The sequence below is a fragment of the Triticum urartu genome, chromosome 3 (assembly GCF_003073215.2).
Source record: "Triticum urartu cultivar G1812 chromosome 3, Tu2.1, whole genome shotgun sequence".
NCBI lineage: Eukaryota > Viridiplantae > Streptophyta > Magnoliopsida > Poales > Poaceae > Triticum > Triticum urartu.
In genome coordinates this window covers 730,681,075-730,744,554 of record NC_053024.1, presented here as the reverse complement: position 1 = coordinate 730,744,554, position 63,480 = coordinate 730,681,075, and the positions used below count along the sequence as shown (strand labels likewise).

General features: G+C 46.4%; 3 protein-coding genes across 4 annotated transcripts; 2 read left to right on the top strand and 1 right to left on the bottom strand.

The window, feature by feature from the left end:
* The first annotated feature begins 10,343 nt into the window (after positions 1 to 10,343).
* Positions 10,344 to 18,351, top strand: LOC125546282. 2 transcript variants are annotated; one of them, XM_048710497.1, is made up of 16 exons: positions 10,344 to 10,903; positions 10,987 to 11,227; positions 11,855 to 12,159; positions 12,376 to 12,552; positions 12,750 to 13,514; positions 13,595 to 13,689; positions 13,778 to 13,840; positions 13,936 to 14,024; positions 14,111 to 14,206; positions 14,421 to 15,077; positions 15,802 to 15,876; positions 16,562 to 16,632; positions 16,721 to 16,778; positions 17,127 to 17,325; positions 17,438 to 17,503; positions 17,608 to 18,351. In XM_048710497.1, exons 1-16 carry the CDS (start codon positions 10,602 to 10,604, stop codon positions 18,102 to 18,104), a joined length of 3,756 nt encoding a protein of 1,251 aa, XP_048566454.1. In that variant the 5' UTR covers positions 10,344 to 10,601; the 3' UTR covers positions 18,105 to 18,351. The 2 variants fall into 2 exon arrangements, with proteins under 2 accessions (XP_048566454.1, XP_048566455.1); XM_048710498.1 differs by having other exon boundaries at positions 10,345 to 10,897.
* Positions 18,352 to 44,569: 26,218 nt separating this feature from the next.
* Positions 44,570 to 45,271, bottom strand: LOC125549494. The gene has a single exon (XM_048712898.1). It carries the CDS (start codon positions 45,113 to 45,115, stop codon positions 44,570 to 44,572), a length of 546 nt encoding a protein of 181 aa, XP_048568855.1. The 5' UTR covers positions 45,116 to 45,271.
* Positions 45,272 to 47,246: 1,975 nt separating this feature from the next.
* On the top strand, positions 47,247 to 53,459 carry LOC125547353. Its single transcript, XM_048711257.1, has 3 exons — positions 47,247 to 47,296; positions 47,430 to 47,971; positions 53,245 to 53,459. Exons 1-3 carry the CDS (start codon positions 47,247 to 47,249, stop codon positions 53,280 to 53,282), a joined length of 630 nt encoding a protein of 209 aa, XP_048567214.1. The 3' UTR covers positions 53,283 to 53,459.
* Positions 53,460 to 63,480: the final 10,021 nt, after the last annotated feature.

Here is a 63,480-nt window from a genome sequence, read left to right as displayed (position 1 = left end):
TTATTGACCGGAGAGTCGTCTCGGTCATGTCTACTTGTCTCCCGAACCCGTAGGGTCTACACACTTAAGGTTCGGTGACGCTAGGGTTGTGAAGATATGTATATGCAGTAACCCGAATGTTGTTCGGAGTCCCGGATGAGATCCCGGACGTCACGAGGAGTTCCGAAATGGTCCGGAGGTAAAGAATTATATATAGGAAGTGCTGTTTCGGGCATCGGGACAAGTTTCGGGGTTATCGGTATTGTACCGGGACCACCGGAGGGGTCCCGTGGGCCCACCGGGTGGGGCCACCTGTCCCGGGGGGCCACATGGGCTGTAGGGGTGCGCCTTGGCCTACATGGGCCAAGGGCACCAGCCCTACTAGGCCCATGCGCCTAGGGTTTCCACCAAGGAGGAGTCCAAGTGGTGGAAGGCACCCCGAGGTGCCTTGGGGGGGAGGGAAACCCTCGCCTGGCCGCCGCACCTAGGAGATCAGATCTCCTAGGCTGCGCACCAACCCCCCTGGCACCCCTATATATAGTGGGGGGAGAGGAGGGATTTTACACCAGCCCCTGGCGCCTCCCTCTCTCCCCGTTACGTCTCCTTTCGTAGTATAGGCGAAGCCCTGCTACTGTGACGCCCTGCATCCACCACCACGCCGTCGTGCTGCTGGATCTTCATCAACCTCTCCTTCTCCCTTGCTGGATCAAGAAGGAGGAGACGTCTCCCGTCCCGTACGTGTGTTGAACGTGGAGGTGCCGTCCGTTCGGCGCTGGTGATCGGTGATTTGGATCACGTCAAGTACGACTACATCATCACCGTTCTTTTGAACGCTTCCGTGCGCGATCTACAAAGGTATGTAGATGCATCCAATGACTCGTTGCTAGATGAACTCCTAGATGATCTTGGTGAAACGAGTAGGAAATTTTTTTTTTTCTGCAACGTTCCCCAACAGATATGACATGAAATGCATGAACCTGGCCTCAACTTGGAATTCCAAGGGTGCCACTGGAAATATGAGATGAAATCGCTTGAAAACGATATAAAGAACGCCGGAATCGGAGTTACGGTTTGGAAATGGCAAGCGTTTTAAGAATGACACCGGTCTGCAATTTACAGCGAGTAGGCATCTAAATACAACGAAACGAACATGCTACATCCACCAAACATGACAACAAAATACATGGCAGGGATGCACACAAGATGCTTAACAAAAAACTAGCACTGAGCCACGGCCAATTCATCCATTATGAGGTTCAAACACGCATGGCAAAAAGGCAAATGCAAAACAGATCTCAGACTTAGTGAAATTAACACTTGCCTGAAATTTCAGATCATGAAGCCCTCTTCGGAGCAACAAAACAACATGATACATGACCTGATTATGACAAGGAAGAACATGGCATGGAGCTACTCAACAAGCTTAACAAAATACCCAAAGTGACCTGGGGCCAAAAGGGTTCACAAAATATACTAACGGGCACGCGAACATAGCTAAAACACAATCAGTTCTCAGACTTGGTGAAAACTGAGACATGCTGAAATATAACTCAGGAAGGCATGTAAACGAGATCGATGCACTCACTACGGTGCAAGTCATGGCAAGGCAAGCATACATCCATTAAGAAGGCACCAAATGCTAGCTAGACATGGCAAGAACAATGGCATAGCATGCACGGATCAACTACAATAACTCCGGCAAAATCGCAAACAAGTTGACGATCTGCCCAGATTCACAACGAAGCAAAAGTAGAGCTCGATTGACTCAAGCTAGGGTGCTCCGTAATTGCAAGTAAAGACATGGATGGATAGAGCATAACAAGATTAACAAAACTCCTTTACTGATCATCCTCAAAAGAGGCACGGATCACTAGGAAACAAGCTGAACATATGGCATCATGAACTAAATAATCCCAGACTTAGTGAAAACTACTAAGTCCCTGAAAACAGATTTACCGGGTGCCTCACTTTGCAAGCTTGCACAAGTCACCACACACATCCTAAAAATGCATGGGTTGCACCTCTGGAAAGAAGACAAAATCCTTAACAAAACATATGAAGGACTCACAGGCATAGCATGCACACAATAATCATGGCAAAAATGACAAAAGTCTAAGATGAACTAGCAGATCTGACAATTAACTCACGAAGCCTCCTTCTAACAGCATTTCGGGCATCAAGATGCACTCAAATGAAAATGATGCAATGGAATGAAATGATGTACTCGTAGAGACGAACATTTTGATATACTATATGCCCAAATCGGAGCTACGTATGCGGAGATATGGCCGGTCAAAGTATGCACAAAAATTTAGGGGGGGAGGGGAAAAGTCAACCGGCTAGGGTATTTTGGATCTGGATCTGGCGGCACGGATCCCGAGGTTGACCCGCAACACTGTAGCTCGCCGGAGTGCTCGACGTCGCCGGAGAGGAAGGAGAGGCCGGGGCTCGCCGGGGTAGCCGGATCCAGCCCGGTCGCCGGAGTTCGTCGGCGGGGCGGCGCCGGCCCGGGGCGGCGAGGGGCGGCCGGCCGGGCGGTGGGGAGGCGGCCCGCGGTGGCGGAGAGGCGGCCCGCGGCGGCGCCGGTCGCCGGAGGTGGGAGAGGCGGCGGCGAGGTGGAGGCGCGGGGCGCGGGGGCGCTCGGGCTCGCGGGGGCCCGGCTTGGGCCTCCCGGGCCACGGCGGCGGAGGCGGCGGAGGGCGACACGTGGCAGGCGGCGGATGGCTGGGCGCGGCGGGGCGGACACGTCCGGCCCGATTCGGACGTGTCCGTCGGCGGGGGGAGCGGCGGATCTGGAAAAATTAGGGTTTCGAGGGGGAGAGAGATCCGAAAAACGGGGGGGCTATTTATAGGCATAAGTGGAGCTAGGAGAGTCCAAATGAGGTGCGATTTTCGGCCACGCGATCGTGATCGAACGCTCTAGATGATGGAGCTGAGTTTGGTGGGTTTTGGGCCAAATTGGAGGGGTGTTGGGCTGCAACACACACGAGGCCTTTTCGGTCCCTCGGTTAACCGTTGGAGTATCAAACGAAGTCCAAATGATACGAAACTTGATAGGCGGTCTACCGGTAGTAAACCAAGGCCTCTTGGCAAGTCTCGGTCCAATCCGTAAATGTTTAAACCCCACACACGAAATAAAGCTAGAAATGACCACCGGAGGAGAACGAAGCGCCGGAATGCAAAACGGACAACGGGGAAAATGCTCGAATGCATGAGATGAACACATATACAGATGCAATGCACATGATGACATGATATGAGATGCATGACAAAGAAAACAACACACGGAGACAAATACCCGAACCCGAGAAATAAATATAACTTAATGCCGGAAATGGCAAGAGTTGGAGTACAAATTGGGAAAGTTATATCCGGGGTGTTACATCCCGTTTGCCAGAAGAACACTTTGTGTGCTACCAAACGTCACAACGTAACTGGGTGATTATAAAGGAGCTCTACAGGTGTCTCCAAAGGTACATGTTGGGTTGGCGTATTTCGAGATTAGGATTTGTCACTCCGATTGTCGGAGCAGTATCTCTGGGCCCTCTCGGTAATGCACATCACTTAAGCCTTGCAAGCATTGCACCTAATGAGTTAGTTGCGGGATGATGTATTACAAAACGAGTAAAGAGACTTGCCGGTAATGAGATTGAACTAGGTATTGAGATACCGACGATCGAATCTCGGGCAAGTAACATACCGATGACAAAGGGAACGACGTATGTTGTTATGCGGTCTGACCGATAAAGATCTTCGTAGAATATGTAGGAGCCAATATGAGCATCCAGGTTCCGCTATTGGTTATTGACCGGAGACGTGTCTCGGTCATGTCTACATTGTTCTCGAACCCGTAGGGTCCGGACGCTTAAGGTTTCGATGACAGTTATATTATGAGTTTATGAGTTTTGATGTACCGAAGTTAGTTCGGAGTCCCGGATGTGATCACGGACATGACGAGGAGTCTCGAAATGGTCGAGACATAAAGATTGATATATTGGACGGCTATATTCGGACACCGGAAGTGTTCCGTGGAAGTTTCGGATAAAACCGGAGCACCGGGGGGTTACCGGAACCCCCCCGGGGGGTTAATGGGCCTCATGGGCCTAAAGTGGAGAAGAGAAGGGGCTTCCAGGGCAGGCCGCGCGCCCCTCTCCCCCTAGTCCGAATTGGACAAGGAGGGAGGGGCGGCGCCCCCCCTTTTCCTTCTCTCCTTCCCCCTCTCCTACTTGGACAAGGAAAGGGAGGGGAGTCCTACTCCCGGTAGGAGTAGGACTCCTCTTGCGCGCCTCCTACTAGGGCCGGCCGCACCCCCCCTTGGATCCTTTATATACGGAGGCAAGGGGCACCCCTAGACACACAAGTTGATCCACGTGATCATATTCTTAGCCGTGTGCGGTGCCCCCTTCCACCATAGTCCTCGATAATATTGTAGCGGTGCTTAGGCGAAGCCCTGCGACGGTAGTACATCAAGATCGTCACCACGCCGTCGTGCTGACGGAACTCTTCCCCGACACTTTGCTGGATCGGAGTCCGGGGATCGTCATCGAGCTGAACGTGTGCTAGAACTCGGAGGTGTCGTAGTTTCGGTGTTTGATCGGTCGGGCCGTGGAGACGTACGACTACATCAACCAAGTTAGCGCTTCCGTTGTCGATCTACAAGGGTACGTAGATCACACTCTCCCCCTCTCGTTGATATGCATCACCATGATCTTGCGTGTGCGTAGGAATTTTTTTGAAATTACTATGTTCCCCAACAATTATATGGCAATGGGTGTGGTGGGAAGTTTGGTGTCATACCTCTAGTTGGAGAGAAGTTGGACCTCCTTATAAGGGTTTTCCACATGCTATTGGAGACGAGAAGTGGTTCCGGTGCGCTCCTCCTCCTCCGCCCGCCTCACCACGCCTCGCCTCGCCTCATAATGACGCGTCGCGCCGTGGGGATGAGCTGAGCCAAGCTCACACCTATGCGCTTATTTTTGCCAGTTAGGAATGGAGAGACTTTGATATCCGGGCGATGATCTGAGACGCCGGATCGTGGCTGTCATCGACTCGGACTTAGGTCCAGCCCACGTCTCTCCACGCGGTCGTGCCTATATATTGGAGGCGCTGTGGCCAACCCTAGCCGCCACGCGAAACAGATCGCATCTGCCTCCATGCCCACTATCATTCCTTTTGTTGTTGTTGTCGCCGGTGATCCCATCCCGTCCACCGCGTACATAGTTGACGGGAGAGTAGGCCTTCGAAACCCCGTTTCTTTGGATCCTGTACGGGAGAGGGGCGATTAGGTTTTTGGGGAGCGTCTCCTACGCGACTGCTCGCCCCCGCTAGTCCATGTCCGCGCCATCACCATGTCCACCGCCAACGGAGTCAACCGTGCCGCCGCTGAGAAGCTTGAAACCGAGAAGAAGGCCACCGAGGATGTCGCTGCTGCCATTGCGGCCTCTGCATGGCCGATCGGAGGGTATAACTTGTTTATCCCTCTCTTTGTTTATTACTGTTTTAGTCGTACTAGTGATTTGTGTATATGCTTCTACTTTCTGTCTAGTACGCGTTAATATGATCAAATATTAGTATGTGCTTAGTACTGTTTACGCCATGCTCATGATTTATTCTTGGATTAATTTCATCGAAAAATTGCTTATTTCCCCAGCATTTAGTAAATATAAAGTGAATGGACCCGAGGGCCATAGGTTTGCTACCTCTTGAGCACTACATTGGTTTTCCCTTAAAGAGGAAAGGGTGATGCAGTAAAGTAGCATAAGTATTTCCCTCAGTTTTTCAGAACCAAGGTATCAATCCAGTAGGAGATCACGCTCGAGTCACACGCACCTACACAAACAAATAAGAACCTCACAACCAACGCGATAAAAGGGGTTGTTAATCCCTTCACGGTCACTTACGAGAGTGAGATCTGATAGATATGATAAAATAATATTTTTGGTATTTTTATGATAAAGAGTAAGTAAAGATGCAAAGTAAAATAAATGGCAATAGAAATAGCTAAGTGTTGGAAGATTAATATGATGGAAAATAGACCCAGGGCCATAGGTTTCACTAGTGGCTTCTCTCAAGAGCATAAGTATTACGGTGGGTAAACGAATTACTGTCGAGCAATTGATAGAATTGAGCATAGTTATGAGAATATCTAGGTATGATCATGTATATATAGGCATCACGTCCACGACAATTAGACCGAAATGATTCTGCATCTACTACTATTACTCCACACATCGACCATTATCCAGCATGCATCTAGAGTATTAAGTTCATAAGAACAAAGTAATGCTTTAAGTAAGATGATATGATGTAGAGGGATAAACTCATGCAATATGATATAAACCCCATCTTTTTATCCTCGATGGCAAAAATACAATACGTGCCTTGCTGCCCCTGCTGTCACTGGGAAAGGACACCGCAAGATTGAACCCAAAGTTAAGCACTTCTCTCATTGCAAGAAAGATCAATCTAGTAGGCCAAACCAAACTGATAATTCGAAGAGACTTGCAAAGATAACCAATCATACATAAAAGAATTCAGAGAAGATTCAAATATTGTTCATAGATAATCTTGATCATAAACCCACAATTCATCGGATCTCGACAAACACATCGCAAAAGAAGATTACATCAAATAGATCTCCAAGAAGATTGAGGAGAACTTTGTATTGAGATCCAAAGAGAGAGAAGAAGCCATCTAGCTAATAATTATGGACCCGAAGGTCTGAGGTAAACTACTCTCACATCATCAGAGAGGCTATGGTGTTGATGTAGAAGCCCTCCGTGATCAATGCCCCCTCCGGTGGAGCGCCGGAAAAGGCCCCAAGATGGGATCTCATGGGTACAAAAGGTTGCGGCGGTGGAAATAGGGTTTTGGCTCCGTATCTGATGTTTCTAGGGTATATGGGTATATATAGGAGGAAGAAGTACGTCGGTGGAGCAACGAGGGGCCCATGAGGGTGGAGGGCTCGCCTGGGGGAGGTGGGCGCGCCCCCCTACCTCATGCCTTCCTTGTTGATTGCTTTATGTAGACTCCAAGTCCTTTGGATCACGTTTGTTCTGAAAATCACGTTCCCGAAGGTTTCATTCCGTTTGGACTCCATTTGATATCCTTTTCCTTCGAAACACTGAAATAGGCAAAAAAACAGCAATTTGGGTTGGGCCTCCGGTTAATAGGTTAGTCCCAAAAATAATATAAAAGTGTATAATAAAGCCCATTAAACATCCAAAATAGAATATAATATAGCATGGAACAATAAAAATTATAGATACGTTGGAGACATATCAAGGTTCACTAGAGGCATCTCTCTCATGAGCATAATACAGTGGGTAGACAAATTACTGTTGGACAATTAATAGAATAGCGCATAGTTATGATGATTCTTCATGGCATGATCACTATATAGGCATTACGTCCGAGACAAATAGAACAAAATCCATCTGTATCTACTACTATTAATCCACCTCTTGATTGCTATCCAGCATGCATCGCAAGGTATTAAGTTCATAATAAACAGAGTAATGCTTGAAGCATAATAGCATAATGTAGACACAACAAGATGTTACCTTTAGTAGCAACAATACAAATACATGTCTTGCAACTCGTTCTATCATAGAGTAAGGACACCGAGAGATTGAACCTACTACCAAGCACCTCTCCCACTGAAGATAAAATCAATCTAATTGGCCAAAGAAGATGGATAGATCGGAGAGAAATACAAGGCTATAAAATCACACACAAATAAATCTTAGAAAAGACTGAAATACTTTCAATGAATAATATGATCATAAACCTACAATTCATCGGATCCCAACAAACGCACCGCGAGAATTATATCAAATAGATCTTCGAAGAGATTATTGTATTTAAGATCAAAGAGAGAGAAAAGCCATCTAACTACTGCTATGGACCCGTAGGTCTTGTGGGAAGTACTCACACATCATCATGGAGGCAGCAAAGTTGATGAAGATCGCCTCCCCAATGGTTTTCCCCTTCGGTAGAGTACCAACAATGGACTCCAGATGGGACTAGGGAATAACAGAGGCTTGCGGCAGTGGAGGAATTGTTTCGGGTCTTGCTCTAGGGGTTTCTGGATTTTAGGGAATTTATAGCGCTGTAATTAGGTCAAACGGGAACACGTGGGACCCATAAGCTCATAAGGCACGCCTCCCCCACTGCTTCCTTCTACCTTGAATGGTGTGTCAGCACACCAAATTATATGACTATATTCAATATGCCCTGATGTCCATAGTACCGTACTCAGACGACCCTACCCTTAAAGAATAGTAGGATTACATTCATCGTTCCAGCTGTAAAAACACAATTTCTAGTTTGACTGAATGAGATTCATGCAATAGGCATCAGTAGGGAGTGCGAAAGCAGGGCAAGCCACCTGAGCTTGTGCCTCCCTCGCTCATCATCCGGTGCATCCCCGAAACTTTGAGGGTTTCTTCTGGTTTAGAAAAAATCACCGTGAAGTTTGTCGTGCTTGGACATCATTTGGTATGTTTTTTCTGCGAAAAAAGAAATAGGGAAAAAATAGAAACTGACACTCACTAAGTTAATTGGTTAGTGCATAAAAATGATATAAAATGGCATATAAAGCATAGAAGATTGATAATATAATAAGATAAACTAAAAAAAATAGATAAACCGGAGACTTATCAAGCTCCGTAGTTTCTTCTTCTCGGTGATAACCTAAATGTACTTATTTCGAGAATGAATCCAACATAAATGATTATGATCAAATCTTATGCTGCTAATTTCTTCCTCTTCTAAGTGTGTTGTCTTGATATAACTAACCATGCTCATTACATGGTTGGCGAAGTTTTCTCCTCAGCTCAGTAAACCCCTATGCATGCATGTATCCAAATGAAGAATCGTACATATTTTGCCAGAAGCTTCAACTGTCAAATTTAAGGAGGTTTTCTATTTGAAAGATGGGAATATCTGGTTATCCATGGCAGCGGGATTGTTGATTTTTATTCCCCAAGGTAGGATGTCTACATCAATGAAACTAAGGAATACTTATAAATATCTTACTCATTTCCTCCGAATCATCTCAAGGACGAATCTATGTTCTTAACTTTTTAAAATTTTCCCTACCTGACATATTTTGGTCTCACTGGAAATGGAACTGCAAAATGTGGATATAAAAATGAAAACCCTTGTGGCATTGTTTGTGTATGTGCAATCCATCTCAAGCCTAGGGTAGTAGTTCAACACTATGTAGGCACTCCCCGTATTTATTCTAAAGATTTTTTTGTATGTCATTGTTTGTGTATGTGCAACCATCTCAACCCTAGGGTAGTAGTACATCACTATGTACACACTCCCATATTTGTTTTAAAGAATTTCTTATATGTCTTCTACATGTAATCTATTCGTTGTAGAAAGACATTAGTAGCTACTTGTATGGATCTAGGGTATCTTCACATAGATCACACGTGTAATGCATCTGTTGAGATCAAATATTATGATTGGTGTTTCATTGTAGATTTTTTCTTTTGCATGGTACAACTTTAGTACTCATTTGCTCTTAATCGTGCTATGGAACTTGCTAATTTTCTTTTATACTACTGACTTGGGGATTAGAAGGACGTAGGGTTGACGGGCAGAGTTCAGATTTGCAAGGCAATGGTTATTATGTGCATTGATTTCTCTTCATCCTCCCATTCCGCATGTTATCCTCCTTGACGTTTACCGATGCGTGTCCATTTTCCATTTTCGATCCCGCTCTCCATTGGTCCCCTCTACGTGTAACTCTAGCAAAGTTAAGTCGAAATGTGAGTGACCAGTTCTGCGGGATGCAGAGCGACGTGCTACTTTCAACGAAATTAATAAGCGATAAAGATGCGCTTGGACCCATTCCCGATCTAAACTCGTGGTTATTATGTGTAGTGATTTCCCTCGCCCCCTTTGTGTTATTCACCTTGAATCCTCGATCCTCTTGAATAATTACCCCACACGACATCTTTATGTTCCATTTCGCCTCCAACTATCCACCTTATCCTCCACTAGCAGTAACTCCAACGAATTTAAGTAGCAACATAGGTGGTCAGTTTCGGGAGAGAGCATGCGACTCATGATTGCCGCGAGAGAGCGTGGTTATTAAGTAGCGACATGGGTGGGCACGTGCACTCGTTTCCAACGAAATTAGTTACGGCTTGATATCATATTTTGGCTTTGAGGCCCAATAAATCGAAGAAAGTGAGCTTGAAAAAAACGTTTTGTTGTATAGAAAACCTAGGTTGTACTACACTACCCTTGAAAAAAATTGTACTACAAAAGAGAAATGAAATGATGATTGACCAAATTGACCCCGGGTCCAAGAGTGTCAGAATTTGCCCTCGTGCCTAAAAAGGACCGATCTTTCTCTCCCATCTGTACCCGCAACCCGGCCGAATTCCCCCACGCGCTCCCCCTCGCCGCCGGCGACCTCCGCTTCTAGGGTTTTGCCCCCCGGCCCGCCCCGAATTCCCCCAACCCGCGGGCCCCTCGATCCCCAATCCGGCCGATCCCGGCCGCTCGACGGCCGGATTGGCCGCCCTCGTCCGGCCGGTCGGCGGGATTCGTTCTTGACCTTGATGCAGTGCAGCTTCGGAGGGGGCTGACGACGAGGCGCGATGTCGGGAGGAGGAGGAGGAGGCTCGAGGCCCGACGCCGCCGCGGGGGGCTTCCCCGCGAGGGGGGCGCCGGGGGCCGCGACGGAGCCGCCGTCGCTCGCGCAGTACATCTCGCTGGATCAGTTCCCCGTCGGCGAGCACCGGCACTCGCGCTCCGCGGAGCTGCGGCGGGCGCTGGCCGACTCGGCGGAGCAGCCGCTCGCCGCGCTGGCGCAGGGCAAGCCGCTCCCCCCCGCGGCCGCCGAGGAGCTCCGGCGGATCCGGGGCGGCGTCGCGGAGTCGTCGGCCAGGGCCAAGTACACGTTGCTCCTCGTATCTTTTCGCCGTGCTTTTCTTCCGCGTGCATTGCTGCTCCGGTGGGGCCTGAAATGGAATGGGGTTGCAGGGACAGGGTGAAGTCGCTGCAGGAGTCCATCCAGAAGCTGGACAAGTACAAGAACGTGGTCACGCGGCGCCGGCAGAGGAGCGACGGCGCGTCGGTGGATAGGTCGTCGGGGAATGTCGGCGGCTCTCTCAGGATCGGGGCTCAGAACAGCGGGGATAACCCCGCCCAGAGGCTCGAGGAGAGGGCTAAGAGCTCGACCATGAGCAAGCGTGTCCGGTCGTCGCTGACGGCAGATGCACGGGTTTGTACTTCTGCTACTTCACCGATGCTTTCAGTCAGCAACTCCATTTCGCTTGTATGCCATTGCTTCCACGGTTGTAGTTAGTTTGAGTTGGTACTTTGGGTTATGCGTTATGACATATTAGAGGTTCCGTTATTCCTCTTCTAAACAGATAAATTTGTGTGAACTGGTGGTTGGCATGGCATGTCAGTGTGCGTGCGCAAATCACATGGGACAACAGGTCATGGAAGTGATTTCATCTTAAATGACAAATCTTTGTATACTTCTATGATGCTGATAACTATGCGCTTAGGCCCAACTATTCCTTCAGTGTATCGAATTTCATGACTGAATTAAAACATTGTGGAGACAGAACCGTTAGGTCGATTAATCTTTGAGTGGACCAGTTCCCCTAGGTAGAGATGTGTCAAGATTGAGCAACACTTTAATACCATGTCTCTCTACCGAATTCCCTTTTGTTGCTCAGTGGTTGAGTTAAAGTCCCCACACTTATTTTTTTTGTGGCCTGTTCAATTGTTAGACAATAGTGCATTTTTACTTTTTTTTGACTATGAGTGCGTTCATCCTTATTATGTCTTCAAAGGCTACCATTTGCTTTTGTTTTGACTCTTTGGCCGCATATTTCAGTTGGAAGGGCGTGTTAGTGTTTCTACAAGGCAAGGAGGTCCTTTGGTTGATACTGAGAAAAACCCATCTTTGGAGAAGGACAAAAGCTCCGTTAGAATTGCCAATGCCACATCAGGGTTTTCTGAAGACAAATTACGAGGCCTAGCTCCTGGTGGTGAAGGATGGGAGAAAAAGATGAAACGTAAGCGTTCTGTTGGAACTATGCTCAATAGAGGCAGTGATGTAGACCGAGATGTTAAACCATCAGTTCAACATAGATCAAACAGTGAAGTACGTGGACGATCTAGTGATGCTATTCCATTTAGGTAATCTTCGTGCACTGTCATCAGCTTTGTTATGTATTTATAGTTTTTCCACATAAGCTTCAAATGGATCATTATGGAGATGCATTATGAGGTTAAGAATGCTATAGCTTCAGAGGTCCAACCTCAGATTATTGTCTTCAGGTTCATGACCATGGTGAGTTATCTCCGCATTCAGGGGCACTTATCTTATCCCTCCTTTTAATTGTTGTATGACAGACATGGAGCTTCTGCTGGAGCATCTGGAGGTAGCAAGATGGATGGAAGCTCTCAACTGAGTAGTTCTGGCTCACGGTATCTTCTGAAGACAGAGATGGATTCCACCCCTCTTCCAAATGAAAGACGAGAGCGCCATGGTGGGCTAGACAAAGAACGGGTTTTGGTGAAAGGAAACAAGTAAGCATTGATAGCTTGATGTCAATATTGTAGCAACACATTCTATAACATGATCAGACTGATTTGAATGGTTGAAACCTCTTTGTGCTGCTGTAGTTCATGTAGTTTCGAACTTTCAATTTTTTTTTTTTTTGCAAAATATGAATAGTTATGTGCTTCTTCATTCTTCTGATGTTTTGTATCCATCGTGATTCCAGGGCACATATTTCCGAGGATATGCAACCAGGAACCTTAAGTCCTGTGACCAAGGGTAAAGCAACCAGAGCACCAAGAACCAGTTCGCTTGTCGGTATCCACTCATCATCTACTTTGCTACGCTCAGCTGGAGGAATTGATGAATGGGAAGAAGCACCGTGCACAAATAAAGCCTCACCATTGGCAAGCACCACAAATCGCAAGCGTCCCATGGCTGCAACTGCCTCTTCACCTCCTGTTGCTTGGGTGGGTCAACGTCCACAGAAAATGTCACGGACAAGAAGAGCAAATGTTGTATCACCGGTGTCAAATTTTGATGAACCCGTATCTGAAGGATCACCAGTTGATGTTGCTGTTAGGCCAGCTTTAGAAACGCCTGGCCTTTCACTTCCAAGGGGTGCAGCTAGCAATAATTCACAAGCTGCATCTAGAATGGATAATGTTACATCTCCAGCTGGTCTATCAGAAAGTGAAGGGTCTGTTGCTACTGAACACAGGAATAAGGAAAAAGTCACAAACAGTGGCGACTTTGAGAATGAGGGGGCAAATTCAGCTCATATGGCATCAGACTTAATTTTCTCGTCCAAGAAAAGCAGGATTCCGTTGAAAGAAGAACTTGAAGATGGTAGTATTCGTCGTCAAGGGAGGAGTGGAAGAGGCACTATGCATGTTAAAGGGTGTTCATCCATACCAAAAGAGAAGTTGGACAGCACTGAAACGAGGAAGTTGGTAAAGAACGTAAGACCTGCATCTGAAAAGAATGAAAGGTGCTTAATGACTGAATTCTAGCGAACACATGTATTGTATTTTGTATCTGAAACTTATGGTCTTCTTTAATTTGGTGCAGTAAGTTAGGCCGTCCTCCAACAAAGAAAGGCTCGGACCGCAAAGCATCATCTCGTCACCCAGAAATTCTGAATTGTGGGTCAATGGATACTACAGGTTTGCTGATAGACATTTTAATTTACCATTGAAGATCTTTGGTTTCTTTCTCTGAAAGTTGATCCTGATGCTAAGCTGTTTGTTGTAGGTGAATCTGAAGATGACCGAGAAGAACTTCTAGCTGCCGCAAATGCTGCCCGTGGTGCAATAGGTGTGCAATTGCACACATCGTAGTTATCTATTTGCCATGCAAAGAGCTGCAATTTCATGTCTCATGGTTGATGAATTCTTTATCCTTTTCTGCAGTTGGTGCATATGCTGGCCCTTTTTGGAAGAAAATAGAACCCATGCTTACTTTCATCAGCTCTGAAGATTTATCCTTCTTGAAAAACCAGGTTCGATTTTATTTTCCTTACAAGTTGGTATAATGGACCTGTTGCCTTGTTGGGATGAATCATCACTTACCGGAGTCTCTGGTCAGATAATATTCTTGGAAGAACTTGAGATGGGCATGTCTAATAAGCACGATGAAGATAAGTTAAATGCATCAGCTAACTACAATGGGCCACCATCAATGGTACTTTACCTTCTGCCACTCCTCTACTCTTATCGTGGAAGATGTTTTCAATAAATCCTCAACTTTTGTATTCCTTTATATGTCTACTCCCTACTCTTATCGTGCAAGATGTTTCCAGTAAAATCCTCAACTTCTGTATTCCTTTATTTGTCTACCCTGTACTGCAAAGATCTGAATTTGATACCCATGTTTTATATATTATTTTCATCTGTAGGTTGAGCATTCCTCCCAGGTTCTGCCTCCATCCAATTCTTCTTTGTTGCTGGATCAAGGGGAAGCAAATGGTGTTGGACCAAGGGAATCTGTTGACATTTTGTCTTATAATAATGGCGAGAATCATAACAACACATCTCAAAAGGCACAGGGGCAAGGAATATTTGGTGAAATGGCTCCCCTGACAAGTAGACTGCTCTCTGCCTTGATTGTAGAAGATGTTGATGACTTTCCCGAGTCCAATGGTGTCCAAGGAGATATACTTCTGGAATTCTCAAATGACTACCTTCCTCGTGCTGCCTCAGTTGAATTTGAAGCTACGGGGCTAGAATCCAGTTTTGGAATGTCTCCTGATTTCAAGCATTCAAACAGTAACCCAGCATATAACAGCATGTCCAATGGTTTCACAGTTTCCAGTAATTTGAGGGGCTCATATAGTCAAAGTTCAGTTTGCAGTGAGAATCTATCAGATGGGATAAATGTTATGGGGTACCCAGAAAACGGCTCTTTGCATGGATCAGTACCGCAGATTACACAGCAGTATCAAACTCCCGGAAAAGATTTATCTTTACCATTATATGGATATCAGTATGCGCAGATGTCTTTGCATGATAGGACTTTGGTCGAGTTGCACAGTATTGACATTTTTCCAGAGATGGTATGGTTTCTAAAAGCCCGATTCATGATAAGTTGTCTATTTGAAGGTTATTTCTTTGTCATGTACTCCCTCTGTTCCATATTAGTTGTCGCTCAAACAGATGTATCTAGCATTGAAATACGTCCAGATACATCCGTTTCAGCGACAACTAATATGGAATGGAGGGAGTAGTTAGCTACAATTTTTATATGGAAATGCTAAAAATCTGATGTCAGGATGGCAAGTTATGTTGTCGCGAGGATGGCAATATCTTTTAGCAAGCATGGCAATTCCTGGCAAAAAACTGAACATGGCAAGGATTTGCCATGCTTGCTAAAGGAAATTGCTATCCTTTCTTATTTGATTCCATTTTTTGTTTCTTTTCGTTTTCTTGGGAACTGACAAGAGATTATCAGTACATTATGTACATGATATAAGCCAATTACTTCAACTAGATCAGACAAATTTTGGAAGTATGCCGTGATCAGGGCTGAAAGCAGGCTGTGAATTCGAAACCTTGAGGGGGTGTGGTTCAGTGGGTGTTGACCTGTCGTGAGAGTGTCGACCCTCATTTTGCATCGTATGTTCATTTAGGGTGAACCAACTGCAAACATATTTTGATGATCCTTGAGAAAACAGATGCATCATAGATCGTCACCTCATTGTTTTCAGTAATTGCGTGTTATTCCATATGTTTCCTTATTAACTCAAATCATGATCGTGGCGATATTTTTTCTGACTGCAGCCAGAGCTGGACGAGGGAGAGGATGAGGATATTAATAAAGTTATTTTGGAGCTGCAGAAAAGACTCTTTGATCAGGTGGGTATAGTCAGCATTCAATTTTGGTTAAACTCAAACGATCATTCGGATAATTAAAGTTATCAAGTCATCATTTCATCCTCTCTAGAGTTGACATGAAGTTACTGTGAAAACTTAGAGCATACTGAACTAGCATTGGTATTAGTAGTTCTAGAACTTGCATTCGAGGCTTCAAGCTTAAGTAGTGAGACTGATGAGAATATTATGGTGGAATTGCTTGATATGTTGAGTCTCATGTGACAAATTGATAGTACCTGAAACTAGTGAAATAGCAGGTCTCACCCACTTAGCAGATTTCAATAGATAAGTGGTTCGGTGAGAAAGTCACTTTTTTGGGCTGTTTGAATATGGCAATATTGCATAACTTGGAATTGTTTGAGTCAATTTGAAACGGTCCGACATAGGGAGCTTTAAACCAAATGAGATTATGCACCACACTTCAACTAATTCTAGCAGCCTTATCCTCATTTTTCACGTGTTGATGATTTCCTTTTGTCATTGGATTTACAGCAGTTCTATGCATTAAAAACATTAAAAAAATGCATAATGCAAAAATACCTCCCTGCACGTGTCCTTTTGACAACATTCAGTTTGGCATATTTCTTAGTACTTGCGCAACTTGCACATTTTTGTAGGAAAGGATATGCTTTTCTAATTAATATGTATGCTTCTCGACTTGTTTCAGGTGAATCAGAAGAAATGCCAATTAAATAAGCTAGAAAAAGCAATTCGAAATACTAAAAACATGGAGGAAAGGTATTAATGGTTCTACCTATGTCTATTTTTTATTAATGTAACTGAGTAGAAACTATTGCGGTGTCTAATTCCAAAATTTTGTTTGCAGGAGCCTGGAGCAACACGCAATGAACAAATTAGTAGAGAGGGCATACAAAAAATTGCTGGTACCTGAATACTCTATTAGTTGTATTACCACCTACTTTTTGTTAGCATTAAATTTTTTAAGGAATTGGACGATTAGGGCATTCTGCTTCCCATAGGTTTCGTGTCTTAACTGATTGCTGAACAACTGAGGTGGGTGATGTGATGCATGTTGGCCTGGCACCTTCATAGTGTAGTCTTGTTGATAGCAATGTTTGGCCTGGCACTCACTATTAGTCCATTCTGTATAACTAGGAAATATTTTATTGGTTGGTTTCCAGTGTTGCATGTTTCTTTCTATGCATGGTTTTTTTGTTTACCACTTCAGAAACCACTACAAGTAGTAACCTTAACCTTGATCTTTTTCACAGGGTGGTCGAGGTAGTTCTAGTCACAAGGGCGGTCTCAGTAAAGCAGCCAGTAAGGCTGCAAAACAGCTTGCATTGGCTTTTGCAAAGCGAACACTTGCCCGGTGCCAGAAATTTGAGGAAACAGAGAAAAGCTGCTTCAGGGAGCCTTTCCTTTGGAGTGTGCTGTCCGCGCCTTTGCCAAAGAGTGACCCAGTTGATGGTAATGCACATGCAATTGTGGATATCGAAATAAGCCACACAAACCCGCCTATTTATTTGACACTATAGTTGTAAGAACTTCCATATAATTAATCTGCCTTCTTATGCTCCAGGTGTCCCTCCAGGATCTGCAGATAGGCCAAAGGCCCTAAAGCTTGACAGAAGCCCATTGAGCCAAGGTATTTCTAGCACCCTTGAACAAATTTTACTTAACTTTGGCATGATGATTTTGTCAGAGATCCTTTTTCATGAGGTATCCCAACTTCTGCTGATCCTTTTGCAGGTAGCACAAAATTGAAAAAGGGCGAGAGAGAAAGGGACCAGAGCAGAGATGGGTCTGCCAAGAACTCCAGCTCGAAATCAGGCAGCGGCCGGAACTCGTCTGGCAGCGGCCGGAACGAGCGCAAGACCAAGATGAAGCCAAAGCAGAAGCTAGCGCAGCTATCAACATCTGGAAACGTCCTTGGCAGAGTCACAGAGCCATCCAACTCCAGCTTCCCATCACCGTCGCCGCGAGAATCCAACGAGTGGAACAACCCTCTGAGCACAAGACCTACCCAGCAACCAAGGAACAGCGCGGCCAACGTCGCTCCGGAGTCCCTGGACGCCCCCATGAACCTGCCACCGATGGACCCCATGGTGGACATCCTGGACGTGCCGGAGGGCAACGACATTAGTGCCTGGTTCACGGACGGCCTGGACGACTCGCTGCAAGACTTTGATTTCTCCGGAGGCCTGGAGATCCCGGACGACGATCTCACCCAGCTAGGGTTCATGTGAGATGAGAGCTATAGTAAATATCATTATATATATGTGCATATAATTGGATGATTCTTGATGCTGTGTTAGCAAGCGCTACCTTGCTGGTTTGCCGCACTAACCACCTTAGCTGATGTAACTAACCCCAATTGGTATTGGTGAGCATCATGAGGTGACAGCATCTATTAATCTGCAGTTTCAGTCTTGAGCATCATGTGAAGACTATATATATGCTTCACGGAAAGTAATTTTGGCAATTTTTCTTTTCTTTTTTGCGGTGAAATTTTGGCAACAAGTTGCCCATGCTCCCCATGTTTCATCTCTATTTTTGTTTTTTGAGTTTTGAATATTGTTCACAATTTAATGGGTGCAAGTGGAGTACTATATAATTTGCATATTAAAAAAGTCATAACAAAAATACTCGGTATAAAATAATGTGAACTGTACAAAAAAACACTGCATGTTATTATTAGTGAACTTGGCACTGTTCATCTGAGTATTTGTCCTTTTTTGTGTAGTCACAAATGGTTATATTATTGGATGAATTGTTACAAGTGCACAACTGCATGGCATTACTAACATCTACAGTATGCATCATTTCACATTTGATAGATACTATAATATGGGTTTGCAATGGCGAATAGTTTGCACAACTTTTCTACCTTACAGTCAGGCGATTGTGCTGATCAATGTACATTATATAAATTTAGTATCACTTAGTCCAACATTACAAAAGAGTGACTGCAGTTTGAAAACGTAAATATGACATTGTCATAATTCTTTTTTCTAAACAGAGTCCAATGACTTGCTTTCTTAATCAATTAATCACAAGAGAGTTGTCCAGTTAATTAACGAAAAGATAGGCGAAAATCATTACAGACATGACCACATGCAGACTACTCCCAAAGCATGAAACCCTGCGACCGCAAAGGCGGCTCCTCAAACACTAGCAACGTGCTAAAACTGCAAGTCATCAACATAAAGAACAAAACATCACATATGAACCCTAGCGAGAACCATTTGAGCAAAACTTCGGGCAGCAGCAAAATCACCGTGACAACTAAAACCATGAAAATATGCAGAGAATAAGGTCATCCGTCAACATTTGGATCGAATAAAGCTGACTAGACAACCTTAATCTGCATGTAACCAGCATAGGGAAGACAACGGCGCCCTTCACCATAGAGAAGAGGCGTGAACGCGAAGGATGACTTTATGTGCAAGTCAGCACCGTCACCATCCCATGTCCCAACCGTAATCACCAAGGAATCCCCTGCCAACACCACCATGACAAGACGCGAGAGCTCGAGCACGCCATCCTCCCCGACTGTGATGGCGGTGCCAGACACGTTGCTGTCGAAAATCGCAATCTTCATCTGTCAACAACAACAAGAAGGTCCTTTTCTGGTTTCCATCTCGAGGACCTTGTAACACCCCGGATGTGACTTTCCCAATTTGTACTCCAACTCTTGCCGTTTCCGGCGTTAAGTTATTTTATTTTCTCGGGTTCGGGTTTTGTCTCCGTGTGTTGTTATCGTTGTCATGCATCTCATATCATGTCATCATGTGCATTGCATTTACATACGTGTTCATCTCTTGCGTTCGAGCATTTTTCCCTGTTGTCCGTTTTGCATTCCGGCGCTTCGTTCTCCTCCGACGGTCATTTCTACCTTTCTTTCGTGTGTGGGGATTAAACATTTCCGGATTGGACCGAGACTTGCCAAGCGGCCTTGGTTTACTACCGGTAGACTGCCTGTCAAGTTTCGTACCATTTGGACTTCGTTTGATACTCCAACGGTTAACCGAGGGACCGAAAAGGCCTCGTGTGCGTTGCAGCCCAACACCCCTCCAATTTGGCCCAAAACCCACCAAAACCCTCTCCATCATCTAGAGCGTTCGATCACAATCGCGTGGCCGAAAATCGCACCTCATTTGGACACTCCTAGCTCCCTCTATGCTTATTTAAAAACACCCCCGAATTTCTCCTTCCCCTTCCTCCCGAAAACCTAGATCCAAATCATCATCGTCGCCCGCCGGACAAAACTCCCCCGCCGACGGACGTGTCCGGTCCGCCCCGCCGCCGCCACGTGGCAAGCCGCCACTCGCCGCCACCTTCTCTCTCCGCGCCGGCCCGGGAGGCCCAGGCGAGGCCCCCGCGGCCCGGATCCGCCGCGCCGCCCCGCGCGTCGCCCCGCCGCCGCCTTCTCCAGCTCCGGGCACCGAGCCGCCACGCCTCCGCGCCGGCCGCAGCCCTCGTCGCCGGCCGGAGCAAGCCGGCACCGCCCGCTCCTCCTACGGCGGCCGGGCCTGCCTCGCCGGCCACCGGCATCGCCACCGCCGCCCCGGACGTCTTCCCCTCCTCCGGCGTGCCTCCTCCCAACTCCGGCGAGCTCCAAGTTCCCCCGGTGATCCTCGAAGTCCGTGCATGAACAGTAACTCCGGCGAGATCCGGATCTGGATCTGGATCTGAGATCCACCTCGGTTGACTTTTTGCCCGAAACCCTAGCTCATGTGCTCCTGTTCATTGCATCGTAACTTTGCATTCGTAACTCCGTTTTGGGCATATAGCATATCAAAATGTTCGTCTCAGAGAGTACATCATTTCATTCCATTGCATCATTTTCATTTGAGTTCATCTTGATTCCCGAAATGTTGTTAGAAGAGTGCTACTTGGGATAATTGTCAGATCTGCTGCTCCATTTAGATAATTGTCATTTTTTCCATGATCATTGTGTGCATGATATTCCCATGAGCTCTACATATGTTTTGTTAAGGGTTTTGCCATCTTTCCAGATGTGCAACCCATGTATTTTTGTGATGTGTGTGGTGACTAGCACAAGCTTGCAAAGTGAGGCACTTGGTAATGCTGATTTCAGGGACTTAGCATTTTCACTAAGTCCTTGACCTGTTTATCTCATATTGCCATATGTTCATGATGTTTCCTAGTGATCCTGCCTCTTTTGAGGATGATCAGTAAGGATGTTTTATTAATCTTGTAGTGCTCTATCCATCCATGTCTTTGTTTGCAATTTTGGAGCACCCTAGCTTGAGTCAATCGAGCTCTACTTTTGCTACTTCGTGAATCTGGACAGATTGTCTACTTGTTAGCGATTTTGCCGATGATGTTGTAGTTGACCCGTGCATGCTATGCTATTGTTATTGCCATGTCTAGCTTGCATTTTGTGTATTCTTGATGGGTGTATGCTTATATCGTCATGACTTGCTCCGTAGTGAGTGCATCGAGCTCGTAAACATGCCTACTTGAGATCTGTTTCAGCATGTGCCAGTTTTCACTAAGTCTGAAAACTGATTATGCTTTTGCTATGTTCACATGCTTGCTAGTATGTTTTCTGATCCCTTTTGGCTCAAGGTCACTAAGGGACTTTTGTTAAGCTTTTTGAGTAGCTCCATGCCATGTTTTACTTTGCCATGTTCATGTCCTGTAGCATGTAGTTTTGTTGCTCCGAAGTGTGCTACCTGATCTGAAATTCCAGACAAGTGTTAATTTCACAAAGTCTGAGATATGTTTACCATATGCATTTTTGCCATGCTTGTTTGAACCTGTTAATGGATGAATTGGCCGTAGTTCAGTGTTATACTTTTGTTAAGCATCTTGAATGCATCCCTGCCATGTATTTTGTTGCCATGTTTGGGTGCTGTAGCATGTTCATCTCTTTGCATTTAGATGGCTACTTGCTGTAAATCGCAGACCGGTGTCATATTTGAATTGCTTGCCATTTCCAAACCGTAACTCCGATTCCGGCGTTCTTTATATCGTTTTCAAGCGATTTAATCTCATCTTTCCAGTGGCACACTTGGATTTCCAAGTTGAGGCCAGGTTCTTGCATCCCTTGTCAAATCTTGCATATGCATCCCGCATAGCATACCATGTTTGCATCATATTGTATGAGCCTTGCACGTGGTTGATTGTGTCCTTGTTGCTTGTTTGTCTTGTTTGGGTAGAGCCGGGAGACGAGTTCGCTAACGAGGAGACCGTTGAGTTTGCTTTCGAGGATCCAGTCAACTCTGACAACTTTGCAGGTAAGATGATCATACCCTCGAAATCACTACTATCTTTGCTATGCTAGATTGCTCGCTCTTTTGCTATGCCAATGCTACGATGCCTACCACTTGTTTTCAAGCCTCCCAAATTGCCATGTCAAACCTCTAACCCACCATGTCCTAGCAAACCGTTGATTGGCTATGTTACCGCTTTGCTCAGCCCCTCTTTGGAGACCGTTCCTTGTTGGAACATTTATTTACTTGTTGGGATATCATTATATTATCTTGTTATCTTAATGCATCTATACACTTGGTAAAGGGTGGAAGGCTCGGCCTCTCGCCTAGTGTTTTGTTCCACTCTTGCCGTCCTAGTTTCCGTCATATCGGTGTTATGTTCCCGGATTTTGCGTTCCTTACGCGGTTGGGTTATAATGGGAACCCCTTGATAGTTCGCCTTGATTAAAGCTTTTCCAGCAATGCCCAACCTTGGTTTTACCATTTGCCACCTAGCCTCTTTTTTCCTTGGGTTTCCGGAGCCCGAGGGTCATCTTATTTAAACCCTCCCCGGGCCAGTGCTCCTCTGAGTGTTGGTCCGACTGAGCTGCCTGCGGGGCCACCTCGGGGAAACTTGAGGGTTGGTTTTACTCATAGCTAGTCTCATCTGAGTGTGCCCTGAGAACGAGATATGTGCAGCTCCTATCGGGATTTGTTGGCACATTCGGGCGGTGTTGCTGGTCTTGTTTTAACCTGTCGAAGTGTCTTGAAGAACCGAGATACCGAGTCTGATCAGAACGTCTCGGGAGGAGGTCTATTCCTTCGTTGACCGTGAGAGCTTGTCATGGGCTAAGTTGGGACTCCCCTGCAGGGATTTGAACTTTCGAAAGCCGTGCCCACGGTTATGGGCAGATAGGAATTTGTTAATGTCCAGTTGTAGATAACTTGAACCTTAACTTAATTAAAATGAATCAACTGAGTGTGTTACCGTGATGGCCTCTTCTCGGCGGAGTCCGGGAAGTGGACACGGTGTTGGAGTAATGCTTGCGCAGGTTGTTCTCTAGTTTCTCGCTCGCGCTTTGCCTCCTCTTCCCGCTCTCTTTTGCGAATAGGATAGTCACCATATATGCTAGTCGCTTGCTGCAGCTCCACATATATTTATCTTGCCTTACCTATAAGCTTAAATAGTCTTGATCGCGAGGGTGCGAGATTGCTGAGTCCCTGTGGCTCACAGATTACTATTACACCAGATGTAGGGCCTGATGATTCCGCTGCAGGTGACGCGCTCGAGCTCAAGTGGGAGTTCGACGAGGACTCTCAACGATACTATGTTTCCTTTCCTGATGATCAGTAGTGGTGCCCAGTTGGGGGTGATCGGGACCGTGTCGCATGTTGGGTTATCTTTTATTTTGGCGCCGTAGTCGGGCCATGAGTGTTTGGATGATGTAATGTTATTTATGTATCTTGATTGACGTGGCGAGTGTAAGCCAACTATGTTCTCTCCCCTTTATTATTTATATTACATGGGATGTTGTGAAGATTGCCTAACTTGCGACATATGCCTTCAATGCGATTATGTCTTTAAGTCGTACCTCGACACGTGGGAGCTATAGTCGCATCGAGGGTGTTACAGACCTGGATCTCGACGGTGCACTCATCACGCTCCGGACTATTGAATTCATGCTTCAGCCAACTCATTCAAAAGTCCAAACTGACGGAGGGAGGCGAGCCGCATGATCTTTTTATTTTAATACTGCGTTGGCATGGTCTTGAACTCAAGACCTTTTGGCTCTAGTTCCATATTGAATTCATGCTTTAGCCAACTCATTTAAAAGTCCGAACTAATGGAGGGAGGCAGGCAATATATTTCAATATGAACCGCCGCGTAGCGCAGCTCCACTACGCTTGTAGGAGGAACGCCTCGTGCTTGGTCTCCGCCAGCATCTTGAGCTTTACCCCTGACATGTCCACCACCATAGATTTGAGGTGGAACGTCTCCATGTGAAAAGGGGTCACTCGGCCACTAATGGCAGCTGCCACCGCCGCGTCATTCCTCAAAATGGGCATATTTGAAGGACCCATCGGCAACTGGAAGGCCGGGTTGTTGATCTTCCTCCTCAACACCATCATCGTTCGGGCTAATCTGCTCTGCCTCCTCTCCCGTAGTGATGTCCTTCATGATCTGATCGACGTTCAAGTCCACAACCGTCCGTCAGCCGTCCGTCTTCTCCTCGAGAAGCCCGAGGCGCTCTACGCGGCCTCTCAACACCAGCAAGGTCTCGCTCTGCCGAGGGCAAAGCTCTTTCGACGGGTGCTCCAAAGGCCAAGCTTCTCGACGATTTCCTTCAGGTAGGTCCGCCAGCCTTGGAGTTCTGCCAGCAGCTGTGCCTTGCTATGGATGCACTTGTCGTCTGCCCAGCGGCCGCAGAGGCAGTCCGTGCTGCTCCTTATCCACGCCATGAAGCTCCCGTCGCCGTTGGAGGCCGCCATTGATACCCTATCTCCGGCTCTCCGCGACAATGATCAAGGGCGAGTTTTTGGGGATTGCTCACCTTTTATATTGAAAATCACCAGAATCGGTCGATACGATGAGTCCCACCTAACACTTAATAACACAGCCCAGTTTAACGTACACGAAGAGGTAATCACCTCATGATCAGACCCATCTAAAAAATAATTTGACCTTGCGATGTACTCTATGGAATCGAAATTAGTATCCTTGGGAGCTCGTACCCAGGAATATATATATAAATAATTGTTGAGAGTACACTTCTCTACTTATTATCTTGGCCTTTCCCTCTATTTTTCACTTTACAATTTCTTTTGAACTTTTTATTATATTAGGTTTATTCTTTGTTTTCATTTTGTTGTTATTCCTTTTCCTCACTTTATAATGTGTGTTTTTCTTTTAGTTGTTTTTCTTTTATTTTACATGAATGTTTTTTCTAAAATACTAAGCCTTTTCTTTTGGAAGCCCCGAACCTTAATTTTTGAATACCCTAAAAAATACAAGCAAGCATGTATACACATCCTTCTAACCAGCTAGCTAGATATCAGGAGGAAGAAGCCACATGCTATCATATCGACAATCTTCCATGAAGTAACCTACCGATCTGATCTTGAAATAGTCGGCAATGCTCTTGATGTAATGTTCCTTGTGATACTTAAGGTCGCCATCGCTTTGCGAGATCGTCAAGAACACCTCATCACCATTGACTGTATTGCTTAGACGTAGGTAGCGGCGGTTGCAGTAGTAGATGTGATTTCTCTCTATGTCGCCAAGCCTATCTGCTGGCATGTGCACCACCTTGGAAAATTTCTGTCCCAAGAATAAGGCATGGTCGCCCAAGCTGGTCACCTCAGACCAAGTGGTAGCGTCGATGAGCTCGAACATCCTAAAGAAAGGCCTCGGGGAAAAGCACCGCCGGTTAATCATCACAATCGTACACTTCCCATGTAGATCCACGATGTAACATGCGTACTCATTGCAAGTGCTCCACGGTGATGGACGGTCTACTCTAAGCATGTTTATCCGGTACTTTTCAGTGACCACCGAAGCGACATCCTTCTTTACACGGATCACAAATTTGATGAGTTTATCGCAACCCGGTTGAATGCCATAGAGCTCACCATTGCAAAAGGCAATGTCCATGAATCCCGACATATGACATCCATATATGGTCCACCCGCCAAGTGGACAACCAACCCTGCAACTGTGTTTTGATTTTCGGCCGCAAAAAATGGATTTCGGCCATCTCGGCGTGAGGCGAAAAGTATATTTAGGCCGAAATTACTCAAATTTGGCAAATTTTGGTTAAATTTATGTCAACTTGCAGTCAAATTTGGTTAAATTTCAGCCGAAAATTTTGAAAATGGCCGAAATTCGGCCATTTCGGCCTAGGGCGAAAAAAAGCTCAAACCAAAAATCAAAACACAGCCCTGCAAACCGCGATTCCGCAGTTGTTGGTCATGGCGGCCATGATGCAGCCGTCCGAGGTGGGCGTCTTGGAGAAGACGATTTTCATGACGACCGGGCTGTGGTCGTCACCACGCGCATGGTACAGGCAGGCGATCCTCTTCTGTTTCTTAGAGAGCGCCACCTCGGCACCGGTGAAGACGTTGACGATCCTGAGCGACGGCTGCTGGTGCTGGGAGAAGACGACCCAGCCTCCGTCGTAGCCACCGACGAGGCACGTCCCGACGTCCCCGCATCGGTGCTGGACGCGCATCGCAGCGCCGTCCTCGGGGCAGTGCGCGCGCCACGTCCTGTCTCCAGCGTCGCACGGCGAGACCAGCAGCCATGGCAGTGCAGGCACCCGCTGCTCCGCGGCGACGGCGGCGCGCCATGACCTGCAGACTTGCGTGGGCATCTCGCCTGCCGGCGCTCCCTCTATCGATCGGTTACGACTCACGAGGAAAGAAGGAAACGTGGGAAGACCGGAGATATTTGTTGGGTGCCGTGCATGAATCGAATCAGATTCAGATATGTATACTATATATATAGTCCTCCAAGCCTGGAGATATATGTTGGCACCGATCCAAAGTTCGGTGTTTCTTCGGTACTGATTTTTTTTGGGTACTGAATTAATTATAAATTTCCAGCTAGATATCTGCTATTTATTCTTGAAAAATGTTTAACTTCAACCGGCTGATTTCTCGAAAGAAATCCGCTGCCTCAGCCGGGTGCCACGCGTCCTGGTGTGGACCATGCACCGCTTGATAGCCGCTCACCTCCAACCTTTTCTCTCCATTATGTCTCCTGCCTTTCTCCTTCACCTATATCTCCCTCCAATTGCCAAGCTCTTTGCTGCTACTCGGGCATACCTCGATTGACGATGATGAAGGGGATATGAGGGGCACCTAGGTGCTTCAGGGGACGCCCGCGCTGCTGCGATGGAGGTCTTGTGGACGTGGCAAGCGCCTTGTGTGTCTTCGGTAAATCCTCAGATACATCAGGCGAGCCGCTCACTAGGATTGCAACATAACCGGTACTGTGGAAACGTAGTCTGTGTTGCAGAATCATAGTTGCTTCAAAAACATCCCTCGTGCTTCAACAAGAACGGCGGTGCAGCAAGACAAGGCAACCTCTGTGGCGGGATGTTTATTAAACATGGCATATGTTGCAGAAGTCCATGTGGCAACAAAAAAAATCGGCAAGACAATATTTGTTGCAAATGTTTCCGCAACACGAGCTCTGTTGCAAAGGCTTCTGCAACACTATGTTTGTTGCAATGATGAGGACGGGGCTGGGCCGCTGGATGACTCTAGATCTAACGACCGCCGAGCCGGCGGCTGACGCATAGCAGGCCCCTATATTCTTTTGAGATTTTCAGTTTTTCAAGATGTAAACTTGCCATGTATGTACAGTTGTACACTTGTGTATGGCTTGGATTGCTAGGTCTACTTTGTTTTCTTTACACTAGATAATTGTCATAGAATAACTTGAGGCATGTCGATCCGTCGAGCATAGGAAATCACACAAGCACAAACATGACACCCGAATTTTTGTCTAGTCACAATAGTTATATTATTTGATGAATTGTCTAGACACTCGGGGTTCATAACCAAACCCATGCGTGCCTTTTTCCTACCAACCCTAGCCGATGATGCCATAGCTTCCCTATATGTCGTCGCCTCGGCCTCCCTCCTCTTTCCCTCCCAGCGGCCTCGTCGGTCGAAAAAGTGGTGGATACCTCGTCTTATGTTTCTTTTTTTTGTTTCCCTCGCAACATCGACGAGGTGGTTCTGGCGACAACTTGTTGGAATAAAGTCTCCTGGGTCTCTTCTTACCTTGACGATGTCTAATCGAACGTCGACTAAGTGAGAGTTCGTGTCCCCTGATCTGTGGGTTACCTTCAGATCTTGCCAGTTCATGTATTTTTCATGGGGAGCTATTAGCTCGCTATCGGTGTGAAGGACTTGACATCTTTTACGTGTTGTTTTGTGGCTTGGCCCCTTTTTTCAGCCATTTGAAACGGTGGTGATGGATTGCAAATTTGTTCCGCATGGGTTATGCTCCATCCGATGCTGCTTCACAGATTTATAGATCCCCTCTCAAGGAGCGAGTGAGTTGCGGTTTTCAAGGCCTGGTATGGCGAGGGTGTTTGTATGTGCCACTTCTTCTTTATTGATAGTGCAGTTTTTAGTCTCTGACGGACGGCGTACAATCGTAGGAAGAAGACTATTATGTTTTTAAATGTAAGTTTATTTTTTTACTGATCGCTCTACGTCTAGTTGTTTATCCTTGTACCGACTTTTGTTTTCCTCATTATCAATCTGATCTAAGATGCCACTTGGGTGTCTTTATTAAACAAAACATACCTACAAATTATTTCACTTTTTTTCTTTCAAAAGTGATTCACAGTTATTATCAAAATTCACCGGAAGTATAAAACACCTCAAATATAATAGAAAGTACATTGAGATTACAAGACCCCGAATAACCACTACCGATGACTAGTTTGCACAACTCTTTCCGTTGGGTCTCGCCTGTCTTTAATTTTCACGCAAACGTGATTGTCTCGCTGGCGGGAGCTCCTAACCAGCGCTCTCAGCGCCGGTTTCTCGTATCGGCGCCCGAAGCCGATCAGACTGGGCCGGCCCAGCAACAATCTATTGGTACAGGGGTAGCGCGAAAAAAGCAAATAAAGACCCTGAAATTCATTCTCAACAAGTATCAAACTCTCGCCATTAGAACAGCGAACAAGAATGCTAACCACCTGAGATTCTTTGCGCTACTGACCAAATACAGGCAAAGGACTTTAAGTACACTACTGTAGCGCTTTGATTTTTAATTTTTTTCAAAACATTTGGGAAAAAGTTCATGAATTACAGAACAGTTCATTTGTTTTGAAACAAATTAATCGATTTTGAAAAAACGTTCACGATTTTGAGAAGAAATTTTACCGATTCTGAAATAGGTTCATCGTTTGAAATAATAGTTCATGAATCTGGAGAAAAAGTTCACAGATTTGAAAAACGTTCATCAAAATTCAAAAAAGGTTCATCGATTTTGAAAAAAGTTCATCAATTTTGAAAAAAAGTTCATCGATTTTGAAAAAAATGTTCATCGACATTGAAAAAAGTTCATCGAAATTCAAAAATAGTTCATCAAATTTGAAAAATAGTTCATCGAATTTAAAATAAGTTCATAAAAATTTTAAAAAAGTTTATGAATTTTTTAAAAAAGTTCATCGATTTGAACAAAACGTTCATGTACTTGCGAACCAACTCATCGGACCAAGACAAAGAAAAAAAGAGAACGAAAAAATGGGAGGAGGACGAAGAATAGACGGAAATATTAAAAGGTAACCAGATCCCTCCCGGCGGCCGCGTGGTTACACTGGCGTTCTTTGACGGGAGAGGTACTTGGTTCGAATCCTAGCAGCGCCTTTTTTTTTGCGGATTAAGACACAAACGAAGACACGTTAGATGGGCCGGCCCAGCCTGACGCGGGGGTGTGCGCCCGTTTGCGCCCATGCCTGTAACGGGCGTAACGGGCGGCGTTTAGGGAATGCCCTCGCTGGTGCTGTCGTTTTTTTGCCTGTGTCGCTGCTTTGTTTCTTCAGCCCAGTTCGTATTAGCCGCTGTTTGTTGGCCTGTTGTCCCCTGCGGCCGGGTTTGGGCCCGTTTTTCTTTTTTGCTTGTCCCCCGCTCACTTTGGTTTGCATGTCCATGTGAGTTCCCCTAAAAAAAATGTCCATGTGAATTGTTTGATCACCTCAATAAAAAAGTGAGTTGTACGTTTGCCTAAAAAATGATAGTTGTTCGTAATTTTATTAAAAAGAATGTTATGTTCTGTTAGCTTCTTTCTTTCTTTCTTTTTAATTTTGCTTATATTATTTCCTTTTTTCAAATTCATTAATATGATTTGTGGATTTTTTTAATAAAATTTGTAAATATTTTTAGTTTTTTCAAAAAACCTTCTAAATTCATGATTTTTTATACTTAATTGCAAAATAACATTCAGGTGATTTTTTACGATGTCTCATCTAAGTTATTCATTGTTCGATTTAGTTTTTGTAGTTTCCATGCAAGCGCTAGATCCCCGCCTTGCTCGTCGATGTTTTGTTTGTTGCGCATCCTTTTGTTGGCATGTTTGGCTTCACATTTTTCGGCCATTATCACGGCGCGCTCGCAAGCCATTTTGTTGTGTTGTTTCTAGACCACGACGTAGAATTGGAAGAGACAAGAAAATTTAAGCTCTATCGCGGTCATTATCTTCCCTGTTTATTTTGACACTGTCTTCCATTTCTTCTACGCTTTATCAAGACAAGATTTAGCAATGGTTTATCTAAGTTGTTGTCCATTCGATCTTGCTATTATAATTTCGTTCAAATTCTTGATCTTGCGTCGTCAGCCGATGTATTCCTCTATTGCCTTGTTCCTTTTTGTTCGTTTGTCGGCCCGTCCGTGTTGTACAAATATTCTTTTGTTGGACATTTTCCTGCTGCACTCTTGTGTACCCATTTTATCCGGCATGTGTCGTAGAAGTCAAAGAGGCAGCATGTCATTTGTCTCAGTTGCAAGTCTACCCAAGACTCATAACTGGGTTCATGTTTTGTTCTCCATCCCAGTTGCAAGTCATTCCTCTGCTCGTAACTCGGCCCATCGTTTGTAATTGTCCTAGTTATAAGTCCACCCTCTACTCGTATCTGGTATCGTAATTTTGTGTAGTTGACTAGTTGCAAGCGCACCATTGAATCACAACTGGGCATGCGCTTTATTTTTCATCCCAGTTGCATGTCCACAATTGACCCGCAACTCGGCTCATAGTTTACAGTTGTCCGAGTTGCAAGTCCACATTGATTCGCAACTCCTATCATAGTTTTGTATAGTTGTCTCAGTTACAAGTCCACCCTCGACTCGCAACTAGGCTTGCAGTTTGTTTTATCCTCGTTGCAAGCCCACCCTTGACTCGCAATTGGGCCTGTGTTTTGTCTTTCATTTTAGTTGCAAGTGCACCCTTGACTCGTAACTGGGATTTGTAGTTTGTTTGATCCTAGTTGCAAGTCGATCCTTGACTCGTAAGTGGCCTCATAGTTTTGTAGGTGTCCCAATTGCAAGTCCACTTTGACTCGCAAGTGGGCTCATAGTTCTCCTAGTTGCAAGCCCACCATCGACTTGCAACTAGGCATGTTTTTTGTTTTTCATTTAGTTGCAAGCCCACCTTTGACTCGCAACCGGGACCATAGTTTGTTTCATCCTAGTTATAAGTCAACCACTGACTGGAAATTGGGTGTGTTGTTTCGTAGTTATCCTAATTGCAAGTCCATCCTCGACTCGCAACTGGGATCTGTGCCTCTTTTATGTTTTTCATCTTAGTTGCAATCCACCATCCGACTCGCAATTGAGCTCGTAGTTTGTTGTTGTCCTAGTTATAGGTCCACCCTCGACTCGCAACTAGGCCCGTAGTTTGTTTTATCCCAGTTGCAAGCCCACCCTGTGTTGGGGAACGTAGCATAAATTCAAAATTTTCCTATGTGTCACCAAGATCTATCTATGGAGTCATCTAGCAACGAGGGAGGAGTGGATCTACATACCCTTGTAGATCGCGCGCGGAAGCGTTCAAGAGAACGGGGTTGATGGAGTCGTACTCGTCGTGATCCAAATCACCGATGATCCTAGCGCCGAACGGACGGCATCTCCGCGTTCAACACACGTACGGAGCAGCGACGTCTCCTCCTTCTTGATCCAGCAAGGGGGAAGGAGAGGTTGATGGAGATCCAGCAGCACGACGGCGTGGTGGTGGAAGTAGCGGGATTCCAACAGGGCTTCGCCAAGCGCTGAGGAAGGAGGGAGATGTGTCATGGGAGGGAGAGGGAGGCGCCAGGGCTTTTGTGCTGCTGCCCTCCCTTCCCCCCACTATATATAGGGCCAAGGGAGAGGGGGGAGGCGCAGCCTTGGCCCTTCCTCCAAGGAAGGGTGCGTCCAGGGAGGAGTCCCTCCTCCCCAAGGCACCTCAGAGGTGCCTTCCCCCTTTAGGACTCTTCCTTTTCCTCTTCTCTTGGCGCATGGGCCTCTTGGGGCTGGTGCCCTTGGCCCATATAGGCCAAGGCGCACCCTCTACAGCCCATGTGGCCCCCCGGGGCAGGTGGCCCCACCCGATGGACCCCCGGGACCCTTCCGGTGGTCCCGGTACAATACCGATGACCCCGAAACTTGTCCCGATGGCCGAAATAGCACTTCCTATATATAATTCTTTACCTCCGGACCATTCCGGAACTCCTCGTGACGTCCGGGATCTCATCCGGGACTCCGAAAAACTTTCGGGTTACCGCATACAAATATCTCTATAACCCTAGCGTCACCGAACCTTAAGTGTGTAGACCCTACGGGTTCGGGAGACATGCAGACATGTCCGAGATGACTCTCCGGTCAATAACCAACAGCGGGATCTGGATACCCATGTTGGCTCCCACATGTTCCACGATGATCTCATCGGATGAACCACGATGTCAAGGACTTAATCAATCCCGTATACAATTCCCTTTGTCTATCGGTACGACACTTGCCCGAGATTCGATCATCGGTATCCCGATACCTTGTTCAATCTCGTTACCGGCAAGTCTCTTTACTCGTTCCGTAACACATCATCCCGTGATCAACTCCTTGATCACATTGTGCATATTATGATGATGTCCTACCGAGTGGGCCCAGAGATACCTCTCCGCTTACACGGAGTGACAAATCCCAGTCTCGATTCGTGCCAACCCAACAAACACTTTCGGAGATACCCGTAGTGTACCTTTATAGCCACCCAGTTACGTTGTGACGTTTGGCACACCCAAAGCACTCCTACGGTATCCGGGAGTTGCACAATCTCATGGTCTAAGGAAACGATACTTGACATTAGAAAAGCTTTAGCATACGAACTACACGATCTTGTGCTATGCTTAGGATTGGGTCTTGTCCATCACATAATTCTCCTAATGATGTGATCCCGTTATCAATGACATCCAATGTCTATGGTCAGGAAACCGTAACCATCTATTGATCAACGAGCTAGTCATTTAGAGGCTTACTAGGGACATGGTGTTGTCTATGTATCCACACATGTATCTGAGTTTCCTATCAATACAATTATAGCATGGATAATAAACGATTATCATGAACAAGGAAATATAATAATAACTAATTTATTATTGCCTCTAGGGCATATTTCCAACACCCTGGACCTCACAACTGGGCCCATTTTTGTTGTTGCCTCAGTTGCAGTCCTACCATCAACTCGCAACTGGCCCTATAATTGTAGTTGTCCCAGTTGCAAGTCCATGCTCGGCTCACAACTGGCCCAGTAGTTGTAGGTGTCCCGGTTGCATGTCCATGTTCGAGTCGCAACTAGCCTGGTAGTTGTAGGTGTCCCGGTTGGGAGTCCACATTCGACTCACAACTGGCCCGATAGTTGTAGTTGTCCGGGTTGCAAGTCCATGTTTGACTCGCAACTGGCCTTATTGTTGTAGGTGTCCCGGTTGCAAGTCCACCCTCGACTCGCAACTGGGCTTGTGGTCGTAGTTTCCCAAGTTGCATGTCCACCCTCGACTCACAACGAGGGCTTGTAGCTGTAGTTGCCCTAGTTACAAGTCCACCCTCGACTCACAACTGGGCCTGTAGTTTATTTTCATCCCAGTTGCAAGCCCACCCTCGACTCGCAACTAGGCATGTAGTGTGTTTATCATCCCAGTTGCAATTCCACCCTCGACTCGCAACCAAGCCCATAGTTTGTTCTCACCCCAGTTGCAACCCACCCATAACTCACAACTAGGAGTGTAGTTGTTGTTGCCTTAGTTGCAAGCTTACCCTCGGCTTGCAACTGGGACCGACCTTTTTTATTCGCGCTTAGTTGCAAGCCCGCCCTCGACTTGCAACATGGCCTGTCATTTTTTTTGTTCACACTCAATCGCAAGTCCACCTCTACTCACAACCAGGTTCTAATTTTTGTTGTTGCCCAAGTTGCAAGTCCACCATCGACTTGCAACAAGGCTTTGAAGTTTTTTATTGCCACCTCAATTAAATTTCACCTCAATTGCAAGTCGATCATCCGTGACTCACAACTGGGCTCCAAATTCACGACTAGTTTTTGAATCCACAAGCAAATTTTGAACTCGTGATTTTTTTGAAATCACAAATATTTTCGGAACTCGTGAGTATTTTTTTCATATTCTTCATTTTTTATAGTCGCAAACATTTTTCAAACTCCTGAACATTTTTTGTACTCACCAAGTTCACGAACATTTTTTAAAGTAGTGCATAATATTTAAATTCATCAACTTTTATTAAAGTATTTACTTGAAAAATGTAAGCTCTTTTACCCGAATGCACTCTCATCATTTGAAAAGAAAAAAATAATTTTTAATGCCCGCTTAGATATTTTTTTGGGGACGTACATGATTTTTGTGCTTTTTCTTAAGGTTATGTGATACAAGGTACAACCGACTGTTGTTTTCATGATCGTTTTTTTGTTGGAGCAGCCCAAGTGGGAGTCGTGAGTCACGTTAGTGATGGGCTGGACTAAGGATCATGACAGAAACAAACATTTGGGCTGGACGTTAGCTACATGAGCGAGGTTAGCGATCGTGACAAAAACAAACAAACATATCACAAATAATTGATGATGTCATACTTAGATGTGAGATAGTATCTCACATCTAGATGACATATGGACAGACCCTTATTTTATTTTATATAAATATTTAGCTCAGATACTAACCTTTTGTTTTGAAAGACCTGAACCTTCATTTTTTTAATACCGTCAATTTTTCTTTGAAGTACAAGTAAGGAGGTGCACATCCTTATGAGCAGCTAGCTAGATATCAGGAGGAAGAAGCCACATCCTATCATATCGATCATCTTCCACGAAGTAGCCTACCGATGCAATCACAAAATTGTCGGCAATGCTCTTTTTGTGTTCCTTGTGATGCTTAAGATCGCCATCGTTGTTTGAGATCGTGAAGGTTACTGCATCACTATGGAAGGTAGAGTTTGGACTTAGAAGGCGACGGCTGCAGTAGTAGATGTGGTTTCTCTCTACGTCGCCATGCCTATCCGCTGGCATGTGCACTGCCTTGGAAAATGTCGGTCCCCAAAACAAGGCATGGTCACCCAAGCTTGTGAGCTCCGACCAAGTGTTACTGTCGATGAGCTCGAAGACCCTAAAGTAAGGCTTGGGTTTAGGCCACCACTGGTTAATCACGGCCATCGTAAGCTTTCCATGTAGATCAACGATGTAACAAGCATACTCGTTGCAACTGTTGGCGGATGTGGAATGATTAACCATTCCCATGTCTATCTGGTACCTAGCCATGACCATTGGCGCGCCATCCTTGTTCACACCGATCACAAACTTGAGAAGTTTCTTGTAATTATCTTCGATGCCATAGAGCTCACCGTTGCAAAAGGTGATGTCCATGAATCTCAACATACGACATCCATATGTCGTCCACCCGCCACCAGGACAACCAACCCTACATAGCGCGATTCTGCAGTTCTCGGTCATGGCGGCCATGATACAGCCGTCCGAGGTGGGCGTCTCGGAGAACACGATTTTCGAGACGATCGGCCCGCAAGCATCACCGCGCCTATGGTAGGAGCACGAACAGGCGATGGTCCTCTGTTTCTCAGAGAGCCCAACCTCGGCGCCGGTGAAGAGGTTGACGATCCTGAGCGGCGGCGGCTTGGACGAGACGACCCATCCTCCGTCGTAGGCGCCGACGAGGTACCTCCCGACAGCCCCGTGCCGCAGCTGGGCACGCATCGTGGCGCCGTCCTCGGGGCAGTGCGCGAGCCACGTCCTGTCGTGTTCGTCGCGCGGCGATAGCAGCAGCAATGGCAGAGCGGGCACCCGCGGCTCCGCGGCGACTGCGTTGCGCCACGACCTGCAGACGGCGGCGAACCGCGCCCGGCTGCTCGTGGACTTGGCCAGCAACCGGTAGACGACGAGGAGGAGATCACCGGGGAGCGTGGAGAACGACGGGCAAGGCCGCATCGTCGTCCTGGCTGGCCCCATGCGCCGCGTGGGCATCTCGGCGGCGCTCCCTCTATCCATCGATCACGAGGAGAGAACAAAACGTGAGAAGACCGGAGATATTTTTGTTTGGTGACGTGCATGAATCGAATCAGATTTAGATATACTATACGGTTCCATCCAGGAAAGGGGGCGTCTAGTGGAGGTTGAACATATTTTAGGTGTTTCCTGACTACTGAATTAATTATAAATTTCCAACTAGTTATCTGCTATTATTTTTTTAAAAAAATTTCAATCTATTCATCAACTGTTAAGGTAGTAAAAAAGAACACCAAGTAAAAAAATACATCTAGACCACTTAGCGACGACTACAAGTACTGGAGCGAGCCGAAATCACGCCGCCGTCACCGCTCCTCACTCATCGAAGCCGGTCAAACCTTATTATAGTAGACAGTCAGCAAGTCGTCGTGCTAAGGCCCCATAGAACCAGCGCATCAGGACAACAACCGCCGCTGATGAAAAGATGCGTAGATCAGAAGGATCCAACCTGTAGACACATGAATACAGACGAACAAAGATCGGATCCACATGGATCCATCGAATACAAATGCCGACCGGATCCCGCGAGATCCGACGGAGACAAACCTGCAGACGCCCTCTGACGATGCTAGAAACACCATCAGGACGGGGGCTAGACGGAGAGGACCTTATTCTATTTTCAGAGAGCCGCCGCTGTCTCGTCTCTCCGAGCAGGAACAAACACAAAAAAACTCGAAAAACTATCTGAAAACGAAGCCCTTCCGCCTTCAAGGATCGGGATCCACCGTCGTTTCATGGCCCTAAGACCATAGAAGACGAGATAGACCGGCGGCAGCGCCGACAAGAGGCACAAGAAGCCCTAGCGCTTAGGGTGCCCTCGTATGTGAGAGCCAAGGGGTACGCCAATACAACCAATTGCTATTCTTATCTTTAGGAGATTTTCAATTTTTCAAGATCTAAACTTGCCATGTATGTACGCTCGTGTATGGCTTGGATTGCTAGGGCTAATTCTTCTTCTTTTCACTAAAAACATGTCCGTGCATTGCAAATATTTCACACACTCCTAGTCCAATGAGCATCGCTGAAGATCCCTCCAGATCCTCTATTTCGACATGGTGCAAGTGCAACACGTGTGTCGCAACTTATCCTCCTCCTCTCCGTCACCGTTAGTGTACATCGTGTATGATATAACTACACTTTACCTAGTCAAATCTTCTTGGCATCCAACATCTCCTTCACGAGAAACTCCTTCGTGTGCATCTTGGACGACCACTATAGCACACAGGGCATGACGAAATGAGGAGCGGAATTGGGAACGTTAACGTCACCCTTTTTTTTGACAAACAAGGGCATTAATACGAAAGTGGTGGTACACAGCGATTTACAAAAAGGACCCAAAATTAAACCTAAATTACAAACTGGTCCTTGACTTTGACACAAAAGACCCCAACAAACTGATGGAAAATGTGATTGGGTTCCTTGCATCTTCCTCACGGGCGCAACCTCATCGTCGCTGGGGACGGCACCACTTGGGACAGTGAGGCCTCCATGACGCCTCGTCGCAGACTTCGTGGAGAAGAAGCACTACCTCCCTTTTGGCTTCATTGGCGGGAGGAAGAAGCACTACCTCCCTTTTGCCTTCATCTTACGTCCAGTCATGTATATAGACGTCCACGACAGTGCGTCATATATGTGAGTGTTTGTGTTTGTACTGTATTTCTTAGAAAAATAGTAATGAGAAATTGGATCTTTTGTCCCATTTACTTCTCCATTTGATCATTTGCTCCCCCCCCCTCCCTGAGAGGCTACCGGGTGGGGTCCGGGGCCACTGTCATTGAGACAATCACAGGGCAAATCATCCAACCCCTTGTAAAGTGGGGCAAGGGGGGCAAATCATCCAATCCCCCAAATAGTAATAGTCTTTTATTTCATCCAACTCCCAAGGTTGCTTGTTTCAATCGTTTTGGTTTGTGGTTTTTGTATTTATTACTTCCTCTGTTTCTTTTTAGTCTGCATATAAGGTTTGGTCAAAGTCAAGCTTTGTAAAGTTTGACTAACTTTATATTAAAAAATATAAAGATTGACAATATGAAATCAACATTATCAGATGCACCATGAGATGTATTTTCATACTTTATAGTTTTAATATTGTAGATGTTCATATTTTTATATATAAATTTGGTCAAAGTTTGCGTAGTTTGACTTTGACCAAATCTTATATGCGGAGTAAAAAGAAACGGAGGGAGTATTTCTCATCTTCTTGTTTATTTTATTCTTGGACATTGCAACATATGGCAGTACCATGACATCATCAAATTCTCTAAACCATTTAACTTTTAAACTCTTTTATTTCTCACATCGCGTATCTTACAAACGATCTGATATCACCATCGGTTTCGTTGTGATGAGATTTTTGGAACTAGATTTCATATTCAAATGTTTCAATAATACTATTCTCAATAGTTATCAGGTTATAATCACTTGCTTGTTATGTTAATAGACATGGTTTATCAGGTTACTTGTCACATACCACATATGTAAGACATTCGCGGTCAATGGATTGAAATGATAATGGCTTCTGTGAGCTCAGTAGATATAAAGAGACATATAATTCTCAGGAAACTGAAGTGTTCACCCGAACAAGGGGGATTCGGGGGGGGGGGGGGGGGGGGGCTCTCCCCATATTTGTTCCTTCTTTATGTAGAAGGCCTTTCTAGTATGTTGGTGGCATAGATGAGATTAGAGTGTGCGAACGCACTGTTAGTTTCACACCTTTTATTTGCTGATGATACTCTAATTTTTATGAGAGCAAATGTGTTAAATGCAACTTCCTTACAACATATACTAGAAACCTATTGTCAAAACTCAGGAAAAATGGTGAGTTTGGCTAAACCTTTCAGCCCAAATGCAAGTGTTATCTCTAAAGGAGAAATTTGTGATACTGAAGCCCTAGCCCTGTCAGATAAATATCTTGGGTTTCCTACTTTGGTTGCTGCAGACAAGAGTGATTGTTTCAGGCATCTTATAGAAAGAATTAAAGTAAGGCTATTGGGATGGATGAACAAATAGTTGTCCGTAGGACGGAAGGAAACATTATTGAAAGCTATCGACCAAGCTATACCTATTTTTGCTATGTTTATTTTCAGCTTGCCCAATGGATTTGTAAGGAAATAATAGATATAATTGCTTAGTTCTGGTGGGGCGGCAGTGAAGAGCATAGAATGATCCACTGGATAGCGTGGTGGAAACTTTGTTATCCTAAGTCAGAAGGGGGTATGGGACTCCGTGATCTCTACTCTTTTAATCTGGCAATGTTGGCAAAACAATGCAGGAGATTAATTACTGATCCAGACTCACCGGTTTTGAGAGTGTGGAAGGCTAAATACTATCCAAATGGCTCTTTAGTGCATGCTACTCAAAAAAACGGGTCTTCGTTTACATGGCAACGTATACTCAAATGTTTTGATAGTTTTAAGAGAGGATATATTTGGAGAAGTGGTACAAGAGAGGAGGTAAATATTTGGAAGGACCCATGGATCCCATCTCGCCCAAACAAGAATGTCATCACGCCAACAATCTTATCCAGGGTGTGTGAACTTATTGATCCGGTGAGCGGGACTTGGGATGAGGCTTTGCTTGTTAAAATATTCAGTCATGTTGACGTCCGAAGGATCTTACAAATTTCACTTAATTTCCAAGCTTTTGATGATTTCATTGTGCGGCAGCCGAACAGAACATGGATATTTTCTTTCAAGAATGCTTATCATGTTAAATGGTTACATACTTTTCGGGTTCATGCAAACGTGATGGATATCCCTGGTGGATCAAACTATTCGGCAGTATGGAGTATGCTATGGAAACTGCATGTTCCAGGTAAACTTCAGATTTTTGTACTGGCGGGTTTTGCATGGAATAATCCCTCTCCGAGTTATCCTAACTAACAGGCATGTCGGGTCCAATGGAGCTTGTCCAGTTTGCCACCAGGGAGCTGAGGACATACGGCATTTATTGTTCCAATGCAGGCATGCGAGGGACCTCTGGTCATGTCTCGGCATGATACAGATGGTTGACCAGGCGCTGCCAGTGGACAACATGGAGATGGACAACATGGAGATGGACACATTCAGTTTTATCGATTGCAAGCAATTTCCAAAAGTCTTCATTCCCAACGCTTGTTATATCTGAAAATAAATGAGTAGGCCGGACCCTAGATTCACAAAACTGAATGTGAATGCAGCATTCTTTCCTGATTAAAGGCCAGGTGCGACTGCTGCTGTAATACAACAAGATGACAGGGGAAAAGTTTTGGCGGCCCAATATAAGTTTCTCCCGCATGCAGCTGACGTGATGAGTACAGAAGTGATGGGCATGAGGTATGGGCTTGCCCTTGCTAAATCTTTTGGGGTGTAATCGTCTTGAGGCGGAGTCATATCCCTTACAAGTCATAAATCTTTGCACTGGACAACCTAGATGATGGGATGCGGCAGCGGCAATTTTATTTAACATGTGAACTTACGTACCCTGTTTGGAAAGGTCATTTTTAAGAATTGTTCTCATTCTTGTAATCAAGCAACTCATGTGCAGAGTTGGGGACCCTAAAGGCTCCTCGTCCCCCTCGTGTCGCCCCCGCGGGCGACCCAGGGGAACACTAGCCGCGTTCCTCTCGGCCCTCCTCTCACCTCCACCTCTCCTCGCCGTCGTCCGCATCGCTTCTGGGCAAAGCTTGGCCGGCTGGGCGGCTGCGGGGCGTCTCTCCCCCTTGTCTGTCACGGCTGGCGCGGTGCAGCCAGATCGGGCGAGGCGCTGGACTAACATGGGGTCGAGCGGCGCGGCGGTCGGGCTTCTTGGCGACTCCGTGTGTGGCACGGCAGCGGCGGTGGCCTGCTCGCGGCATGGTGACAACTGTGTGGTGGGAAAGACCGGTGGTCGTGGGCACTGCGGGGTTTATATCGAATCCAATCTGGATCTTGGGCTTGACCGCCGTCAGCCGCCGCCGGGTGGTGGTGGTCGTCGCTGACCACGCGCGGGTCGCTGGATTCGGCGCGTGGAGATTACAATGGATTCTTCTCGATCCTCCTTCATGGTGGGTTGAGCCCCATGGCTCTTTGATCTCTGCAGGTTTCGATTCATGCTCCGTTGCCGGATCCGGAGCCGACGGAGGTTTGGTAGTATAGGATGAGGACCGGAGGAAACTTTGACCGGCTTGTTCGGTCCGGCATCGGCAACGTCTTTCGACGTTGTTACCCTCCGTGGAGGCGTTGTCCAGGTCTCTCCTATCCACCTCCAAACCCCTCCCGAACGAAAGTCCAAAATTCAGTCTGGGTTGGGCGGCGGCGGCGTCCTTCTCATCGTACACTCCATGGAGGCGCCATCTTGGGAGGTTCTGCTGTTCGGCGGAGAGATGCTGTGGGTGATGGACTCCGTGTAGCTTCAGCAACGGCGACAGTGTGGAGGTTTCCAGGAGATGCGGCGTTGTTTCTACCGCGACGATGACGACAAGTATTGGCGGCATGGTGCGGATATCGATGACAGATGCAGCTGGATGGACGAGCACAGGGCGGCGGCGCTGTTTGGCGCCATGGTGGCGTCGACAGCTGACCTGGCAAGGTCTTTGTGCCGGTACCTGCTCTGAAAATGGTTATGTGGATGACGGCTGCTGTAGCATCGGTGAGTGCGCCGGACCGGTGTGTGACCCATTCCCGGTATGTCGCTGGGATGAGGCAACCGACATTAAATGTTAGTTTGGTGTGATGTTTGTTTGGTATTAGGCTCGGGCATTCGGCACCCCTGCATCAAGGGGATAGGAGTAGCGATATGTGTCGCCAAGATGGTGGCTTCGGGCTTATTGATGTAATGATTTGTAAAGTCTATGAGAATAATTAATAAAATGGCTGCATGCATCACTCGGATGCAGAGGCCGGGAGTAATCCTCCTGTTGTAAAAAAAAAGTAGCTCATGTGCTAGTAAATTCCAGTTATTCTAATAAACTACTTTTAGTTGGTTGGGCGAGCTCCAGATTGTATTGTCAGTAAACTCGTAGACAATATATCGGCTGTTTTGATTTTAATAAAGCTAGTCATGATGGCCTTTCTAAAAAAAGTCACCTGTGCTCGATAAAACAATTCAGGGGCGTTTAAAAAAAATACCACTGCCACGTGTCCACATGAGAATGATTTCGACCAGTTTTGCATCTGTATCACAAGTTGGTGGACCGGTTCACCCCATTTTCAAGTTCTTGTACGAGTTGGCACACCTACCGTGCAACCTTTTGTATGCCTAGTGTATACGCTCTTCATATAAGAAGCAAATTATGATTTTTTTTGGGTGAAAAACTTGTATTACTCAAAACTCTACCCTCAATGCGAGCAAAATTAGCTAGGCTAACACTAATTATTCTTGCTACGATTTACATGAGTAATACAATTTTCATGAAGAGACATAAGGTATTTAATTTCCTTTATGATGGACGAGTAGAAAAGCAAACGCTACTTCATTTGGAAGAAAATGATAACCTCTATAGGAAACAAATATTAGTTTCATTCAAAGTAGATACTATCTCCTTTAGAAGAAAATTATATGCTCTTACTTAACAAATGTTTGTAGAAACAAATATTTCATACATTGGAAGAAAATTTGTAAGAAAATTATATTCTCCGTTGGAAGTTTTTTATTGCGACATAAGAATATTTGTTGCATCCTTTTTAAGATGGAAATAAAATAGTACTCCCTCCACCCCATAAGATAAGAGCACTCTTGAGCACTCTTATCTTATCTTATGGGACGGATGGAGTAGAAGGTAATAATCTCATATTTTCTTGGAAGCAATCTAGCTGGCCAACAGAAGCAAAATATTGTCGGTAGGAAGCCACATTAAGTTGCACTAGCAAGTATATTTTATCCATAGTTTTAAATAGTGCGCTAAGCCTCTTAGCGGCGGACCTCTTCTAAGCGATATAGCGTGCTATAGCGCGCTATTTAGACTGTTTGTCCATGTGTTTGAATCAAAGTCCGCTATTTAGAATGTTTGTCCATGTGTTTGAATTAAGGTCCCTTAGTGCAAGACTTCTTATAAACGCTATAGCGTGCTATAGCGATGCTATAGCGGGCTATTTAAAAAATATGATTTTATCAAAAAAATATCGCTTCCATTGGTGGAAATACTGATTGTATGATTTTTTTATGTGACTGGGGATAAAACGTAATAATTTGCTATTTGTTTTTGAGTGCAGCGATTCGATGTCCAGGCTCATCTGCATCCGATCAGAAAAAAATCAAAACAAATACTAGAAAAATTCAAAAATTCCAATTTTTCCTATGGTAGACAATTTATTGCGTGAGACTCACTCCAAATATTAGCTCATTTGGACATCTGAGTAACTCTCAGCAAAAAAGACAAATCGGGTCAAAACAGTACGTGAACAGTAAACTATTTTACAGACCCTGAATTTGTCTTTTTTGCCGAGAGTTGCTCAGTTGTCCAAATCATATGAAAATTGGGTCGGATCTCACTCACCAAATTGTCTACCATGGGAATTTTTTTTAGAAATTTTTAATTTTTTCTAGTATTTGTTTTGAATTTTTTATTCAACACGGGTGCAGATGAGCCCGACCTCAGAAAAGGATTTTTTGTTTTTATTACTCCTATATTACTAGGAAACTACTCATAATTTCGCAAATTTATTTCCTAAAAGTAAGGGATTGTTTCAGATAGAGATGGGATGTGCATTGCCGGATCCAATTTGATTTGGAATCACCCAGAGAGCCGCGCGGGGCCTGGTTGAAAATCCGGAGGCCACGCCTCTTTCAATCGTACGGCCAAATGCGCTAGTCTGAAAGGAAACAAATATCGGCTTCTGAGCTCTCACTTTTTTCCATGTCTAAACTTTTTCGATATTACTGTGCACACGACACCTTGGCGGACGATTTATGGACGATGCTGTGATCGATGGCTCTAACTCATGGAGCCAAAGTGATGGATGGCATCGATCACGTGTCGTGCATAAATCGGCTCTAGGATATCGTCTGTGTAGCAGTGCTCAAACTTTTTTTTTCGATGGGGTACCCATATCTAAGCTGAAAAACAGAGTTGTAAGGCCCTTGAATTTGATTGGCTGGAAGATGAGACATTTTATTCTCAAGCTTGAAATTATGCTATATTTGATGAATTAGTATCTGCGTGTCATTTGAGGATGAGAATAAAATGTCTCGTGCTTATTCAGAACGAGAATAGAACAAACGGAAATTTTCCTTATGTTTGAACCCTAAACTCAAGCCTTGTATATGCCTTATGAGAAATTATCTCATTCGTTCAACTCCGACTAGTGCCAAAACGTTTGGCCCTCTCCTTTGCAATCTTCAGTGGAAAACTATTGAGCAATCGAACCTTACTTTCTGCCAAAATGAGTACATATTATTCGAAAAAGAGCATCGCATCTTATTCGAATATATATATTTTCTCAACAAAAAGAAAAGAGAGAGAGAGTACGTTCTAGACTTGGAGTAAGGCGACGGCGAGCTTGGCGAGCTGGAAAGCGTTGCCGTTCTCCACCGTCACCGGCGACGGCACGTGGCTCTTGCTGAAGCCATCCTCGCACTCCTTGGCCGCGGCCGCCGATTTCTCCAGGGGCGAGATTGCCTCGCTGAACTTGCCGTCCTTGACCGCGGCGGCGCTGCCAGGCTGCCGCTGCAATATGCCGCCGTAAAGAGTTTGGCAGGATCTGAGGCACTGCGCGGTGGCGGCGTCCGCCGTCTTGCCGCCGAGAAGGCCGCCGATTTTGGCTTTGGTGCTGGTGGCGTTGACCGTCAGGAGGTCGACTGCGATGGCGGCGAGCTCTTGGTACGTCGCACCGTGTGCGGTCCGGGGATCGGAGTGGAAGGTGTCCATGCAGAACTGGATGCCGACGAAGGTGCTGCCGCCGCCGACGGTCTTGCATATGGGGAGCAGATAGTCCATGGGGGTGACCTGAGTGGCGCCACAGAGGAGGAGGGCGGAGAGCACGAAGAGGACACTGCCGCCATTGAAGGAGGAGGCCATTGCAGCTTCTATTCTATTCTATTCTATGGTGGATTCTGCAGATTTCTTGGGTAGGGGCACAGCACAGACGTAGGTCACAACCCACCAATTAGTGAATTAGGGATTTGATTTGATAACGTGAATCCGGCAGTCAAGATTGATTCGTCAATCTTTATTACTGTAGTCAATTCCTTCCGTTACTGGACCCGCGCATGCATGGCTTGATGGTCTGCAACGGAGATTTGATGACGTCGCCTTAATGAGAATGAACTTACTTATTTTTTTGAAAAACTTCCGATCTATACATTTTCAATCGAGCCGAAGTCGCGCCACCCTATCGTCCCGCCCTCGCCGAAGCCAGGAAAAAAATTGTTGTAGTATACAATCGGGAGTTGTCATGCTAAGGTCCCAAAGGATCAACGCACCAGAGCAGCAACCGCTGCCGATGAAGAATAGTGTATATTGAAATGTTTCAACCCGAAGACACAAGAACATAGATGAACGACGAATAGATCAAGCAAATCCACAAAAACAGATCCGCCGGAGACACACCTCCACACGTCCACAGATGATGGTAGACGTGACATCCGGGCGGGTGCTAGGCAAGAAAAAACCTTATTCCATTTTCAGCGATCCACCACCATTTCGTCTTCCTGAGCAGCACACAAACCCAGACAAAACTCGAAAAAACATCTAAAAACGAAGTCCTCCTACCGGCAAGAGCCGGGATCCACCGCGAACCCACGGCCCTAAGGCCATCGGAGACGAGACGGACCGACGACGGTGCCATTGGGAGGCAGGGCAACCCTAGGCTTTTTTTTGGAGCTGAGGCGGCTATAACTTACTTCTCGTTCGACCGAGAATTAGTCACACCCAAAAAATACATTAATTTATCAAATTTACAAGCTAGATGAGAATAAGTAAATTTACCCATATGACAAGTGACACACATCAGGTGCGAGACACTCCGACCCTCATGTTTTTTGATGACACGCGACAAGTTTTTGCCAAAATAAACTGAAGCACGGAAACTGCCATGCTTGACAACTAAAGTTGCCCTACTCGCATCACTAAACTTGCCATAAAAAAACGTTCGGAGTTGCCATGTGCTTGTGCCACACGTCAAGAGGGTCCTAAATTCAAGTCAACATCATAACCGTCGGATTCGGGCTGCCAAGATTCATGTTGAATCTTGTTGTTTGTCCTTTTTATATTTTTTAGGCTAACCACACACTTCATTAATATAATTGTAACACAGCTCGTTCGTAACGCATGGGCTTTTTTTTACTAGTCTGCTGATTTGGGCCTAGGGTATGTGTGAGTTTTTTCTTCTTTGGTTTTCTTTTTGCGAATAAATGAGATTTTTATTGCTCAACCATGGAGATTAATTTTTTCTTCTTTGTTGTTCTACGAAGCTTCACTTCTGCTTGTGTAGGCCTTGTATTTTCATATGTTTTTTATGCCTCTTATTTTTAATTCTTAATTTTCATGTTGCACATGCGTCGCGACTAACAATTATGACACATTGTATATTTGGTTTCCACGACCCCTGCCACGTTGGCAAGCTATGCATGCACATGATACAGTAGAAAGCAGTATATGAATGGAAGGATAAGTTAGATGACCAGAAACATGTATCTTACAAATTTGTGCACCAAACTGACCGTCACGTAAAAGTTCTATGATTTATGGTGTATTTACCTCTAATTTATAGTGTTACTCATTAATCACACCCAACCAATTAGGTATATTTGTTTTGGTAACGTGAATCTGTCAGGATTAATTCGTCAATTTTTATTAATTCCTTCCCTTGGTGGAGCATAACAGTAATAGATTTCATACATGCGCGTAATTATTACCTATTAATTCATTTTAAAGAAATACATTACTAAGTAATTAGTTTTCAGTTAATATGAATTAATTCCCTCTTCCGTCCAATTTGTTGAATCCTAGTTTGATATGTCTCTTATTCCATTCTAGCAACTTTTCTAGTCTTTGTTTGGGTGTTTATAGGTTTGATCCTTCTGATCTATGACTTTCTTCATCAGCGATGATGGCTACCCTAGTGCGTTGGTCCTATGCGGCCTTAGCACGACGACTTCCTGACTGTCTACTATAAAAATGTTTGTCTGACAACGGTGAGGGATGGGCAATGACGGCGGCGCGCCTTCGACTGGCTCCAATGCTTGTAGTTATCGCTTGGTGGTTCATGGATATGGTTGTAATTTTTATTACTTTTGTTGTTTTTTATACTGTCATGATTGAAGATGAATAGATTAGAAATTTCTTGCAAAAAAAAATTGATATACCAATTTTTATGGCGCATCCCTAAAAGGTGCGCCATTGCTAACCCTCCCCCCACTAAAATATCCAAGACGACCCAGCCGGTCATCCTTCTCCCCAATCTGCATCTCGCCCCTCGCCTCTCGCCACCGCCGCCGATCCCCTTCCACCACCACCGCCACCGGCACCGGCACGGCATCCACCTCTGCCTCCTCCTCCTCCTCCGCGGCCACGGCCTCCACCTTCTCGGGACCCCGCCACACCACCCTTCAACAACAACAATGACAAACACCGCCTTGGCCTCCTCCACATCCTTGAGGTCCAGCCGCTCCAGCCTCGCCGCGGCGCGTGCCTCCCTCCCGAACCAGCCCGTCCTCTACTCCTTCCAGGAGCTCGCCGCCGCCACCAACAACTTCCTCGCCAAGCGGGGCTCCTCCGACACCTTCTGGCGCTGCTCCCTCCGCGCTCTTCCAGCTCCGACCTCTCTCGCTCCTCACACCCGCGGCCGCCTCCGCCGTGCTCGCCCACGTCGCGCGCTACCACCACGCCAGCCTCGCGCACCTCCTCCCCGCCGGATCCGCTACGGCCGCAAGTGTAAGCCCCCCTCCCCCTCGCCCCTCTAGATCTCCAGGTTTGTTTGCAGTAAATGCACTGAAATTTACTGAATTTTGTTTGCGGTAGGAGTAGTTGCAGTTCTGAACTGCTAGGAGTACATGGAGTTGTAGTACTCTTCTCAATGGAGTATTTTAGTTAAATTACTCCAGGAGTACAATGAGAAGGAGTATTACAATGAGAAGGTTAATTTCAGTTAATGCTATGAGTACTCTTCTCACTGGAGTTTCAGTAGTTGTAATTTCAGTAAATTTTGCTTGTTATGTGCTTGCATGCTCGATATTCAGAAATACAGAAAAATTAGTAACATTGACAGAAATTCAATTTAACAAACCATTATCTGCTGTAGGATCTGTAAATTTTACTGATTTTTTTTGTTAAATGGAGTACATCTTGTAAAGTAACTGAATATTACTCCTACTCTGTTAAATGGAGTACATCTTGTAACAAAATGGAGTAGTCATGAGTACTGTAAGTTACTCCTTGTCCTTGTACTGTAAGTCAATTTGCAACTCCTCATCCTACACCAGGCTACTCCTATAACAAGCTACAACAAGTACATCTACAGCAAGCTCTGGAGTAACTGGATATAAGTAGTCCTAATTTTGATTTTCTTTGCATCATGATCAACATATGACCATGATTTGCTTTGCTTTGCTTCATGGTCAACATATAAATATTCTTTGCTTAAGGGAATTATTAGTGAATGATGGTGTCTGTGTTTGCGAGAATCTCGGCTGTATCTGGTTTCTCAATGCTGCTTCTGTGGTTTGCATAATGCTGTGATGAATCATGAAATCTATAACGCATGTCAGACTTCGTAGATGCCATAGGGCATTGATGCCATAATGTTGTGGTTTGCATAATGTTCGTTGTATTAGGTATGCTATCTGTATGATTGATGCAAAGCAAAATGTCTATTTGCTGCAAGTTCCCCAAAATTTCAGGGGCGCCACAACTGAACTGAGGCTCCTACAGTTCAATATTTTGTGCAGGGACAAATAGTTACGCCTTTCTCCTGAAATGTTGATTAATTTCCGTTTCGGTTGAGAATGGGGCACTCCTAGGTCAAGAAAATTAGCAAAGGTCATGCCCAGTTTTCTTGACCTAGAAGGTGCCCGATTCTCAACCGAAACAAAAATTAATCAACATTTATAGACAATGTTATTTCTACAAAGCAAATATTTCTAAGTGGCTTTTATAGTTTTCCCTTAAGTTGAAATGCAAACTATTTTTTCTTCCTGCAGCAAGAGCAATAGTGCACTTAGTAGGATAGAAAATATATAACCTGCAATAGTGCACTTAGTAGGATAGCAATAGTGCACTTGGAACAATCTTTTGGGTAAAGTGGTGTTTATAACCTGTAATGTGAAAATATATAGGATAGAAGAATAGATACTACCCTGATCTCATCCAATAACTCTAGTAGCCTTTTTTCCTATTTAGAGCGAACATGGCTGACAACGATGAGGCTGGCGGTTCGGGCAAGCCATTCTAGGAGCTGTCCCAAGAGATGGAGGAAGAACCTCACCACTATGAGGACGCCGCGGAAGACACCGATCCCGACTACAAAACCCCTAGTGGCGTCGGGGATGACACCACTGATGGTGCCGCCGGGGATGCCACCACTGATGATGGCAGCGAACACACAGATGGAAGCCAACCAAAGAGGCAACGAAAGGACCGGCGCCCGAACATGCTCGGCACCGTCAAGGAGGAATTCACTGAAGTGTCCTCCAGTGGGCATCCAACGGGGCCCAAAGAATTAGTCAGTGGGTACGCGGGACAACTCGGGTGCATTATCCGGAGCACCGTCTCGATCAACTCCGAGAACCTAAGGCATCGTGACCGAGGGAATTTGCGCAACCTCCTCTTCACGAAGCTGCACGAACGATACAAGTTCCCCGGTGACTTCGCAAACACACGCCTCTCAGGGAATAAAGTGAACAGTGCCGCCCTCACAAAGATGAGCATGGCCCTGGCTACTTGGAGAGCTGCGGTGAAGTGAAGGATTCTAAGTGGTGATAGTTATGAGAAGATCAAGGAGACAAATCCTTCGATCAGCGAAGCTGACTACCTGGAGTTCAAGATCAAGTGCGAGAGCAACGCATCCGCGGAATCAAGTCAGTGGGGGAAAGATATGCGGGACTTGAACTTAGGGGTCCACAAACTCGGTCCCGGCGGTTAGAGAGTGGCGGAACCTAAATGGGACAAGGATGACGCGGAGCGTGCCGAGCAAGGCCTACCGCCCCTCTTCGATAAATACCATGAAAAGCAGACCAGGAACTATGTCAGGGCCCGGTACAAGGTGGACCCGGTAACAAAGGAGCTTACCACGGATCCGAAGGTGAAGGCGCTTGAGCTTGTTCTGGTAAGGAATACACCCCCGCGTAATTAGCTCCATATGGTTGCATTCTAATTAATGAAGCCAAATTTCTAAATGGTTCACGTTCCTTCCGCAAGAAACTGAAAGCAGTAGCGCGGGGTCTCAAAGCTCCCCGTCTACCCCTTGGGACACCACTTTAAATAGGGCGTTGAACGTAATGAAACACAAGGATAAGTTCAGTAAGCCGTCGTCAGCTGGTCGTGTGGCCGGCAAAGGCTTGTCCACGAAATGGTCGGAATACTATAAGGCTAGGCGAAAGGAGAGAAAGACCAGCTCGGAAAGCCAGGAGCGCGAGGTTAAAGAACTCAAGGCACAAGTGGCGTGGATTCCGAAGATAGTCCAAGAGCAAGTGCGAGACCAAGTGGGAGCGACGATCACCGCCATTGTGCCTTCCTTGCTTGAGGGGCTGCGGGGGTGGATTGCGGGCGACCAACAGGGGCCGCCCCCGATTCCCAGCTTCACGGGCGCAACTCGCACAATGCGCTGGCATTGGTGTCTCCGGCGGAGGCGGCATTGGTGTCTCCGACGTCGGCCGACACCTCGGCAGCAAGCGGCCCCTTCGTTACTTGTAGGCCCATCGTTGGCGGTGCCTCGACATTAGCCGAGCTTGACGCCATCAAGGTAACTAAGCCTCGGCCGATGACTTCATCTCCTTGCCTTTGACTAGGCATCCCTGACGCCCTACATGTTTTCGAAGGGCGCCGCCAACATTCCATGCACTCTCCTGCACTTCGTGGACGGCAAGTTGATCGATGTCGCCAAGGTCAAAATCATTGAACCGGGCAACCGTGTGTTCCACAGTAATCCGACCCACCCACCGTGTATAGGGTTCAACTGGTTCGGGTGTTGCGGGGCTGCGACGACTTGTTACCTCCGTATCGACCCCCTGGGGCCGACGAAGATGATGTGATGACCCCCAGCGCCTGCTTAAACTGGTCCATGCTTTGGCTGAAGAGCTAGATTCGTTTGGGGGCAGGGGACACCACCCCACAGACAACACCGCCAGTCGTGCCGGCGCCAAGCCATGGCAAGACCGCCGCAACGGTACCGCCGTCAGCTGATCCGGACATGCATATGGCACAGGATCCGGACGATGACGACAGTACATTTTCCAACATCGATAAGTTTTTTTTGAGCAATACGTCGATAAGTACATCAACGAACATGGGTACGGTGACGAATTCTTGGGGCCTCCTTCTCAAGAACCCAACACTTCAAAACACGATCACGATCTGGCTGGTACCACGGAGAAACCCAATTGCAATAGGCGTCGTCTGGCGTTCAGTTCTCAGGAGACGCCTCCAGCTGCCGCCTTCACCGAGACTCAAATAGCCGAGGTGCAAAATATTATCAGCCCCAACACACTCAAGAAGGTGGTCTCTGAGCAGAACTCGATCCCATTACAGCAGAAGAAGCAGAAGAGACGGAAAAGAAAAAAATAACAAGGGTGCGAGCCAGCCGGCACCGAGTACGATCCGTGCTCAGGACGGGCCACCAATACCTAAGGATATCTCGAGGAAGGTGCATGTGGCGGGTAGGCCGATGCTACCGACTAATCTGCTCAATGCTGCAACCGGTGCTATGCGGAGTCTGCATGACTGTGTTCTTTTTATGGAGAACCGGCGTCTCTCCGAGAATGATGTGACATACCCGGTTTTCGTGGCCAAGGTGCTAGAGGGCAAGGGCTTTGTCGATAGCACCATCGGGCGTATGATCGTCCTGCGGTTTGATGACATCTTCGCTATGTTTAACCTTTATCCGCTGCACTACACCTTCATTTGGCTATTTTCTCTCAGTATGGAGATGCGGATCATTAGAGACAAGACCCCGGACATTGTGATAGTCGACCCCTTCTACATGCGTGCCAAGATCTTGGGCAGCGCTGGGGACCGGCAAGTCGCGAGTTCATACCTCGAAGACGTCATTCTGGCGAACCCAGATAAGGATAACTTCCTCGTGTCTTACTTTTCCGAGTAAGTCATCCCCTCACCGCCTCGTAACATATGATTTCTTAGATTTCGATCGTTCTTTTTTTTCTAACATTCCGTGTTTTGTGCAGTGACACACATTGCACACTCATCCTCTTAAGCCCGAAATATTCCATGGCCACGTATTTCGACTCGGACCGTCAGTCAAAGAAAGAATACACAAATATCAAGAAAGTTCTTGATGATGCTCTCCCCGGCTACGCCAAATCTGGAGGCACCTTCAGGAGGCCAATTTGTAGGTACGACAAGCATGTGTTCACCCACGTAACGACGTTCTCCTGCGTCAAGCAGCCGCCTGGCAGTCAGAAGGATGCCTACTACGCCCTCCATCACATGCGAGCGATCGTACGGGACCATAATCACCTTATGCTACCAAATAATCTCAAAGAATGGGCCGCACGCTTGTTGGCAATCCAGGACGAGGACATCAGACAAGAATTCTTTCGCATCTAGTCGAAGTTTGCGGAAATCATCTATCAAGATGTCCTTCGTACCTTGGGGCAGTTCTACCTCAAATATCAACCGTCCAATAGTGAAATAGAAAAAACGCTACAAATGCAGGCTGACAACGACCGCACATTCATGACCATCACGAAAGACGGTGGCTTCATCCATGCTCCGGTCCCTAAGTCGAGTCGAAAGTATTGATGCTATGTAGTTCTGAAATATCGATTAGCTCATGTTGTAATTAAACTTTAATGAACTTGTATGTCTCTTTAGTTTGGACAGTCGTTCAACTTATATGTAATCGATGCTATTTATTAGTAGGACCATGAATCGTGCTATTAATGTGTTGCTTTGCTCTTCCGATCCTTTTGTTGCATACTTATATATTGCTTATATATTATCTATGAATTGCTACTAATATTTTGTTTGTCTAGTGCATAGAGATGCCGCCGTATGTCGTGTACAAGTGTGAGGTTCCCGGAGTCTACGACGAATGGGAGGAGTGTCAGAGATAGGTTCACTGTTTCAGCGGTAACAGTTACAAAGGGTACACCACTAGGGCGGAGGCAGAAACTAGATACGCGCGCTATCTAGCGGGAGAGAGGAGGGAGCGGAGGAGGAACCGGATGAAGATCAGTTTCATCGCGATGATGCTCATCGTGACCGCAACCCTCTTCTATGTGATGGTAGTTTAGATATCGACTTGTAATGTGAAGACAAACTCACTACTCGCGGTCTTGAGACTTGTAATGTTCTAACTTTGTTTGGTATTTTGAATACGGAGACTAATATGATGAATTGTATTCGGAGACTAATCTTCTATTGTATTCGATAAATCTGCTGTTTATATGTTGTGCTCTTTATATTCTGTGCTGTAATGTATTTTGTAACCTGTGCAAATATCAGAAAAGCAATTTTTTTTCCTAATATTCATAGTAGTGGCGCACCATATTGCACTTTAGTGGCGCACAGAAATAAACACACCAGTGGTGCATTATCTAAAAGTGCGCCATTAGTAACCTAGAGCACAAGGTACACATGACCCCTTGGAGTAACAGCAGTGGCGCACTTCTGGGCCTAGTAATGGCGCACTTTAGCTGCGCCATTAGTGTCTGGGATAGTAATGGAGCACCAGGTGGTGCGCCACTGTTATGTAGATTAACAGTGGCACACCAGGCGTGCGCCATTACTATTTATTAGTAGTGGCGTGATAATAGTGGCGCACCTATAATGCGCCATTAATAGCCAAAATAGGTGCGCCACTAACAACCTTTTTTCTAGTAGTGGACGATCCCCCTCCCCCAAACCGCAGCAAGTTGAGGTCTTCTTCCCTATTGTCCCGAGCAAGGTGCAGGGATGTTCCTACTGTTGATGCAAATTGCCACAAAAATTCAGAACTCTAGTGCTTATATGTGTGCAAATATGCTGCAATGTGTGCAAATGTTTGTAGTGCTGCTGAATGGCTGCTGAATGCACATATATACTGATGAATATGCAAATATGCTGCATTGTGTGCAAATGTTTGAAGTACTGTTGATGCAAATTGCCAAAAAGTTCAAAACTCTAGTGCTAAATGTGTGCAAATATTAAGCCATGTGTGCAAATGTGTGAAGTGTGCTCCTGAATGGCTGCTGAATGTGCATTTTTGTTCAAAGTGTACTGCTACTGTAGATGCAAATGCATCCGATGCTTCAACACCGGCGGAAAGTGGTCCTAACATTGATTCGTTTAGGCACGAACTAGCTACCTAATCATGTTCATGTCTTTAGATGTGTGACCATTTTGATTTGCAAACTTATATGCAAATGAAGCTTTTGTTGTATGACACATGATAAAACTAAATTGTCTTCAAAATAATACCTTATGTTAACTAAGAAATATTGAGAAGGTCTCTGTATATCTCTCTGTACTGAAAAATTCGCAGCAATAGCTCATGTAAAAAAAACTTTGGGCACTATTTTCAGCCCAAACTAACACAAAGTGGTGCAGACCAACCCATTTTTGTGCTCTGTTTAGGCCTCTTTAGAACCAAGAGCCGAACTAGGCCTTCTCCAGCAAGCCGAAGAGGGGCGCCCAACAGGCCTAGCATGGGGAGAAGCCAGGACAGCACCGAACGCTTTATGTTCGCGAGCTGAAGCGTGAAGCTGGTTTGAGAAGCAGATTTTCAGATTTTGAGAAGTTTGGAGAGGTTCAAAACAGGCCCTAATTAGATACTTGTACTAGTAGAAAACGGGCCTATTGTCCCGGTTCATAAGGGCCTTTTGTCCCGGTTCTAGAACTGGGACTAAAGGGTCGTTACTAATGCCCTGATCCTTTAGTCCCGGTTCTAACCAGAACTGGGACAGATGGGCCTCCATGTGGCCTGCGCGCTGAGCCCAGACAGGAGGGCCTTTGGTCCCGGTTGGTGGCACCAACCGGGTGTTGGAAATATGCCCTAGAGGCAATAATAAATTGATTATTATTATATTTCCTTGTTCATGATAATCGTTTATTATCCATGCTAGAATTGTATTGATAGGAAACTTAGATACATGTGTGGATACATAGACAACACCATGTCCCTAGTAAGCCTCTAGTTGACTAGCTCGTTGATCAATAGATGGTTACGGTTTCCTGACCATGGACATTGGATGTCATTGATAACGGGATCACATCATTAGGAGAATGATGTGATGGACAAGACCCAATCCTAAGCCTAGCACAAGATCATGTAGTTCGTATGGTAAAGCTTTTCTAATGTCAAGTATCATTTCCTTAGACCATGAGATTGTGCAACTCCCGGATATCGTAGGAGTGCTTTGGGTGTGCCAAACGTCACAACGTAACCGGGTGGCTATAAAGGTACACTACAGGTATCTCCGAAAGTGTCTGTTGGGTTGGCACGAATCGAGACTAGGATTTGTCACTTCGTGTAAACGGAGAGGTATCTCTGGGCCCACTCGGTAGGACATCATCATAATGTGCACAATGTGATCAAGGAGTTTATCATGGGATGATGTGTTACAGAACGAGTAAAGAGACTTGCCGGTAACGAGATTGAACAAGGTATCGGGATACCGACGATCGAATCTTGGGCAAGTATCGTACCGCTAGACAAAGGGAATTGTATACGGGATTGATTAAGTCCTTGACATCGTGGTTCATCCGATGAGATCATCGTGGAACATGTGGGAGCCAACATGGGTATCCAGATCCCGCTGTTGGTTATTGACCGGAGAGTCATCTCGGTCATGTCTGCATGTCTCCCGAACCCGTAGGGTCTACACACTTAAGGTTCGGTGACGCTAGGGTTATAGAGATATTAGTATGCAGTAACCCAAAAGTTGTTCGGAGTCCCGGATGAGATCCCGGACGTCACGAGGAGTTCCGGAATGGTCCAGAGGTAAAGAATTATATATAGGAAGTGCTATTTCGGCCATCGGGACAAGTTTCGGGGTCACCGGTATTGTACCGGGACCACCGGAAGGGTCCCGGGGGTCCACCGGGTGGGGCCACCTGCCCTGGGGGGCCACATGGGCTGTAGGGGGTGCGCCTTGGCCTATATGGGCCAAGGGCACCAGCCCCAAGAGGCCCATGCGCCCAGAGTCAAAGGAAAGGAAGAGTCCTAAAGGGGGAAGGCACCTCCGAGGTGCCTTGGGGAGGACGGACTCCTCCCTTGGCCGCACCCTTCCTTGGAGGAAGGGCCAAGGCTGCACCCCCCCTCTCCCTTGGCCCTATATATAGTGGGGGAAGGGAGGGCAGCAACACCTAAGCCCTGGCGCCTCCCTCTCCCTCCCATGACACATCTCCCTCCTCCCGCAGCTCTTGGCGAAGCCCTGTTGGAATCCCGCTACTTCCACCACCACGCCGTCGTGCTGCTGGATCTCCATCAACCTCTCCTCCCCCCTTGCTGGATCAAGAAGGAGGATAAGTCGCTGCTCCGTACGTGTGTTGAACGCGGAGGTGCCGTCCGTTCGGCGCTAGGATCATCAGTGATTTGGATCACGACGAGTACGACTCCATCAACCCCGTTCTCTTGAACGCTTCCGCGCGCGATCTATAAGGGTATGTAGATCCACTCCTCCCTCTTTGCTAGATGACTCCATAGATAGATCTTGGTGACACGTAGGAAAATTTTGAATTTATGCTACGTTCCCCAACACCGGGACCAATAGGCATCCACGTGTTAGCATTTCTGTGGCTGGGGTTTTTGTTTTTTTGAAAGGGGGGGGTGTTGGGGGGTTAATTTAGGTATATATTGTGTTAGATAGCTAATTAATAGAGAGAAGTGTCCTCTCTTATGTCCGTGCTTGGTCGACGCTACGTACTACATACATATAGAGAGGACTAGACATGCTAGCTAGCTAGTAAGCAAACGAAGGAAACAGAAGATCGTCATGAACATATATGCATACACAGAGAAGTGATATCGACCACCTCTCCTACTCCGAGAGATTGGTCGAACAACAAGTTCTCGTATATCTATCCGACACTACCGGCTACATATATACAATAATTATCTCTTACAAATATAATCTCCTAAACTACGGACGCATGGTCCACATAGTATTCTCCGTCTTCAGCGATCACATGGTCAAGAAAGAATGCCGCCAATTCCTCTTGAATTGCTCGCATGCGATCTGGTGGTAGGAGTTCATCCCGCATCCGGAACATCTAATTTGAAGAAGGGGGTTAATACATATATATATATATATATGAATAAATGAAATTCAACACAAATGATGGTAATAAACTAAAATTGTGAATATTATTTCTTACGCACTTCATATTGTTCGTCAGAGTACCCTCCCCGCTCACAGGTCGTGTGGCGGATGGACTCGCAAACGTAGTTTCCACAGAAATCATTCCCTTGTTCCTGCCACAACCACTTTACAAGAAATAGAGGTCAATCAAACAGTTAAGCAAGAATGCCAAATGGTATTGATGAAACTAGTGCTTGAATCAATAGCTAGGAGACACACGGAACATGCTACTATAGTACTTACTTTCAGGTATCTAAATAGCAGCATCTTCGGCAGTCCCGGAGATTTTTTGGTGAATTTTCTCCAAACCTTGCCAGACAAAAGAAAACAATTACTTGATATCAGGAAATGAACAAAGTTGCTGATATGGTGGATAATGATCGGTTTAACTTACTTCTCGAGGATTTCAGTCATGTCCGCATACTCCTGGGGATCTTTTCGTTTAGAGTCCAAGACAGTTACTACTCCCTGCTCAAGCCTAATATCTAGGAGAATATAGTGGTACCTGCGCACGCATGCATAACTCATCAATTACATTACTATAACCTGGACTAATATATAAGGGAAACTGAATATGCACAAGACAGTAACACTCACTTGAAGTTGTAAGGAAAGAGTATTATATCTTTGTTTTCATTTATTTTTAATGATCGTAGCAAGTTGGCCTCGGTATACGCGGCATGAAATTTAACCTCAGTTGCATCTATGAGATATGTGTTAATGAACCCAATATCACCGATTTGTCTTTTCTTCAATTCGGCGATCTTCAATCTGCATAATATAGTGAGGATAATTATAAATACATGCAATGAAAGAGCTGAGCTATATAGAGAGACTTAATGACAGAAGTAGTACTACTTACAGACAGTAGCAGGTGACCGTTGCTTTATCGAGGGCCAATTGATTGAAAAACTGATAGAACTCCTCAAATGGAATAGGCAACAGATCAATTCCAACGAGGTCATGCTCCTTTTTAACTCTCACATACAAAGTACTCCTCCCCTAGACTCTCTGCAGATTTTCAAGTACCAATCATGCAATCTTCGCATCATCGTTGATAGAGATCTTTCATCTTTGACGAGAGGCTTCCCGTACTCGTATCTGTGTATCTGCACGTCCATGAAATCATAATGTACATCATCGGGCAAGTAATCTCCAAGATTGCTATAATCGGGCACCATCCTCGGATCGACGATGTCGCTAGGCACCTTGAGCGGGGGACACGATTGATTCCCTTGTTCGCCGAGCTGGGCAATTTGTTTCCCAGCTGCTCGTCGTTCTTTCATCCTTTGATCACTGACTGTACTTCCCGACTGCTCCGCTTCGGCCCATGTCTTTCCAATAATGCACTCATAGTTGCCTTTCGGCGGAGACTTGGGTGGTTTTGCCAGGGCAGCCAGAGTGCGCTTCGCTTTCACCGGATCTACCTTCTCCTCCAGAGGTGGATGTCTCTGTGCTTTCAACCCTTCAAACCATTCCTTCACTTCGGTTCGCGCGATCTTCGCGTTCTCCTCCGGGCTCATCTTGTATGGTAACTTCTCTGGAGTCTTCAGAGAAGGACCGAATCTGTATTTCGTCCCGCCTCTGGCTGTACTGCTAGACGCCGGCCGAGCAGACGGAGCGGCTGTCTTCTTTACTTGCTTACGAGGCGGAGGAGAAGTACTACGACGCGCCGGAGCAGCTGCCGGAGCGGCGGCGGGTCTCTTCTGCCCTTGCTGACGAGGCGGAGAAGGAGGAGGCTGGCTGCTCGGGCGCATCGGCGCAGGCGGAGAAGGAGGCGGAGTGCCGCCATGCGCCGGAGAAGGAGCCGGCCGAGGGCCCTGATCGTCACTCGCCGGAGGAGGAGGCGGTGGAGGAGGCAGAGTGCCCTGACTCGCCGGAGGAGGAGGAGGAGGCGGAGGCGTCCAGTTCGGAAGGTTGATGAGCTCCTTCCGCCATAGGCATGGAGTCTTCAGAGAAGAACCCAACCGAGTCTCCCCTTCTCCGGTAGGGTGGTCAAGCGGGAGGTCCTCAAATCCCTCCGTTATTTCATCCACCATCACCTTAGCATATCCTTCTGGAATCGGCCGGCAGTGAAAAGTTGCGCCGGGTTCATTAGGAAAAACAGAGCCAACAGCCGCCTTGACCTTCATATTAATCCATTGCGTCATAAGGTGGCAATTTTGAGTCTCCGTGATAGCATCCACGGGATAGCTGGCAGGAGCCATCAAGACATGCTCCGGCTGAAGCAGCTCGGTGGAAGCCACACTGCTTCTCCGCTGAGATGGCGGGGTAGCTTCAGGGGAAGCTTCGGCAAGTCGTTTGCTGCGATTTGCTTCTCGTTCCTCTATCACTTGTACCCTTGCGTGCAGCGCCTGCAGTTCGGTCTGCTGCACTTTCTTCCTCCTCTCGTAGCTTTTGTAACCGCCTGCATCCGGAAACCTAGCCTTCCACGGAATGGAGCCTGGCGTGCCTCGTGTTCGTCCAGGGTGCTCAGGATTTCCGAGGGCCTATGTGAGCTCGTCGTTCTCTCTGTCTGGAAGGAACGTCCCTTTCTGCGCTGCATCGATATAGTACCGAAGCTTCTTCAAGGGTATGTCAAGTTGCTCGTCCGTCCAAAAGCACTTCGCTGTTACAGGGTCCAAGGATCCTCCAGCGCCGAAGAACCAAGAACGGCAATGGTCTGGCCAGTTCATTGTCTCTGGTTCGATCCCTTTATCAAGCAGATCAGTCTCAGCCTTTGCCCACTTAGGCCGGCCTTTGAGGTAGCCACCTGACCCCGTGCGATGGTGAAGCATCTGTTGGAAATATGCCCTAGAGGCAATAATAAAATGGTTATTATTATATTTCTCTGTTCATGATAATTATCTATTATTCATGATATAATTGTGTTATCCGGAAATCATAATACATGTGTGAATACATAGACCACAATGTGTCCCTAGTGAGCCTCAAGTTGACTAGCTCGTTGATCAACAGATAGTCATGGTTTCCTGGCTATGGACATGGGGATGTCATTGATAACGGGATCACATCATTAGGAGAATGATGTGATGGACAAGACCCAAACCTAAGCATAGCACAAAGATCGTGTAGTTCGTTTGCTAGAGCTTTTCTAATGTCAAGTATCATTTCCTTAGACCATGAGATTGTGCAACTCCCGGATACCGTAGGAGTGCTTTGGGTGTATCAAATGTCACAACGTAACTGGGTGCCTATAAAGGTGCACTATGGGTATCTCCAAAAGTGTCTGTTGGGTTGGCACGAATCGAGACTGAGATTTGTCACTCTGTATGACGGAGAGGTATCTCTGGGCCCACTCGGTAATGCATCATCATAATGAGCTCAATGTGACCAAGGGGTTGGCCACGGTATCATGCATTACGGTACGATTAAAGTGACTTGCCGGTAACGACGTTGCACAAGGTATTGGGATACCGATGATCGAGTCTCGGGCAAGTAACGTACCGATTGACTAAGGGAATTGAATACAGGATTAATTGAGTCCTCGACATCGTGGTTCATCCGATGAGATCATCGAGGAGCATGTGGGAGCCAACATGGGTATCCAGATCCCGCTGTTGGTTATTGACCGGAGAGGCGTCTCGGTCATGTCTGCGTGTCTCCCGAACCCGTAGGGTCTACACACTTAAGGTTCGGTGATGCTAGGGTTGTAGAGATATTAGTATGCAGTAACCCGAAAGTTGTTCGGAGTCTCGGATGAGATCCCGGACATCACGAGGAATTCCGGAATGGTCCTGAGGTAAAGATTTATATATAGGAAGTACAGTTTCGGCCATCGGGAAGGTTTCGGGGGTTACCGGTATTGTACCGGGACCACCGGAAGGGTCCCGGGGGTCCACCGGGTGGGGCCACCTATCCCGGAGGGCCCCATGGGCTGAAGTGGGAGGGGAACCAGCCCCTGGTGGGCTGGTGCGCCCCCCCTTGGGCCGCCCCTGCGCCTAGGGTTGGGAAACCCTAGGGGTGGGGGCTCCCCTGTTGGAAATATGCCCTAGAGGCAATAATAAAAGGATTATTATTATATTTCCTTGTTCATGATAATTGTCTTTTATTCATGCTATAATTATGTTATCCGGAAATCGTAATACATGTGTGAATACATAGACACCAACATGTCCCTAGTAAGCCTCTAGTTGACTAGCTCGTTGATCAACAGATAGTCATGGTTTCCTGACTATGGACATTGGATGTCATTGATAACGAGATCACATCATTAGGAGAATGATGTGATGGACAAGACCCAATCCTAAACATAGCACAAGATCGTATAGTTCGTTTGCTAGAGTTTTTCCAATGTCAAGTATCTTTTCCTTAGACCATGAGATCGTGTAACTCCCGGATACCGTAGGAGTGCTTTGGGTGTACCAAACGTCACAACGTAACTGGGTGACTATAAAGGTGCACTATGGGTATCTCCAAAAGTGTCTGTTGGGTTGGCACGAATCGAGACTGGGATTTGTCACTCCGTATGACGGAGAGGTATCTCTCGGCCCACTCGGTAATGCATCATCACAATGAGCTCAAAGTGACCAAGTGTCTGGTCATGGGATCATGCATTACGGTATGAGTAAAGTGACTTGCCGGTAACGAGATTGAACGAGGTATTGGGATACCGACGTTCGAATCTCGGGCAAGTAACGTACCGATTGACAAAGGGAATTGTATATGGGGTTGCTTGAATCCTCGACATCGTGGTTCATCCGATGAGATCATCGAGGAGCATGTGGGAGCCAACATGGGTATCTAGATCCCGCTGTTGGTTATTGACCGAAGAGCCATCTCGGTCATGTCTACATGTCTCCCAAACCCGTAGGGTCTACACACTTAAGGTTCGGTGACGCTAGGGTTGTAGAGATATGAATATGTAGTAACCCGAAAGTTGTTCGGAGTCCTGGATGAGATCCTGGACGTCACGAGGAGTTCCGGAATGGTCCGGAGGTGAAGAATTATATATAGGAAGTGCAGTTTCGGCCATCGGGAGAGTTTCGGGGGTCACCGGTATTGTACCGGGACCACCGGAAGGGTCCCGGGGGTCCACCGGATGGGGCCACCCATCCCGGAGGGCACCATGGGCCAAAGTGGGGAGGGGAACCAGCCCATAGTGGGCTGGTGCGCCCCCCTTGGCCCATCCCATGCGCCTAGGGTTGGGAACCCAAGGGTGGGGGGGGGGGCGCCCCACCTGGCTTGGGGGGCACTCCACCCCTTGGCCGCCGCCCTCCTAGGAGATACCATCTCCTAGGGCCGGCGCACCCCCTTGGGGGCCTATATAAAGGGGGGAGGGAGGGGGCAGCGATACCCTTGAGTCTTGGCGCCTCCCTCTCCCCTGCAACACCTCTCCCTCTCATAGTAGAACGGCGAAGCCCTGCTGCGGTGACCCCTGCATCCACCACCACGCCGTCGTGCTGCTGGATCTTCATCAACCTCTCCTCCCCCCTTGATGGATCAAGAAGGAGGAGACGTCACGCTGACAGTTCGTGTGTTGAACGCGGAGGTGCCGTCCGTTCGGCGCTAGGATCTCCAGTGATTTGGATCACGTCGAGTACGACTTCCTCATCCCCGTTCTTTGAACGCTTCCGCGCGTGATCTACAAAGGTATGTAGATGCAATCCGATCACTCGTTGCTAGATGAACTCATAGATGGATCTTGGTGAAACCATAGGAATTTTTTTGTTTTCTGCAACGTTCCCCAAACAGTGGCATGATGAGCCAGGTTTATGCGTAGTTCTCTTTGCACGAGTAGAACACAATTTGTTGTGGGCGTAGATGTTGTCAACTTTCTTGCCGCTACTAGTCTTAATTTGCTTCAGCGGTATTGTGGGATGAAGCGGCCCGGACCGACCTTACACTTACGCTTACGTGAGACTGGTTCCACCGACTGACAGGCACTAGTTGCATAAGGTGGCTAGCGGGTGTCTGTCTCTCCCACTT

Bases quoted from the DNA above. Each gene is read 5' to 3' on its own strand.
- LOC125546282 (XM_048710497.1), top strand. From the start codon at position 10,602: ATGTCGGGAGGAGGAGGAGGAGGCTCGAGGCCCGACGCCGCCGCGGGG. The intron at 16,633-16,720 runs GTATTAATGGTT...TTTTGTTTGCAG, and splicing joins ACTAAAAACATGGAGGAAAG to GAGCCTGGAGCAACACGCAA. The intron at 17,504-17,607 runs GTATTTCTAGCA...ATCCTTTTGCAG, and splicing joins CAGAAGCCCATTGAGCCAAG to GTAGCACAAAATTGAAAAAG.
- LOC125549494 (XM_048712898.1), bottom strand. From the start codon at position 45,115: ATGGCCTCCTCCTTCAATGGCGGCAGTGTCCTCTTCGTGCTCTCCGCC.
- LOC125547353 (XM_048711257.1), top strand. From the start codon at position 47,247: ATGACGGCGGCGCGCCTTCGACTGGCTCCAATGCTTGTAGTTATCGCT. The intron at 47,297-47,429 runs GTGGTTCATGGA...CATCCCTAAAAG, and splicing joins ATGCTTGTAGTTATCGCTTG to GTGCGCCATTGCTAACCCTC. The intron at 47,972-53,244 runs GTAAGCCCCCCT...TTGTTTGTCTAG, and splicing joins GATCCGCTACGGCCGCAAGT to TGCATAGAGATGCCGCCGTA.